Here is a 72,089-nt window from a genome sequence, read left to right as displayed (position 1 = left end):
TAACCCTGAAGTCACTAGACTTCTCCCACTATATCAGCACTCTGAAATATTCTGAGACAGAGCAAAAAGAGGCCAATCTAATAAGGGACAAAAAAAAGGCAATTTGGCAAATAAGAGTTGAAATTCAGCACAGCCCAGCCGGGCTGGCTGACCACACAAAAAACTGAAAAGACCAACAAAAGCAAGTGTGAACATTAGCAAAAAACAAACTTATCTGAGAAGACTGGAACAGAGCTGAGTCCTAGACCTGAGAGGCAGACTGAATCACCAGCAACAGGATACGGCGTCGGCTGTCTTATATCCAGTCTGATACTCCAGAGATCCAATCTCTATATTCCTCACCAGGTGGCAGATCACTACCACTCAAACCAACCTCACCACCTCCCGTCACCACCAGAGGGAGAACGGAAGGGGAACTCTCAACTGGTGGAGCAGAAAATGAGCTCATAACAGTACCCCCTGTCATGTCCGCCATGTCTGTCATGTCTGCCCTGTCTGTTTTCTCTCAAGAACTCCTGGAGCGATGTGCATGCGCATATCTTGTCTGCTATCCTGCTCGTTCCCTAGAGCAGTGTGCACACTCACCTCATGTCTGAGCTGCAGGATGCCTGCGTTTCTGCTCTGTCTTCTGTGATCTTCTCGTCATGTCTAGAATCTCTGATCAGATGTCCCTGTCTGGATCCTGCACTGTTTGGTTCTGAAATCATCTCGTCATGTCTGGAACACTGATCATGTGACCTTTCCTAGGATCCTGCACTGTCTGGTTTGGTAATATTCTCGTCATGTCTAGAACTCTGATCATGTGACCTGTCTAGGTTTCAGCACTGATTCTGCAGTCGTCTCGTCATATCTGGAACTCCGATCATGTGACTACATTCGGTTATCCTGTGGATCTGAACCTGGAAGTGCTCCCCTGGTCCTGACCTGGAAGAGGAGGTGCTATGCCCTATATCAGGCCGCCCCTTCCTATGCTCAGGGCCTGAGTATTGTGTGGTGTCCATGCATGGCTGCTTGGTCTGTGGGGTGCTCCCTCTATTCTGTGCCCTTGCACTCTGCTCTGTCATGTATCTCTGTTGTGAGTTCATTTTCCCTTTCACCACTGAGGCCCCATGAACTCCCTCTTCTGGTAAAGAAAGGTAGTGAGCCTGATTATCAAGCATCTGGGCCTAATGATGATGACTGGCTGAGTGGAGTTACTGACTGGATATAAGGCTGCTGACGCCCTTCTGCCCTGCGGGTGATTTCTCTGTGGGATCCTTGGAGACCAGTCTGAATTCCTGCTCTTCTAAAGCTAAGTTTTCTGCTCTGCCTTTTGCATTTGTGCTTTGACTTTGTTTTGCTGGATTTCTGCCATTCCCTGTTGGGGTGAGCTGAATTCCTTAGCTCTGTCTTCAGAAAATACCTGAGTGCTGATTTAGTTTTTGAAGCCTAGCTGCTTTAGGGCCTTTTTCCATATCAGCCTGTTGGCTTATGTCTTTGATAGGGTTTTGGCAGATTGCAGACAGCAACCGTCCTTTCCTGTCCTGTATAGTTAGCTTTGGCCCCATTGTTTGCTCAGCCTATCTTTCTATCTGTGTGAGTGTTTTTTCATCTTGCTTCACCGTCATTATATGTTGGGGGCTGCCTTTTACTTTGGGGTCTGCTCTGGGGCAGTTTAGATTTCCTTTTCTGTCTTTAGGTTATTTAGCTCTCCGGCTGTGATCGAGGGGTCTAGGGCACCGTAGGAACCCCCCACGGCTACTGCTAGTTGTGTTGATAGGTTCAGGGGTCTGCAATCTGATAGTTGCCAACTTTTCCGGTTTTCTGGACGTAGCTTCTATTTTTGTGTCTGCCTCCTACGGTGACTCGTTCATAACATATCTCTGCACACGCTCCGTGCTCGTATTCTGTCTCTGGTCTTGTCTAGTGTTTGTCCTTCGAGTGTTTTGTCCCTGCTCTGCTTTGTCTTGTAGTCCTTGTTTGCTTTGATTCTGTTTCGTGTTTCTGTCCTCGTTTCAGGTCTTGCTCTGCTTTGTGGCTTCAGGTACCGTGCCTCTGTACCATGTCCCTGACGTGTCTCCTCACACGTGCAGGCCTCCGCTCTGAACCTGCCCTGGCGTGTCCTTACACGTGCAGGCCTCCATCTCTGTACCCTGCCCTGACGTGTCCTTACACGTGCAGGTCTCTGTCTCTGTACCCTGCCCTGACGTGTCTCCCTACACGTGCAGGTCTTCGTCTCTGTCCCTGTCCCTGACGTGTCTCCCTACATGTGAAGGCCTTCGTCTCTGTCCCTGTCCCTGGCGTGTCTCTACACGTGCAGGCCTCCGCTCTGAACCTCTCCCTGGCGTGTCTCTACTTGTGCAGGCCTCACTCTGTACCTTGTCTAGTCCCAATGCCCTGCCTTGGCCCGGCTCTGGGCTTCGGCCTATGCTCTGCTGCTAGACTGTCCCTGTCCCTGGCATGCCCTCCGCATGTGCAGGTCTCTGCCTCGTTCTTTGTCTTGTCCCTGTTGTTTCGTGCGCTCTTGCACATTTCATACTAGGCTTGCCATGCTATCTCGCATGTGGCTCTGTCCTGTACCCTTTGCCTAGCCCTGCCTTGTGGCTCCGTGCCTCCGTGCACGTGCCTGGTCGCCTGTGCCTGCCTGGTGTGCCTCAGCCGTGCCGCCTCTAGCCGTGCTCGCCTGTGTGCCCCAGCCGTGCCCCGTCCAGTGCTATAGTGGTTTGGCTGCGTGGCCCCACAGCGGGGCCGCCTCTAGTCATGCCCGCTTGCAACTGCCATCGTCGGTACCACCTGCCGGTGCTCCCAGCCGTGGTCTCTGTGCTCCCTTGCACTCACTCTGGTTCTCGCACTGTGCCTTTTCGTGCTTCTCTTGCACAAAGCCTTTGTCTCTTTTGCTCTTCTCTGACCCTAGTTTGCCTGCCGGATTCCATAACCTGCCGACCGCTGCCAGAGGTCCGGACCTAGATGACTGCGGCCTGATGTCCGGAGCTGATGTCCGTAGCCAGATACCTGGACCCTGTCGGTCGATGCCAGCATTTGGATTCCGATGCCACCGTACCTGGTGTCTCTCCCTGGCATGCCCCTTGGCATGCGCAGGCCTCGTCCTGTGAACCCGAACCTGGCGTGTCCGTTGACACGCATCATGTCGTTAACCCTGTCTTGTTTCCCTGCATGGAACCCTGGCTGACTCTCGGATGTCCGGATCCTGATGATTGCCTACAGAGCTTCAGAACCTGATGTTCCAGTTGATCTTCACTTGCTGTCCGGAGTCTGATGTCATCGTGCCTCCGTCTACCATCTGCACGTACCATGCTTGGACCTTGGCATGCCCTTGCATGCACCTTGTTATGCTGTCCCTGTTCTGGTTATGTTTGTACCTGATGTAATCCCTGAAGCCTTCCTTAAATGAAGTTTTTTTGAACTAACGTCTTGTCTCGCCTTGACTTGTTTTCCTGAGCCGGCCGTCTAGTCCAGCTGCCGTGGTGGCTCACCCCCTTGGTCTTGCCCCTGACACTCCCTGTATAGAGGGTGGTTCTCACTAGGTTAGCTCGCCCTAGGTGGATGGGTGCCACGGCCCAGAGAGTCCACTCTTTCTAAGAAGAACGACTCAGCGTAAGCTGACACTCGTCACACCCCCCTTGAGGAGGGGTCACCGAACCCTCATCCATGCCACCAGGCCGATCAGGATGGGCCCGGTGAAAAGCACGAACCAATTTATTGCCATGAATATCAGAGGCAGAGACCCAAGAATTATCCTCCTGGCCATAACCCTTTCAATTGACCAAATACTGGAGTCTCCTTCTAACCAAACGAGAATCCAATATTTTCTCTACCTCTTATTCCATATTGCCTTTAACCAACACAAGGTCAGGAGGTGCCGCCACAGGAACTACTGGCTCAACAAACCTCTTCAACAGTTATTTGTGAAATACGTTATGGATTTTGAACGTAACTGGAAGAGCCAACCGAAAAGAAACAGGATTAAGAATCTCCAAAATCCTATAAGGTCCAATAAATCTTGGCTTAAATTTTGGAGATGCAACCTTCATAGGAATATTCTTAGACGACAACCTAACCATATCACCCACTTTAAACGGGGACCAATGGTTCTAGGCCGGTTGGAAAAACGCTGGGCCTTTTCCTGAGAGATAGACAATTTATCCACCACTTGGTCCCATATCTGCTGCAGTCTCACAACCACAGTGTCCACACCTAGGCAGGACGAAGATTCTACTTGCCCTGAAGAGAATTGAGGATGAAACCCAAAATTACAGAAAAAGGGTGACATCAAGGTGGCAGAACTCGCTCTATTGTTCAGCGCAAATTCGGCCAAGGGCAAAAATGAGACTCAATCATCTTGATCAGCAGATATAAAACATCTTAAATAAGACTCCAAGGTCTGGTTTGTTCTCTCAGTCTGCCCATTGGTCTGGTGATGAAATGCGAAGGAGAAGGATAACTGAATTCCCAGATTGGAAAAAAAGGCTTTCCAAAATCTGGAAACAAACTGGACCCTTCTATCAGACACAATGTTCTCAGGAATCCCGTGTAACCGAACCACCTGTTGTAAAAACAAGGGTACCAACTCAGCGGAAGATGGCAACTTTGGGAGTGGTGCAAGATGGACCATCTTCGAAAATCTATCAAAAATTACCCAGATAACAGTCATTCTCTGAGAGACAGGAAGATCAGAAATAAAATTAATTGATATATGGGTCCATGGCCTCTTGAGCACCGGCAGGGGCATCAGCAACCCACTAGAACGAGAACAGGGTTTAGACCGAGAACAAGTCCCACAGGACTGTACAAAATTCCTGACATCACGAGATAAGGCAGGCCACCAAAACGACCGACTCACCAAATCTCTGGTACCAAAAATACCTGGATGACCAGCCAATGTGGAGCAATGGACTTCAGACATCACTCTCTTTCTCCACTGGTCTGGAACATACAATCTTCCCAAAGGGCAACGCTCAGGTTTATCCTCCTGAAATTCCTCCAGGGCGTGTCTCAAATCGGGCGAAATGGCAGAAAGAACTACCCCCTCACATAGGATAGTAGTAGGCTCAGTCACATTAAGAGAATCAGCAAAGAAACTCCTAGAAAGGGCGTCTGCCTTAACATTTTTAGTGCCCGGAAGAAAAGAGACCACAAAATTAAAACACGTGAAAAACAAGGCCCATCTAGCCCGTCTAGGATTCAAGCGTTTAGCCGACTCCAGATAAGTCAGATTCTTGTGATCGGTGAGGACCACAAATTGATGTCTAGTTCCCTCCAACCAATGTCTCCACTCCTCAAATGCCCATTTCATGGCCAACAATTCCCAATTCCCTACGTCATAGTTGCGTTCAGATGGGGAGAACTTTCGAGAAAAGAAGGCACAGGGATTCATCTTAGAAGTCACAGGGTCTTTTTGGGACAAAACAGCTCCTGCACCAATCTCAGAAGCATCTACCTCCACTTGAAATGGAAGTGAGACATCAGGTTGCTGTAAAACTGGAGCTGAAGTAAACCTCCGCTTAAGCTCCTGAAATGCTGAGACAGCCTCAGGAGATCAATTCAGCACATCAGCTCCCTTCTTGGTCAGATCAGTCAGTGGTTTGACAATACTAGAAAAATAACCTATAAATTTATTATAGAAATTAGCGAAACCCAAAAACTTCTGAAGAGAGTTCAAAGAAGTAGGCTGAACCCAATCATAAATGGCCTGTACCTTGGCGTGTCCATTTCAATAGTCGATGGAGATAAGATAAATCCCAAAAATGAAATCCTCTGTACACCAAAGAGACATTTCGATCCCTTAACAAACAGGGAATTCTCCCTCAAAATCCGAAACACAGTCTGGACATGTTCCACATGGGAATCCCAATCATTAGAAAAGATCAAAATATCATCCAGATAGATGATCAAAAACTTATCCACAAAGTCTCAGAAAATATCATTCACAAAGGACTGGAAGACAGAAGGGGCATTGGAGAGCCCAAAAGGCATCACCAGGTACTCAAAATGTCCCTCCGGAGTATTAAACGCCGTCTTCCAATCATCCCCGTGCTTGATGCGAATAAGATTATACGCCTCCCTGAGGTCAAGCTTAGTGTATATGCACGCTCCTCTCTCAGTACCGTGTAACGGCTGTTATCACGGCCACAGTGAAGCTATCTGTGTGTCACTCTGTAAGAATAAGTCGAGGACATGTTCCGTTCTTACAGACCTGCACCTTCTAGTTTTGCTAGTTTTCAAACAGTTAAATATATTTGCTGTTTGATCACATTCAAAACTATAGAGAGACAGCGTGTGTCAGTCCGTATACTTAAAAAACACAGAGCTTGACAATTTTACGTACACCGAACAGCCGTGTACGTGCACGCTCCTCTCTCAGTACCGTGTAACGGCTGTTATCACGGCCACAGTGAAGCAATCTGTGTGTCGCTCTGTAAGGATAAGTCGAGGACTTGTTCCGTTCTTACAGACCTACACTCTAGGGAGATTCCTATTCTGCCCAATTCTATATACACCTTGTAGTTTGTCATACACTAGCCAATTTCTGCCTGTGACATAGCGCTGTGATATTCACTGGGCCTCACACAATCCAAAAGTTTCCAGTGTCCACAAGTGTGTGCTGAAATTCAAAATCTCCGTTATCCTCTAGTCACATTTTTCACACCTGCGACATTGAGCCTGTGACAGAGCGCTGTGATATTCAGTGGGCCTCACACAATCCAAAAGTGTCCAATGTCCACAAGTGTGTGCAGAAATTCAAAATCTCCGTTATCCTCTAGTGACATTTTTCACACCTGCGACATCGAGCCAGTGACTTAGCGCTGTGATATTCAGTGGGCCTCACACAATCCAAAAGTGTCCAGTGTCCACAAGTGTGTGCAGAAATTCAAAATCTCCGTTATCCTCTAGTGACATTTTTCACACCTGCGACATCGAGCCTGTGACATAGCGCTGTGATATTCAGTGGGCCTCACACAATCCAAAAGTGTCCAGTGTCCACAAGTGTGTGCAGAATTTCAAAATCTCCCCTGTCCTATAGACACCTTGTACCTTGTTTTACATTACTATATAGTTTGTTGGATTTTGTCTACATTTCTACCAAAAATGAGGAAGGCTGGTGGAAGTGGCCGTGGAATTGGGTGGGGGTTGGCAGCTGGTAATGATGGTGTTGGTGGTGGATCTGATGGTAGTGGCAAAAGGAAAATAGGACCGAGTGCAGGAGGTGTTGAGCCTGCGTCATCGTCTGGCTCCACAAGGCCTCGAAAGCTTAGTTTTCTATGAGTTGGCAAACCGCTTTTAAAGCCAGAGCTTCAGGAAAAAGTTTTGTCTTACATTGCTGACTCAGCCTCCAGCTCTATCGGGTCCTCATCTGAAGTTGTAAAAAATAAAAGCACTGAGTCATCATTGGAGGCTCATGTTCATGAACCACACCTTTCTGTTGTGAGTTCATTTTCCCCTTCATCACTGAGGCCCGAGGAACTCCCTCTTCTAGTAAGGAGAGGTAGTGAGTCTGATTATCAGACACCTGAGATTAATGATGATGACTGGCTGAGTGGAGTCACAGACTGGATATAAGGCTGCATACGCCCATTCTCCCTGCGGGTGATTTCGCTGTGGTATCCTTGGAGTCCAGTCTGAATTCCTGCTCTGCTAAAGCTAAGTTTTTCTTCCTTGCTTTTTGCATTTGTGCCTTGCTTTGTTTTTTCTGGATTTCAGCCATTCCCTGCTGGGGTGAGCTGAACTCCTTAGCTCTGTCTCCTGAAAATACCAGAGTGCTGATTTAGTTTTGAAGCTTAGTTGCTTCAGGGTCTTTTTCCATTTCAGCTTGCTGGCCTATGTTTTTGATAGGGTTTTTTGCCGATGGCAGACAGCAGCTTTCCTTTCCTTTCCTGTTTAGATTAGATTGGGCCCCAACGTTTGCTCAGCCTATCTTTCTATCTGTGTCAGTGTTTTTTCATCTTGCTTCACCGTCATTATATGTTGGGGGCTGCCTTTTACTTTGGGGTCTGCTCTGGGGCAGTTTAGATTTCCCTTTCTATCTTTAGGCTATATAGGTCTCCGGCTGTGTTCGAGGGGTCTAGGGCACCGTAGGTACCCCCCACGGCTACTGCTAGTTGTGTTGATAGGTTCAGGGGTCTGCAATCGGATAGTTGCCAGCTCCTCTGGTTTTCTGGACGTAGCTTCAATTTTTCTGTCTGCCTCTTACAGTCACTCAATCATAACACCTTTCCTTGTGTCCTTCACCCCAACCAAGATTGAAGGATGACGCAGGCCATACTACTGATTACTCCATGGAGCTGTTTTCACATACCATGCCTGGATTATCAAGTGAAATGGTGAATTACCCAGGCCAAGATTAATCTGACATGGAGTGCACTGATGCACAGCCACTGATAGATGATTCTGCTGGTACCTTCACTCAGAGCACTACATTGTCCTCGCAGTGTACAGAGCCAGATTCTGACCCTGATGAGACTCAGGTGCCCCTTCCCGCACACTATACCACCATACACGGTGACACAGAGGAAGGTGCACATGACATAGAAGAGGAGGTGATGGATGACCCAGTTGTTGACCCAGATTGGCATCCATTGGGGGAAGAGGGTGCTGCTTCCAATAGCTCAGATGAGGAGGAGGAGCATCCACAGCAGACATCGACATCGCAACAGCTGTTATCTGGCAGGCCCGGAGCACTCCAAAGACAGGTTCCAAAAATCAAAAGAGTTGCTGGACAGCTTGTCCAGAGGGTCAAAATATCACAGTGTGCTAGGCCTCAAAATGTCTGCCAAAGTAGGAAGAGTGCAGTGTGCACTTTTTTGAACAAAATCCTCATGATCAGGCCAAGGTTATCTGTAAGAAGTGCGCAAAGACCTTTAGCCGAGGGAAAAATCTGAAAAATTTGAATACCAGTTGCATGCTTAGACATTTAACCAGCATGCACTTGCAAGCGTGGACAAAACACCAAACCTCAAGTACCACATGTGCAACTGATCACAAAGAAGGTAGTCAGCAACGCTACATTGTTTCCCCCACTGTAAGCCCACCTGTTAGCACAGCAGCAAATGTTGAGGTGTCGTTGCAAGGCCACAGCAGTCAGGGAATCCCACTGTTATATCAACGAAAGACTGATTCTAGGCCATCAGAAAGAACACCAACTCCATCACCATCATCAACTCTCTCTCAGTCCGCCCTGTCCACCGCTACTTCCACCATATGCAGCTCTCAAGTCCAGCTCACCCTCCCAGACACTATGAGTAGGTCAAGAAAGTACTCAGTCTCTCATCCGCGTACACTGGGTTTGAACGCCCACATTGCCAAACTAATCTCGTTAGAGATGATGTCCTATCGGTTGGTGGAAAGCGCAGCTTTCCGCGAACTCATGGCCTATGCAGTACCACGCTATGACCTACCCAGTCGCCACTTCTTCTCTCGCAAAACCATCCCAGCCCTCCACCATCATGTGAAAGACCGCATTGTCCATGCACTCAAGCAGTCAGTGAGTGGAAAGGTGCACCTCACTACTGATGCATGGTCCAGTCGGCATGGCCAGGGCCGATACGTGGCCACTGCGCACTGGGTTAATGTGGTGGATGCAGGGTCCACAGGGGACAGCGGTGGTGGGACAGTGCTGCCTAGCCCACGGTATAGGAAACAGTTGTCTGTAGGCATTCGACCCTCCTCCTCCAGAAGCGAAAGCTCGTCCACAGAGCGCAGTCGTACGAGCACTCCATCTGCAGCTGCCACCTTTGCACACGAGGTGTCCCCCTATCGAGCAGCTAGTGGAAAGTGTCAGCAGGCTGTGTTGCAGATGAGGTGTTTGGGCGACAGACACACCGCCGAGGTGCAGGCCGAGTACTTTCAGCGACAAACTGAGTCATGGCTGGGCAGTGTACATCTTGAGGCAGGCAAGGTAGTTAGTGATAATGGCCGTAATTTTGTGGCAGCCATAGCCCTTTCAAAACTCAGCCACATACCTTGCTTGGCTCACACCTTGAACCTGGTGGTCCAGTGCTTCCTCAATAATTATCCGGAGTTAACAGCCCTGCTCCAGAAGGTGCGAAGACTGTGCGCGCACATCCGCCGGTCGCCTGTACACTCCATTCGTATGCAGAAGCTGCAGCGATTGCTCCACCTTCCCAACCACCGCCTCATTATTGACATTGCAACAAGGTGGAACTCCACCCTGCACATGGTTGAGCGGCTGTGCGAGCAGAGGCAGGCCATAATGCATTTGTGGGAGGATGCACGGCCAGGCACTTTGAGAGCAGACATGGAGTTGACAGGTGTGCAGTTGTCGATGCTAAAAGACCTCTGTAAAGTCCTTCAGTGTTTTGAGGAATGCACACGGCTGGTAAGCGCAGACGACGCCATCCTAAGCATGAGCATCCCACTTATGCGTCTGCTCATGCAAACTTTGACGCACCTTAAGGAGCAGGCGTCTGCAGCCAATGTTGACGAGGAGGAAGAGGTGGAGGGAATCCTTGATGACATTCAGCCATTGTCTGCTCAGGGGCCTCTCCTGGACGAGGTGGAGGAAGAAGAGGAGGAGCAGCATGATGATGGGAATGATTACTTAGGGGAGGAGGATGCATCTCGTGGGGCAAGTGAAAATGTTGGTGTGGCAAGGTCTGGTACAGGGTTTGTGTGTGACTGGAGGGATGTGGATTTGCCAGAAAGTGCTCCTCCACCCAGCACTCGCAGTGCATCATTGACACCGGGAACATTGGCCCACATGTCAGATTATGCCTTGCAGATCCTAAAAAGGGACCCACGCATTGCCAAAATGATGAACGATGACGACTACTGGTTGGCCAGCATCCTGGATCCACGCTATAAAGGCAAATTACAAAACATCATGCCACAGGAGAACCTTGAGCTAATATTGGCTTCTAAACAAGCAACTCTGGTTAACCGGTTGGTTGAGGCATTCCCAGCACACAGCAGCGGTGATGGTTCTCACACGAGCCGTACGGGCCGGGGGTAGCTTGGCAGAGGCGTCGTGGTGCACACAGCAGAAGTGGTGTTGGAGACAGGGGTTTCATGACAATGTTGTGGACTGATTTTTCACGGACCGCTCACACAACTGTTAATACAGCATCGATTGAAAGTGACAGGAGACAGCAGTTGTCAACTATGGTTAACAACTACTTTTCCTCCCATATCGATGTTCTCCAGCACAGGTCATTCCCCTTTGACTATTGGGCTGCTAAACTGGACACCTGGCCTGAATTGGCACAATATGCCTTACAGGAGCTCGCTTGCCCAGCTGCAAGTGTGCTATCGGAAAGAGTCTTCAGTGCACCTGGATCAATCCTGACAGAAAAAAGGACCCATCTGTCAACCCAAAATGTGGATGATCTAACCTTCATTAAAATGAACCATGCATGGGTTTCCAAGGATTTTGTCCCACCTTCCCTTGATGACACATAGGTTGCCAGAAAAATGGCTTGCTTTGGTCCTCCTCCTATTCCGCGAACTTGACCTATTTCGCCTTTTGCAGCAGCTGAATGACCCACATCTACATATGCCACTTTGTAAACCTCCCTAAGTGGGCGGCCCCCCCCATGGCCGAGGTCACCACCTAGCGCACAAAACCGTGCGAGTGCTGTTGCCCTGGACAGGTGGGTAGGCCGACTCTTGGGTGCGGGCACTGGCACAGAGTCCCTCATAGTGCAATCAAGTGTCTCTGATAGTGGTGGTGCACACCCGCCGTCAGACACACCGCCGTACTATGAGGGGCCCAGTGCCAGTACCGACGCCCATTTGCAATGTTTACCTCTCCCTGCTGCTCCGCTGTGTAGTCTGGGCTGTCAAAACCTTCACTGGGACTGCCACTACAAATTGATTGAACTGAAAGATGATGGTTAAGATGTAGCTATGCCCTGTCCTGCTGGCCGGGCTCTTGCTCCAGATGATCAATGGCTTCCATTTCTTATGGACGTCGACTCACAATTACATGCAGTGGTGGTTTATCATCAGCTTTCACAGTTTTCCTACTCACAAACGTGTGACATTCCGGCGCACATTCCAAAATGTGCCCTCTCATGCCAATCAAATAGAATCGCCTACGGCCTGTGGCTTCTGCCTTTTGCACTCCAAAGTTACGTGACAGATCATGATAGCCAGTGAGCACCATGTTTACATCGCTCCCTGTGATAAAAATTGGATTGAGATGAGTAACAGTGATGGAATCAATGGAAGTGCGATACAGCAAGACTTTATTCACAAAAAAATGTTTTCACTGTCTCAACACACAAATTAATTGAGGGTCAGCATCGCCTATGAGAAATGTGACGGAAGTTTTTCCCGTGAATAATAATTCCTAGATTTCTGCAATCAATAGCCTTTATGTCCCTAATTGTATGCATCTCATTTCCTATTGCGGAGAGGCTGGACTCTATTACTGAGACAGAAATATATATGAAGATTTAAAAATAACACCAAAAGTGTATAGTTGTGTACGCCTCAAATGCATTTCCTTTTTTCCACTTTTTAGATTGCTGTGTAATCCATACTGAGAACAGGGAGATTTTACATGTTTAAACTATGCTATATATACCTGCTATCCAGTGATAAAGTACCCTTTCTCAACTTTGTACAATCTGGTCAAATCCATACAGGGCCTGAGAACATCTGAGTCTGCCTCCTGATCTATAGACATATATTTTTAATGTGTAAACTAGGCTACATATATACGTGTTATCCGGTGAAACTGTACCCATTATCAACTTTCTGCAATGTTGTTGAATCCATACTGGGCCTGAGAACGGCTGGTGAGCTGTTAAGCAAGCTACAGCACCTGTGGTTTGGACACGTAATTTTTTCAGGAATGACGGTTAGGCCTAACTCCGGAATTGCGGTTGAACTGAACTTACTGGGAAATCATCGTTCGCGGGGAATAATCTGAATCCCAGATCCCCATCACTAACGGAGTTCAGCAGGTTATCTGCACCTGTAAGCGACAAAAGCTGGTCCTTTCAGTGTAGTGTGCATGCAGCCCCGGACATGTACTGGAATGCTTGACCTGTTATTGCTCGATCTCACGTGCCACAGCCTCGCGTATCCCTCTAGTAAGCTTGACGCGTACCGCAGGGCCATGCCGGAGTCTCGGTCGTTAACGGAATAAAGCTGAGAAATCGCTAGCACAACTACAAACGGACATACCACACCACACACAGAATCGACAAAGCTTGCAATCTGTCCATCTTTTCTGTAGCTTGTATGGTAGTGGTTTCCCGGGTGCAGTCCAATTAAGCCACAGTCTCCACTCCTGGTGGTGCCCTTTTGGACATTCCTTTAAGGTTCAGCTTTGCAATCATACTGCCCCCGGAAACCAAAAACTTTGCCTTCAGGGACGCTGCTTGGAGGTTCGTGGGAATAACGCCGCCCGATCAGCAGTCGGCATATGGGTCGCCCTCCCAGGGCTGTGGGGTACTCGGTACCGGGCCGGTGTCAGTGGGATGTGTCACAGCAGCGGTGACCCAGACGGTGGCCCTGGGCGCCCATGTAAATGGCGTGGTATAATGGTAAAGAGTTTATAGAGATAGTTTGACGCCACCTGTGGTGTTCGGCAACATAGATGTTAGGCCGACGCTGCATGCAGATCCTCTGGGACTGATGGTGTTGTGCAGCAAAGATGGTGAAGCTCCCCACAGGTGGAGCTGGAGTCCCAGGGAAGTGTAGATGTAGTGATGGGGGAAAGGCACAGGCGGTGTAGGTGCTGGTACCCAGATGTAGCGGTGCTGGAATAACTGTAGGGCACCAGAGCGTGCAGTTCCAAAGCTTTACTCACAGTCTGCAGGTTACACAGATGCCTGCCTCCGTGCTGTGTCCTCCGGGTCAGGACCTCTGCCAACCTCCGGGACCAGAATGGAAAGCTCCCTTCCAACACTCCGCCAACATGTACCTTCCTGAACGTCTCCTTTCTAGCGCTTGTGGGGGAAACACTCACAGGACCGTGGTTCACTGAAACGCCTCCTGTCTAACAGATGTTCCTCAGACTTTACTTGTATGGCAGACAGCTGTAGCCTTTTCCTTCTGCCTCGCACACGTTGATGCTGGGGCCTCCGAGCCTTAGTTGGGTACAGAGCATTTATAGCTGATACTTCCCCCGGTTTCTGCTGCAGGAACCTCAGTGTCCCTACAAACTCGGAGACCGGAATCTGGAGCATGCGCTCCAGCTAGGAGTGAGCCTTAACTCTGCTCATCCTCCAGCTCCCCTTCTCACGTCCACACACTTCCCCTTCCCTGCACAGAGTGCCCTAACTTACCTCCTCCCGACCACAGAGAGCAGCTCCTCAGCAGTCAGGTTCAGAGGTCTCCCTGCTGGCCTGGAGTGGGAAATGTGCTGTGTGTTGGTTTCACTGCTAGAGAGATCCTTCGTTGCTTCCAAGCTTGAGAACACACTCCCTAGGAGGAAGGCAATGCCACAGTGGCGACTGTACTCTTGGGGACGCCACAAGTGCACTGAGGCCCAGCCACTGCTGGATGATGCTGCTGGTACATTGACCAAGACCACTACATTCCCCTCGCACTCTACACAGACTGAATCTGACCCAGAGGAAACTCAGGTTCCTCTTCCCGCATACTATACCACCTTACACGGTGACAAAGAGGAAGGTGCAGATGAAAGTGCAGGTTCCTTGAGCAGGTGGGGGGCATACTCATGGGAGATGGCACTGGCACAGGGCACCGCATTGTGCGCAAAAGTGTCTCTGCCGGTGGGAGGGCCTAAACAGCCAAGTGCATTGAGATGGAAGATGGGGACGACAAGGAGTTCAGAGTAGTGCAGGGATTCCCTAGCAAGGAGACTTATGTAATTGTTTTCAATGTTGGGACAGCAATTTTTGGGGAGCACTATACTCTGGTGAATGATATATGGGGCCCACTATACACTGGAGCATTCCAACGGTGGACATCAGACACTGGAGCAGCATTTACAGGGCCCATTATACACTAGAGCAGTAGAAATGGGGCCCATTATATATGGAGCATTATTTGGGCCCATAAGACAGTGGAGCTTCATCCATTGGGACCAACATATACTGTAGCATTATGTGGAGCTCATCATATACGGTTTGAAACATTATATGGGAATAATGATTCCGTATGGAGAAATATATGGGCCACATTACTCTGTATAGCGCACTAAGCGCTGGCCATAATACTGTATGGAGTTATATACTGTCCGTTTTTGGAGGTATTGGAGAATTTAAAATGGATATCAGTCATGAGACGTAAGAAGAGAATTATTTTTAATTGTACTATACTGCTATTTCTCTTCCGTATCGGAGCATCATGAGTTGTGGTATGTGTTAAAGGGGCGCTCTTTGGCCCTGGGCCCACGAAAACCTGGAGCCAGCCCTCCCCCCCCACAACTGTAGCCAAATAACCCCCATTTTTCAGTGCATAACTAGTATTATGAAGTTAATTAAGGTTGACAAGCTTCAGTAACAAGAATTTATGCTTTTGGCATTCAAATGGGCACTGTTGGTGTGTTTCCTATCCTCCTCTCACTGCCGACTTTAATTCTCCATTGACTTACATTGGGTTTCGTGTTTCGGGACGACCCCGACTTTTCCCTATAGTCGACCGATTTTGCTCGACCCGACTTTTGGAAAAGTCGGGTTTCATGAAGCGAAACTCGACCCTAAAAAACCAAAAGTCGCTCAACACTAGTAACGGGTACTGATATTTAACCGTCATCTTGTTAAGGGAACGATAATCAATACACGGTCTTAATGAACCATCTTTCTTGGCCACAAAAAAACCCAGCCCCTAAAGGTGACGAGAATGGTCTAACATGACACTTCTCCAATGACTCCTTAATATAGGATCGCATAGCATTATGTTCGGGGACAGATAAGTTAAAAAGCCGACCCTTGGGAAATTTACACCCAGGCATCAACTCAATTGCACAGTCATAACTCCTATGAGGGGGCAAAGACGCAGACTTACTCTCACTAAATACATCAGAGAATTCAGCCAGATAATCAGGAGACTGAGGAGAGGTGGAGAAAACAGGAGCGTCTCCAAGAACACACTGACAACCCCAACTCACCACAGACACAGATTTCAAATCCAAAACTGGGTTATGAGTTTGCAACCAGGGGAACCCCAGAACAATAGTGTCATGCAAATTATGCAGCGCCAAAAATTTACAATTTTCCTGGTGGTCAGGGGCAACTCGCATTATCACCTGGGTCCAAAACTGAGGTTTATTCTCCGCCAACTGAGTGGCATCAATACACCTCAAAGGAATAGGCGTCTGTAGAGGCGTCATGGACAAACCACAACGTTTAGCAAAGTCCAAATCCATCAGATTCAGAGCTGCTCCTGAATCCACAAAAGCCTTAGTGGAAAATGTGGACAAGGAGCAGATCAGAGTAGTTGCCAAAAGTAATTTAGGTTGTATACTGCCCACAGCAAATGTGTGTGCAAAACGTTTCTCTCGTTTAGGGCAGACAAAAATAATATGAGAGACATCTCCACAGAAAAAACACAGCTTATTACGCCTTCTAAACTCCCGATGTGGCGCCCTAGACAAGACCCCATCACATTGCATAGTTTCAGACATTTGTTCAAAAGGTGGCAGCGCCTCCCGTGTATTTTTACGTTCACGTAAACGCCGATCAACTTGAATGGCTAATGCGATAGAGCCATCCATACCAGAGGGAACAGGAAATCCCACCATAACATCTTTTTCGGTCTCTGATAAACCTTTCCGAAAGAGGGCTGCCAATGCACTATCATTCCAAGTAGTAAGGACCGCCCACTTTTGGAATTTTTGACAATATAACTCTGCAGGATCCTGACCCTGGTTTAATGCCAACAGGGTTCTCTCAGCTTGATCAACGGAATTAGGTTCACCATACAACAACCCCAAGGCCTGAAAAAATGCATCCACATTAGTCAGAATAGGATTTTCAGGTGTCAGAGAAAACGCCCAATCCTGGGAATCGCCGCGCAGCAAGGTGATGACAATTTCAACCTGCCGCGCAGAGCTTCCCGATGAGTTAGGCTTCAAGGCAAGAAATAATTTACAATTATTCTTAAAATTCAAAAATTTAGACCGATCCCCAGAAAACACATCTGGAGTGGGGATTTTGGGTTCAACAGCATGTGATTGAGCGAGATAGGCGGAAATTCCCTGCACTTCAGCAGCGAGCTGCTCCACATGATCAGACAATTGCTTAATCTCCATTAAGGAAAAAATCATCCTACGGCCCCAGAGAAAAAGAGGAAAAAATGCATATAAAAAAAAATTCTGACACTTTTTTTTTTTCCTGCTTTTGTGTACCCTAGAATCTGCGGTATGGCTGGTGATTCTGTTATGAACGGGTTGCCGAGGAGGAAATAAAAAACAACAAAGCTAAGTCTCACAAAACCGAAGAGGTTGGTAATTATGCAGACTGCAGATCCCTGATCCTAACACGCAACTAGCAGCAGTCGTGGAGTGTTCCTACGGTGGTCCTAGATGCCTCGTCACAACTGGAGAACTAAACAAGCCTAAAGCAGGAAAAGAGGAAAACTAACTGCCCCAGAGCAAACCCCAAAGGAGAGACAGCCCCCCACATGTATTGACAGTGAAAAAAGATGAAAACACAAACAAAGTCAGGAAAATAGGATGAGCAAACGATGGGGCCAAACTAACTAGAAAGGACAGGAAAGGAAAGACACTGTCTGCAGTCTGCCAAAAAACCCTACAAAATGTCCAACACAACTGATAGCAAAATTAACCCTGAAGTCACTAGACTTCTCCCACTATATCAGCACTCTGAAATATTCTGAGACAGAGCAAAATGAGGCCAATCTAATAAGGGACAAAAAAAAGGCAATTTGGCAAATAAGAGTGGAAATTCAGTACAGCCCAGCCGGGCTGGCTGACCACACAAAAAACTGAAAAGACCAACAAAAGCAAGTGTGAACATTAGCAAAAAGCAAACTTATCTGAGAAGACTGGAACAGAGCTGAGTCCTAGACCTGAGAAGCAGACTGAATCATCAGCAACAGGATAGGGCGTCGGCTGTCTTATATTCAGTCTGATACTCCAGAGATCTAATCACTATCTTCCTCACCAGGTGGCAGATCACAACCACTCAAACCAACCTCACCACCTCCCGTCACCACCAGAGGGAGAACGGAAGGGGAACTCTCAACTGGTGGAGCAGAAAATGAGCTCATAACACTTTTCCTTCTGGCTCCCACACGTCGCTGCTGGGGTCTCCGAGCCTTAGTTGGGTACAGAGCATTTACAGCTGCTACTTCCTCCGGTTTCTGCTGCAGGAACGTCAGTGTCCCTACAAACTCAGAGACCGTAATCCGGACCATGCGCTCCAGCTAGGAGTGAGCCTTAACTCTGCTCATCCTCCAGCTCCCCTTCTCACGTCCACACACTTCCCCTTCCCTTCACAGACTGCCCTAACTTACCTCCTCCCGACCACAGAGAGCAGCTCCTCAGCAGTCAGGTTCAGAGGTCTCCCTGCTGGCCAGTCGTGGGAAATGTGTTGTGTGTTGGTTTAACTGCTAGAGAGATCCTTTGTTGCTCCCAAGCATGACATCACACTCCCTAGGAGGAAGGTAATGCCACTGGGCGACCGTACTCCTGGGGGCGCCACAAGTGCACTGATGCCCAGCCACTGCTAGATGATTCTGCTGGTAAATTGACCCAGAAAACTTCATTCCCCTCGCACTCTACACAGCCAGAATCTGACCCTGATGAAACTCAGGTTACCCTTCCCACATACTGTACCACCTTACACTGTGACAAAGAGGAAGGTGCAGATGAAAGTGCAGGTTCGGCCCACCCGCCGTCAGACACACTGCCGTACTATGAGGGGCCCTGTGCCAGTGCCGTCGCCAATGAGTGGGCCCCCCCTGCTTGCTCAGGATCACAGCACTTGCAAAGTCGAAATACTTACCTCTCCCTGCTCCACCGCCATGACATCTTCCGCGTTTACTGACAGTGATATTCTGATCAGAGAGCGCAATGACATCATGTCTGTACGCCCAGACTAGTACAGGGATTCCCTAGCGAGGAGACTTATTTAATTGTTTTCAATGTTGGGACAGCAATTTTTGGGGAGCACTATACTCTGGAGAATGATATATGGGGCCCACCATACACTGGAGCATTCCAAAGGTGGACATCAGACACTGGAGCAGCATTTACAGGGCCCATTATACACTAGAGCATTAGAAATGGGGCCCATTATATATAGAGCATTATTTGGGCACATAAGACAGTGTAGCTTCATCCATGGGGACCAACATATACTGTAGCATTATGTGGAGCTCATCATATACTGTTTCAAACATTATATGGGACCAATGATTCTGTATGGATAAATATATGGGCCTCATTACTCTGTATAGCGTACTATGCGGTGGCCATAATACTGTATGGAGTAATATACTGTCCGTTTTTGGAGCTATTGGAGAATTTAAAATGGATATCAGTCATGAAATGTAAAAAGTAAAGTATTTTTCATTGTACTATACCGCTATTTCTCTACCGTATCAGAGCGTCATGAGTTGTGCTATGTGTTAAAGGGGTGCTCTTTGGCCCTGGGCACATGAAAACCTGGAGCCAGCCCTACCCCCCCACAAATTTAACCAAATAACCCCCATTTTTCAGTGCGTAACTAGTATTATGAAGTAAATTAAGGTTGAAATGATTCAGTAATAAGAATTGATGTTTTTGGCATTCAAAGGGGCACTGTAGGTGTGTTTCCTGTCCTCCACTCCCTGCCGACTTTGCTTCCCCACTGACTTGCATTGGGTTTCGTGTTTCAGTCGGCCTTCGACTTTTCCCGATAGACGGCCGATTTCGTTTGACCCGACTTTTGCGAAAGTCGGGTTTCATGAAACCTGACTCGACCCTAAAAAAGGCAAAGTCGCTCATCTCTAGTTTCTGGTATTGAAATGGGCACTATAGGTGTGCTTACTGTCCTCCACTCCCTGCCGACTTTGCTTCCCCATTGACTTGCATTGGGTTTCGTGTTTCAGTCGGCCTTCGACTTTTCACGATAATCGGCCGATTTCGTTCGACGCGACTTTTGAGAAAGTCGGGTTTCATGAAACCCGACTCGACCCGAAAAAAGGCAAAGTCGCTCATCTCTGTAGGTTACACATTGAAATATAGCAAAAACAAAAATAAACAATCACCATGTGAATACAGGACAGCATGACTCTGTAAATACAGAGAAGGACTCGTGATATGGTAGGTAAATGTAGTCATTACTAACATGCTTTGTAAATTGGTTAGTGATGATGATGATATAAAGACATTGAGCACCAGTGAAGCAGTCACTCTGCCTCTGATACAAGATTAGACGATGGATTCCAGCACTTATAAGCGCTACCATGAAGATGACTTTGATTCCAGACAACATTTGGAGAGTTATGCATCAGATAACCCTGATAAGGTCGATCGTGAGGATTCCTTGATATTTCCCATTGAAAATCTTAGAGAAACGTTTACAGAAGGTAGGTATCCTAATTGTTCTCTTTAGATCATTTTAGCAAAATAAAAATAAGGAAAATTTGATTTTCAGTGGTTTGGGAGACCAAAGGGGGAAAGCATAAAGCCCAACTCATATAAAGCAAAGGAAGCAGAGCAGGGCTGTGTTCATTCCATATGATGAATAGTCTAAGATTTCTGGGGTTAGTAGAGTAATTGTTTCCGGTCTGTAATTTTCAGAACACTGGAAATTTTAAAAAGTTATCTTTGTTTTCATTTTGATTTCATAAGTCAATAGCACAGATGAAAATTAGCAATTTTATGTTTCAATACCACATATACAGATGCTTCTAACAAAATTAGAATATCATCTAAAAGTTAATTTATTTCAGCTCTTCAATACAAAAAGTGAAACTCATATACTATATAGAGTCATTACAGAGTGATCCATTCCAATTATTTCTGTTAATGTTGATATTCGAATTTTGTGAGAAAAGCCTGTATGTATTTTTTTATTAACTTTATTTGTAATGGGGGAAAAGGGTAATGATTTGAACTTATAGTTTAGTTTTTTTATCAGATTTTTAATACTCTTTTAATTTTCACTGTTCTTGAAGGCAGCACTTACGCTACATATGAATATGGTCTAAATGTCCAAAGTGGATGGGATTTTATGAAAGCTCCTTTCTACCTTGCATCTAATGATGCTGTTGAATTGCTCCATTTTTGTTCCTTTTTTCTCTATATGTTTCTAAAAAGAGACTGAGAAAATTGCATGAAAAAACACGCAGTTGCATTTTAAAGTGCAAAATCAAAAATTTTCTGTGCTATAAAAAAGTATTCATAATTCAGTTTCAAATTTGTACTAAAAGTGAATCAAACAATGGGGAAAAGACGTAAAAAAATTGTAACAAAAACACAATAATCAGAGAAGATTATTGCTATTATGTGGTGTGGTGCGGACACCTGCAGAAAAAGTGCAGATAAAATGCAGCAGAAAAAATATAGCATTAATGCTATATGTGAACACAGTCTTAGTGTAACACTCTTACTACATTATTTTGTCAGGATTCATGTTGTCCTTCTATGGATTCCTGTTGTCCTTTTACAGCATGACCACTAGTGGCTGCTATTGTTCACCTTGACAATTGTGCTGCAATTCCACTTCTTACCGCTGGAGGCTGCTGTTGTGTTCGGCAATTGCCGTTTACTAACATGGCAGATTGTGAACCTGTGGAATCCATCTTGCTTCCTTTTTGGGCCTACTTAAAGCCACATGGAACACTCACTCATTGATTGAGTATCGTGTCTAGCTATTTGTTAAGTTCCAGACTTCAGCTCCTGAACTGTCTTACACAGACTGTTATCAGTTAGCTCCGTATTGTTTCCTACAGCTCCTTTGCTATCTCCATGGACTTCTATTACCAGCGTCGAACTTGAGCACCTTGGGCCCACCAGAGAAAATCATTCTTGGGGCCCACTATGTAGCTACATAGAAATAAATACGAGACCACCAACTGTGCAGTAAAACGCGCTGATATCAAGGTATAATATAAAGTAATACACGTCTTAATTATGTAACACGGGTTGGGGTAGCCCCCCTCATAGAATATAAAGTAGCCCCCCTCTCAGAATATAATGTAGCCTCCCTCATAGAATATAATGCGGCCCCCTCATAGAATATAATGTAGCCCACCTCATAGGTTATAATACAGCACCCCACAAAATATAATGCAACCCCCTCATAAGGTATAATGCAGCCCCCACACAGAATATAATGCAGCCCCCCACAGAATATAATGTAGCCCCCTCATAAGGTATAATGCAGCCCCCCTCAAAGGGTATAGTCCAGCCCCCTGCACCTCCATCATTGTTCTCCCCCTCCACCCTCATCATTGTCCTCATCCCCACCTCCATCATTGCATTCTCACTCACCACCTCCATCATTGCCTCCTCCCCCACCACCATTGTCCTTTCCACCAATAACTTCATTGTCCTTTACAGCACAACCATCATTGCTTTCTCACCCACCACCCCCATCATTGCCCATTCCAACACCTCCATCATTGCTTCCCCTACCACCATCATCATTGTCCTTTCCACCACAACCATCATTGCCTTCTCCTCACCACCCCATTATTGCCCATTCTGCCACACCATCATTGCTTCCTCCCCCACCACCCCATCGTCCTTTCCACCATCAACAACATTGCCTTTTCCCCCACCGCCCCATCACTGCTCTTTCCATCATCCAAATCATTGCCACACACACAGCACCACTATCACACACAGCACCCCACACAGACTGCATCGCACAACTCTCTCACACACACGTGCACACACACGCACAGGCAGTCAGACACACAAAGCACCCATTCACCTCTCTGCATGTTCCCCGCAGCCGCAGCACATCCTGGCAGCTTCCTCTCCAAAACAACCACGCTGAATGATGACATCATCCAGCCGCGCTGTGTCAGACAGGAAGTGCCGTGCAGGCGGGCAGAGAGCAGAACTGCATCGGATCCATGCAGCTCCGCTCCGGTCCCAAGCTGCAGGGGTCGCAATCAGGGTTTAGGGGCCCACCTCCGGGGACCCAATTCAGCAGCACCGGCTTTATATGCGGGCAGTTTTAGCTTCAACCTGCGGCTAACACTGCCCGCTATTAAAGTGAAATTGTATTCACTCCTCTCCTAGCACATGGGGGCATGGGGAAGCATGAATATTCATTTCTCTTTAGCAGCGGGGACAGGCTCCTGTCTCCAGCTGCTGCTTCACTGGCACTGGGAGGGCCCCCTTGATTCAGGGGCCCCATAGCAGCTGTGTGTGCTGCTATTAGCAGCACACCACTGGCTGGGGGGCCCTGGAGCAGTGGGGGCCCTAGGAAGCTGCTGGCCAGTATGCCAGCAGGTGTCAGTGCCTGGGCCCCCCGGAGAATCCTCCGGTTCTCTGGTGGACCTGTCCAACCCTGTCTATTACCACTTGCTGCTCCTTGCTCGTACACAACCAGCCTCTGGATTCCAGCAGTTCTACACCAATATCATAACAGGATCCTCAAACATCTATGTAGTGATAACCCCTTAATGACCGCCGATATGTCTTTTAACGATGGCACACATCAGAGGAGTGAGAAATAGGGTCCCCCATCCCACCCCCGATAACTCTGATGTGCCTATTATCAGTTGCTGCTCCTTGCTCGTACACCACCAGCCACTGGATTCCAGCAGTGCTACACCAATATCATAACAGGATACTCAAGCAACTATAAAGCTCTAACCCCTTAACAACCACCGATACGCCTTTTAACAATGGCAGTTAAGGGTACTTATGCCACAGCACCACTTTTAACGACGCTGAGAAATAAGTATATCGCTCCCCTAGAATTAGAATTTCTCTGGGGTCTTGGCTAGCAGGGGTAGCTGAGACCCAAGAGAACATGATTTGTGTAGTTTTTACCAACCCCAGTGTTGCGATCGCTGTTATTAATGGTATAACGGCGACCGCAAAAAAAGGTCAAATTTTCCATTTATTTTCTCTCTCCTCTGATGTGATTTTACATCAGAGGAGAGAGAAATAGGGTCCCCTGATCCCACCCCCGGTAACTCTGGTGTTCCTGCAAGCCCCTGTGAAGTCCCCCGGGCTGCTGGCATCTTGTTCCAGGAGAAAATGGCAAGCGCATGCGTAGTGTGCTCACCGAGATCTTCTGGCTGGCACCCGACAACAATAGGAAATGTATCCTATTGGTTCATTTTGATCACTTTGATAGTCCCTATCACAGTGATCAAAATAAAAAAATAGTAAATCAAACCCCCTTTATCATCCCCATAGTTAGGTAAAAATAATAAAATATAAAAATGTATTTCCATTTTTCATTAGGGTTAGAGTTGGGCTAAAGTAAGTTGGCTAGGGTTGGGCTAAAGTTAGGGTTGAGGCTAGTGTTAGGGTTGGGCTAAAATTAGGGTTGAGCTAAAGTTAGGTTTGGGCTAGGGTTAGAGTTGTGATTATGCTTGGGATTATGGTTAGGGTTGGGATTAGGGTTAGGGATGTGTTAAGGTTAGGTTTGTGGTTAGGGTTATGGTTAGGGTTGGGATTAGGGTTAGGGATGTGTTTGGGTTAGGGTTGGAGTTAGAATTGGGGGGTTCCACTGTTTAGGTACATCAGGGGGATCTCCAAATGCGATATGGTGCCACCATTGATTCCAGCCAATTTTGCATTCAAAAGTCAAATGGTGCTACCTCTGTTCTGAGCCCTGCCATGCACCCAAACAGTGACTTTTTCCCACATATGGGGTATCGGTGTACTCAGTAGAAATTGCACAACAAATTTTGGGGTCCATTTTCTCCTGATACCTTTATGAAAATAAAAAAAATAGGTTCCAAATTAAATTTTTGATGAAAAAAGTTCAGTTTTTCCTTCCACATTGCTTTAGTTCTCGTGAAGCACCTGAAGGGTTAATAAACTTCTTGAATGTGATATTTTGCATCTTAAGGGGTGCAGTTTTAAGAATCGTGTCACTTTGGTGTATTTTCTATTATATTGACTCCCCAAACTCACTTCAAATGTGAGGTGGTCCCTAACAAAATGGTTTTGTAAATTTTGTTGGAAAAATGAGAAATCGCTGGTCAACTTTTAACACTTATAACGTCCTGGCAAAAAAAAAATTATGCTTCCAAAATTGTACTGATGTTAAATAGATATGAGGTAAAAGTTATTTATTAACTATTTTTGTGACACCACTCTCTGATTTAAGGGTGCAAAAATTAAAAGTTTGAAAATTGCAACATTTTCACAATTTTTGCCAAATTTCCACTTTTTTTTTATAAATAAATGCCAATTTTTACCACTAACATGAAGTACAATATGTCTTGAAAAAAAACAATCTCAGAAACAGTAGGATACATTGAAGCGTTCCAGAGCTATGACTTCATAAAATGACAGTGGTCAGAATTGTAAAAATTGGCTTGGCCATTAAGTACCGAATTGGCACTGTCACTAAGGGGTTAAGTAGACCCAAACAGGAAACAAGATGGATTCCAAAGGTCCAGAATCTGCCATCTTAGTAAAGCGCAATTTCAGTACACAGCAGTACCTTCCAGTGGTAAGGAGTGGAATTGCAGTGGAATTATCAAGGTGAGCAATAGCAACCACTAGTGGTCAAACTGTAGAAGGCCGACAGGAATCCTGACATACTGTATTTGTGTGTAATAGAGAAAAATTTAATCACGTCATTTTTACACCATTTGCCAATCACCATAAATAATATGTTCACTTCATTGTCAGAGTTGTTACGATTACAGGGATATCAAATATGTCTGTTATTTGCTGATAAATAATGTTTATTTTTTAAGTGCGTTATAAATGTCATATTGCAATTAATTTTCATTGTTTTTCAGGATTTTTAGAGTAAGAAAAAATCTCTGACTTTTATTTTATCCCTAGAATACAGGTATATAGAAATCCACTGATATCTAGAGATGCTAGACATGTACCAGAATAAGCTTACGTGTAGTAAAGAACAATGCAATGCAAAGAAAATGCTCCAATATGTGACAGTGCAGCCTGTGGCTCTTTTTTATCGCTGCTTCTAATGCTACAAGTTTGAAGTTTAAATCCCTGGGAAAATCAGACTTCAAGAAAGAGTTAATTAAATGAATGTACGTAAGTAGAGAGCAGAGAGATGTTAAACACTCCTCATGGGAGGAGTAGGAGCTGCTGAGCAATGAACTCAGGAGACAAGACATTGCAGGAAAGGAAACAGAGCAAGTGAAAATCATGACCAAAGTCTTCATCTCCCAGAACATCTCCCCAAATGGGGACTGCTGGATCCTCTATTGTTGGGAAATATGCAGTCATATTTATTTAGCTTATAAAGAACAGCATAAGCTATTAATAAATAAAAATGCACAGAAGAGATGTAGAAAAGGGGTTCAGCACAGGGGTGATTGGGGACACATATGAGTGGGCCCTGAACATATCTAAATATATGTGTTTACACACATGGTGGTGCAACTTAAACATAGTGGGAAAATTGGAACTTTAGTAGATGACAATGCTAAGGTATGGATGAGTGAATCAGACGAATTTTCAATTTGCCTTTTTGTGTGGATTTTCCCATGAAATTCGGTCCTTATTATGATCTGGGATCTCTCCAATTTGAAGGATTTTCGTGCAAAAACATCAACAAATATCACAAAACATAAAAGGAAGTAATATCAAGAAGCATAAAAAGAAAATGAATCCACCCACTGTGTACAGTGGAAATACTGTAGTATATTTAGGAATTGGTGACTGATATTGTGACTTTCTCACGTGTATATATTTTGCATATGTTGTGATCCAGTCTGAGGTTTGGTTTCTGCTGTCCTCTCCCTGGACTGGTCATGCGGGGGTTTATCCCCTCTGCCTCGTTTTAGATCTGTTTTTGCTATTCAGTTTGCTGCTGCCTGCAGGCAACGTCAGCAATAGTTCATGCTTCCAGGCTAGAGCAGCTGACCCGTATACCCTAGTGATCCTTCTGTCTTTGTGTCTGACCCTTTCCCTATCCCTGACTTTGTGTACGTTTGGTGGTTTCCCTAGAGTGTATGACTCGGCTTGAACTCTGAACCCTGCTTCCTGTTTTTCTGTCTCTGACACCACGTTACCAACCGGCTTATGACTCACTGGCTTGTACCCTGACTCCCCTTTCCGTCTCACATTTGGATACATCTGGCGCTTACTTCTGGCTTGTCTCTGACTACATGCATTGCTCTGACCCCTTGTACTTCGTCTTCCTGTTCGTTGCAGACCCGGCTTGTCTGACTACTCTGCCACCTCCTAGTGGCGGCCTGCACATCTGCACTGTGGTGCTACATGGTGAGTGCAACCCTTTTTCCCTTACCAGTGCCCCCTGGTGGATGCTGTGCGCAACTGCTCTGCAGTTGCATTACATTATAGTTGACCACTACGTTTAAAGGGGATTTTGCACTTTTTGTTTTCTCTTGTATGGATCTGCTCTGTACTCTGGCAGACCATGTAGCCAACCTTACTCAAACTATGCAAGAGTTATATGTGGAGCACAGGGACTTGGTTACTTCTCAGAAGCAGGTGCATAAGGTGATGACTGGGGCAGTTAAGAAAACATGGGGGACTTCCTCTGTCAGTAAGTCTGGTGAGGTGACTGACGTGTCTCTGCAGCTTCCTGAACCTTCAGTGAAACTCCCTGACAGTTTATCTGGTGAGGAGGATAACTTCCACATGTTCAGGGATGGTTGCAAACTGTTATTTTCTCTTAGACCCAGGTCTGCAGGGAATGAGAGTCAGCGGGTGGGGATAATTATATCTTTACTGAGAGAGGAGTCGAACAATAGGTGGCTCTTTTCCTTTCAGTTAAACCGGAACCCTCACAACTTGTTGAACCCATGGAAGTTGGAGCCATCACCTTCAAGGAAAGGGAGAAGAGATGGCGACGGGAAGGCAAACTTTTACTGCGGTGCTCCAGGACATTGTAAGAAGGACAGTCCCTCCCGTTCTCCTACTCCTAAGGTGTCGGGAAAACACGTAAGTCTGGGTAACTACCAAGGAGGTTGTCCAGACTCACATGTAGCTTTTTCTTCATTCTTTAATGTACTGTTAAAAGTGGAACTTGGTGTTGAGAACTGCTTCACTCCCACTTCGGCCTTTGTGGACTGTGAGTCATCCATGAACCTAATTGACTCTAAATTGGTGGCCAGCTGTAACTTTAGGACAGTTAGGTTGGGGACTCCCATTAAAATTGTGGCCATTGACTCTACACCTCTCACCAAGGGTGGGGTTAATTTAATCTCTGAAGAGTTCATCCTCAATGTGGGGGCCCTACACCAGGAGCGTATTTCATGTTTTATCTTGGATAATCTCCCTGCTGGCCTGGTGTTGGTGTTTCCTTGGTTGTAGCTTCATAACCCGGTTATTGACTGGGGATCCCGAGATATTGTGAAGTGGGAACCTAATTGTTCTCACGGTTGTCTTGTTACGATGTCTATGTCTTCCGTCAGTCTGGATGGTATTCCGGAGTACCTGAAGGACTTTGCTAATGTGTTCTCTGAAAAAGAGTCTGAGATTTTACCACCACACTGCCCATTTGATTGTACCATTGATCTTGTTCCTGATGCTAAATTGCCCAAGGCCCGTTTGTATAATTTATCCGGTCCTGAGCAAACGGCCATGACTGAATACATCTCTGAGAGTCTTCGCAAGGGGCACAATCACCCTTCTGTGTCCCCTGTGGCGGCGGGGTTCTTTTTTGTAAAAAAAAAGATGGTGATTTGCGCCCATGCCTCGATTTCCGAGAGTTGAATAAGATCACTGTGAGAAAAACGTACCCCCTCCCACTTATCCCTGATTTATGCAACCAACTGTCGGGGGCTAAGTGCTTTTCTAAATTGGATATCCGAGGGGCATACAATTTCATCCATATACGGGAGGGAATGAGTGGAAAAGTGCGTTTCTCACCTCTGAGGGACTGTTTGAAAATTTGGTTATGCCTTTCGATTTGACTAATGCGCCGTAAGTTTTTCAAAATTTCATCAACCATATCTTTTCTGACTTTATTGGGTGCTTCATGGTAGTATATATTGATGATATTCTGGTGTACTCTGTGGAGAAGCAGGCCCACATACGTCATCTTCATGCGTTTCTCCAGAGACTCCAGGAGAACTGTCTCTTTGCTAAACCATAGAAATGTTTGTTTTTGGTCCAGGAGTTATCCTTTCATATATGGACCCCAGAAAGGTTCAGGCCATTGTGGACTGGGTCCAACCCAGATAGCTTAAAGGTCTTCAGCGTTTCTTGGGGCTCACTAATTATTATTGGAATTTTATAAGGGAGTTTTCTCAAATTGTTAAGCCCCTCACTGGTTTGACCCAAAAGGAGTCTGATATCAAGAATTGGCCTGCTCCAGACGCAGCGGCATTTTCCGTGTTAAAGAAATGTTTCATGTCTGCCCCTATATTAATTCAACCGGATCCATCTGAACCATTTATTGTGGAGGTAGACGCCTCGGAGGTGGGGGTGGGAGCGGTATTGTCCCAGGGACCAGCCACTTTAACCAATTTAAAACTTTGAGCCTTCTTCTCAAAGAAATTCTATTCTGTGGAAAAGAATTATGATGTAGGTAACAGAGAGATACTAGCCATTAAACTGGGGTTTGAAGAATGGAGGCATTTTGGAGGGGGTGGTCCATCGAATCACTGTGATTACAGATCATAAGAATCTAGATTACATCGAGTCTGCCAAGAGGTTGACACCGAGACAGGCGAGATGGTCACTTTTTTCTCACAGTTTCAATTCTCTATTACTTTTCGGCCCTGTTCTAAAAATGTCAAGGCCGATGCCTTGTCTCGTAGTATGGACCCGATATCACCTCCTGAACCTCCTTCCTCCATTCTTCAGCATGGTGTGGTTGTGGCTGGGGTATCCCCGTTGTTGTAACGGGAGATTTGTGAGGCCCTGTCTCTTGCCACTCTGTCATTGCCTGTTAATAAGCTCTTTGTGCTCATTCAATTTTGTCTCAGGATACTTCGTGAGTTTCATGATTCAGCCCTGAGTGGGCATCCAGGAAACACGGCTACTCGTAAAGCTGTTTCTAGGCTGTTTTGGTGGTCCTCGTTGGCATCGGAAGTGATTAAATTTGTGTCGTCCTGTGATGTATGTGCTCGTGCCAAGAGCTCCCATAACCGACCGGCTGGGAAGTTGGTACAATTGCCAATTTCAGATAGACCATGGACTCACCTGTCCATTGATATTGTCACCGATCTTCCTCCTTCTAGAGGTAAAACAGTCATTTGGGTGGTGATGGACAGATTTAGTAAGTAGGCGCATTTTGTACCTTTGACAGGTTTGCCTAATGCTGAGACATTAGCTTAATTGTTTGTTGAACATGTGGTACGATTGCATGGTGTGCCTGTGAGTGTGGTTTCGGACAGGGGAGTGCAATTTGTATCCAAGTGTTGAGGGGCTTTTTGTAAGATGTTGGGTATCTGTTTGACTTTTTCTTCAGCATACCATCCTGAGACTAATGTGGAGCGCCCGCCAGGGCAAGTGGGGTACTCGGTACTGGGTCACTTCTTAAAGGGGCAGTATTACAGCAGCAGTGACCCAGTCCGTGGCCCTGGGTGTCCAATAAAATGGGTGTATTTACTAGGGAATGGAAAATAAAGATTTTTTGTGAAGAGTATTCGTGACGCCACCTGTGGTGTGGTATCTGGTCAAAGGCGACCAACGCTGCAGTGAAGATCCTCTGGGACAAATGGTGGGATGCAGAAGAGGTGGAATAGCTCTCCACATGCAGAGCTGAGTCCCAGGGCAGATGAAAGATGTTGAAGAATATAGATGGTGATGTAGTGTGGAGTGTTATGATGAGTCACCGAAGGAGGAAAAAACAAAATACCAGCTAAGTCCCGAAAAACCAGAGAGGATGGCAGCTATCAGATTGCAGACCCCTGAACCTATCCACAACAACTAGCAGTAGCCGTGGGGGGTTCCTACGGTGCCCTAGACCCCCTCGATCACAGCCAGAGAACTATATAGCCTAAAGACAGAAAGGGGAAAAACTAAACTGCCCCAGAGCAGACCCCAAAGCAATAGGCAGCCCCCAACATATAATGACGGTGAAGCAAGATGAAAACACTAACACAGATAGAAAGATAGGTTGAGCAAATGATGGGGCCCAAGCTAACTACATAGGACAGGATAGGAAAGCTGCTGTCTGCCATCCGCAAAAACCCTATGAAAATGAGCCAACCGACTGATAGGAAAAACAGGCCCTGAAGTCGCTAGGCTTCAAAAGACTATATCAGCACTCAGGTATATTCTGAAGACAGAGCAAAATATCAACAGATCAGAGACAAAAATGGAGTTCAGCTCACCCCCGGCCGGGGATGGCAGAACTCCCAAAAAACAAGGCAAAACAAAAACAAAACTGAAGAGTACAAAGCAGAGCAGAAAAACTTAGCTTTGAGATGCAGGAATCAGACTGGTCTCCAAGAATCCAGCAGGAAAATCACCAGCCAGGAAGAAGGGCGTTGGCAGCCTTATATCCAGTCCTCAATTCCAGCCACCCAGTCATCATCTAGCTGCCCATGTGTTTGGTAATCAGCCTCACTACCTTCCTTCACCAGAGGAGGGAGTTCATCAGACCTCAATGGTGAAGGGAAAAATGAACTCACAACAGTACCTCCCCCTTCAGGAGGGGTCACCGAACCCTCATCCATGCCACCAGGGCGATCCGGGTGAGCCCGATGAAAGGCACGCACCAATCTTTCGGCATGAATATCAGAGGCATAGACCCAGGAATTATCCTCCTGACCATAACCCTTCCACTTAACCAAATACTGGAGTCTCCGTCTAGCCAGACGGGAATCCAGTATCTTCTCTACCTCATATTCCATGTTACCTTCAACCAATATAGGATCAGGAGGTGCCACCACAGGAACTACTGGTTCAACAAACCTCTTCAACAAGGACTTATGAAACACATTATGAATTTTAAATGTGACAGGAAGAGCCAACCGAAAAGAGACCGGATTAATAATCTCCAAAATCTTGTAAGGTCCAATAAATCTAGGCTTAAACTTAGGAGAAGCCACCTTCATAGCGATATTTTTTGATGACAACCAAACCATATCACCCACCTTAAACTGGGGACCAACGGTCCTACGCCGGTTGGAAAACCGCTGGGCCTTTTCCTGGGAGAGAGACAACTTATCCACTACTTGGTCCCAGATCTGGTGCATTCTCTCCACCACAGTGTCAACACCTGGGCAGGCAGAAGGCTCCACCTGCCCTGAAGAAAATCGAGGGTGAAAACCAAAGTTACAAAAAAAAGGTGACATCAAAGTGGCAGAACTAGCTCTATTATTTAAAGCAAATTCGGCCAAAGGCAAAAATGAAACCCAATCATCCTGATCGGCAGAAATAAAACATCTCAAATACGACTCCAAAGTCTGGTTTGTTCTCTCCGTCTGCCCATTGGTCTGAGTGTGAAACGCAGAGGATAAGGACAACTGAATTCTCAGCTTGGAACAGAAAGTCCTCCAAAATCTAGACACAAACTGCACTCCTCTGTCAGATACAATGTTCTCTGGAATCCCGTGCAAGCGAACCACCTGTTGCAAAAACAAGGGCACCAACTCAGAGGAAGATGGCAACTTAGGGAGTGGTACAAGATGGACCATCTTAGAGAATCTATCACAAATCACCCAAATAACAGTCATTCTCTGAGAGACAGGCATATCAGAGATAAAATCCATTGAAATATGGGTCCATGGCCTCCTGGGCACCGGCAAAGGCATCAACAAGCCACTAGAGCGAGAACAAGGTTTAGACCGGGAGCAAGTCCCACAGGACTGCACAAAATTCTTGACATCATGAGACAAGGCGGGCCACCAAAAAGACCGACTCACCAGATCTCTATTACCAAAAATACCTGGATGACCAGCCAATGCAGAGCAATGAACTTCAGACATCACTCTCTTCCTCCACTGGTCAGGAACATACAACTTTCCACTGGGACAACGCTCAGGTTTGTCCTCCTGAAACTCTTCCAGGGCACGTCTCAAATCGGGCGAGATGGCAGAAAGAACTACCCCCTCGCCTAAGATGGTAGCAGGCTTAGTCACAACAGGAGAATCAGCAAGGAAACTCCTAGAGAGGGCGTCTGCCTTGACATTCTTAGTGCCAGGAAGAAAAGAGACCACAAAATCAAAACGTGTGAAAAACAAGGCCCACCTAGCCTGTCTAGGATTCAAGCGCTTGGCCGACTCTAGGTAAATCAAATTCTTGTGGTCAGTAAGGACCACGACTTGGTGTTTGGCTCCCTCCAACCAATGTCTCCACTCCTCAAATGCCCACTTCATGGCCAACAGTTCCCGATTTCCCACATCATAGTTACGTTCGGATGGGGAGAACTTTCGGGAAAAGAAAGCACAAGGATTCATTTTAGATGTCACAGGATCTTTTTGGGACAACACTGCTCCTGCACCAATCTCAGAAGCGTCCACCTCCACCTGAAACGGGATTGAGACATCAGGTTGCCGCAAAACCGGAGCAGAAGTGAATCTTCGCTTCAGCTCCTGAAAGGAAGAAACAGCCTCCGGAGACCAATTCAGCACATCAGCACCCTTCCTAGTCAAATCTGTCAATGGCATGGCAATACCAGAAAAATTAGCTATAAATTTCCGATAAAAATTAGCAAAACCCAAAAACTTCTGGAGGGCCTTCAAAGAAGTGGGCTGAACCCAATCATAAATGGCCTGTACCTTGGCCGGGTCCATTTCAATAGTTGATGGAGACAAAATAAATCCCAAAAATGAAATCCTATGTACCCCAAAAAGGCATTTCGATCCCTTGACATACAGGGAATTCTCATTCAAAATCCGGAACACAGTCTGAACATGTTCCACATGAGAGTCCCAATTCTTGGAGAAGATCAAAATATCATCCAGATAGATAATCAAAAATTTATCCACAAAGTCTCGGAATATATCGTTCATGAAGCACTGGAAGACAGAAGGGGCATTAGTGAGCCCAAAAGGCATCACCAGGTACTCAAAATGTCCCTCCGGAGTATTAAACGCCGTCTTCCATTCATCCCCATGCTTAATGCGAATAAGATTATACGCCCCCCTGAGGTCAAGCTTGGTAAACCAGCAAGCACCTTTAACTCTGGAGAATAGATCAGATATCAGGGGTAACGGATACTGATATTTAACCGTAATTTTGACGAGGGCACGATAGTCAATACAAGGCCTCAATGAACCATCCTTTTTGGCCACGAAAAAAAAAACCGGCACCTAAGGGTGAAGAGTAGAGTTGAGCGAAACGGGTCGAAAAATTTCAAAAGTCGTCGACTTTTGGCAAAGTCAGGTTTCATGAAACGAAACCCGACCCTAGGATGAGGTCGGCCACGAGGTCGGCGACTTAAGCGCCAAAGTCGCGTTTCAAAAGTTTGTTTTGCGCTCTTTTTCAGCCAATCAGGATCCACGGACACTGTGGACAACGTGATAACATAGGCAGGGGTCACCACCATCTTTCAGAAGGGCATGCCAGTTATTGGCTTGCTTTGGTGGGCGTCACAGTGGGTATAAAAGGGTGTGCACGCCGACCGCCATGTTCCTCATGCTGATCTCAGAATAGGGAGAGCTGCTACTGCTGCTGATTCTGTAGGGAGAGCATTAGGCAGGGAAGAAGACACCAAAAACTGCTTCTGCTGCGAGTGGTTTTGCCTGTACAACACACCAGTCACTGTGTGTGCAGTGCAAGGGGAGGCTATATTTTGCTGGATCAGCGGTGTTGGTTGTTACCGTGTTTCCCCGAAAGTAGGACCCCCCCGAAAGTAAGACAGGGTGGGGGTTACGGGGGGGTCCTTCAATGTAAGGCCTCCCCCGAATGTAAGGCAGGGTTGGGGGCCACTGTGAAATGTAAGGCCCTTACCTTTGGGCCGCCGCTGTCCCCCATTGGGTCCCCAGGCTCCAGAGGTGTCCTCAGCTGGGCGGGTCCAGCGCTCATGGGGTTAACTCGCCGTGTTAACCCCGCAATCCGCCCAGCTCAACAGCTCATTGGCCGCCCCTGTTCCCCACGTCACCGCCGGCCCCCGGCTCGAGCACTGATTGGTCCAGCAGCTCGGGCTGTAATTGGCCGCCCCAGCCCCACGTCACCGCTGTTTCCCTGCTGATTGGCACAGCGTTCCCTGCAGCACAGGCCTTCCGCACCCACAGCCGCACCGCAGAGGAAAACGTCCAGCATTTAAAAACCAAGTAGGGAAACATGTACTGTATAGGGTATGGGGCTGTGTGCAGTGGGATACGGCACTGTTATGGGGTGTGGGGCTGTGTGCAGTGGGATACGGCACTGTTATGGGGTGTGGGGCTGTGTGCAGTGGGATACGGCACTGTTATGGGGTGTGGGGCTGTGTGCAGTGGGATACGGCACTGTTATGGGGTATAACAGCATGTTAATAAATGTTAATTTATTGGTTAAAAAGAAATTGTCATTTTTTTTCGGCTAATGTAAGACCTCCCCCGAAAGAAAGACAGGGTGGGACTTTTTGGGGTAAAATTAATGTAAGACAGGGTCTTACTTTCGGGGAAACACGGTAGGCTGCCTTCTAAGGCTTCCTGACGGCTGCATTGCTGTTTACCCACTGCTCTGCAAACTGCTTTTTTAAAAGCAATCCCAATTTTTTTTTTGTCCTGGTGAGGTACTGAGCGTGCATTTTTTCACACCATACAGCGGTGCACACTCCTCACACAAAACCGTGTAACGGCTGTTATCACAGCTACAGTGAAGCTATCTGTGTGTCACTCTGTAAGAATAAGTCGAGGACATGTTCCTTTCTTACAGACCTGCACCTTCTAGTTTTGTCTAGCTTTCAAACAGTTAAATATATTTGCTGTTTGATCACATTCAAAACTATAGAGAGACAGCGTGTGTCAGTCCGTATACTTAAAAAACACGGAGCTTGACAATTTTACGTACACCGGACAGCCGTGTACGTGCATGCTCCTCTCAGTACCGTGTAACGGCTGTTATCACGGCCACAGTGAAGCTATCCGTGTGTCACTCTGTAAGAATAAGTCGAGGACATGTTCCGTTCTTACAGACCTGCACCTTCTAGTTTTGTCTAGCTTTCAAACAGTTAAATATATTTGCTGTTTGATCACATTCAAAACTATAGAGAGACAGCGTGTGTCAGTCCGTATACTTAAAAAACACGGAGCTTGACAATTTTACATACACCGGACAGCCGTGTACGTGCACGCTACTCTCAGTACCGTGTAACGGCTGTTATCATGGCCACAGTGAAGCTATCTGTGTGTCACTCTGTAAGGATAAGTGAAGGACTTGCTCCGTTCTTACAGACATACACTCTAGGCAGATTCCTATTCTTCCCAATTCTATATACACCTTGTAGTTTGTCATACACTAGCCAATTTCTGCCTGTGACATAGCGCTGTGATATTCAGTGGGCCTCACACAATCCAAAAGTGTCCAGTGTCCACAAGTGTGTGCATAAATTCAAAATCTCCGTTATCCTCTAGTGACATTTTTCACACCTGTGACATCGAGCCTGTGACATAGCGCTGTGATATTCAGTGGGTCTCACACAATCCAAAAGTGTCCAGTGTCCACAAGTGTGTGCAGAAATTCAAAATCTCCGTTATCCTCTAGTGACATTTTTCACACCTGTGACATCGAGCCTGTGACATAGCGCTGTGATATTCAGTGGGCCTCACACAATCCAAAAGTGTCCAGTGTCCACAAGTGTGTTCAGAAATTCAAAATCTCCATTATCCTCTAGTGACATTTTCACAACTGCGACATCGAGCCTGTGACATAGCGCTGTGATATTCAGTGGGCCTCACACAATCCAAAAGTGTCCAGTGTCTACAAGTGTGTGCAGAAATTCAAAATCTCCGTTATCCTCTAGTGACATTTTTCACACCTGCGACATCGAGCATGTGACATAGCGCTGTGATATTCAGTGGGCCTCACACAATCCAAAAGTGTCCAGTGTCCACAAGTGTGTGCAGAATTTCAAAATCTCCCCTGTCCTATAGACACCTTGTACCTTGTTTTACATTACTATATAGTTTGTTGGATTTTGTCTACATTTCTACCAAAAATGAGGAAGGCTGGTGGAAGAGGCCGTGGAATTGGGCGGGGGTAGGCAGCTGGTAATGATGGTGTTGGTGGTGGACCTGATGGTAGTGGCAAAAGCAAAATAGGACCGAATGCAGGAGGTGTTGAGCCTGTGTCATCGTCTGGCTCCACAAGGCCTCGAAGGCTTAGTTATCTAGGAGTTGGCAAACCGCTTTTAAAGCCAGAGCTTCAGGAAAAAGTTTTGCCTTACATTGCTGACTCAGCCTCCAGCTCTATCGCCTCCTCTTCTGAAGTTGTAAAAAATAAAAGCACTGAGTCGTCATTGGAGGCTCATGTTCATGAACCACACCTTTCCTTGTGTCCTTCACCCCAACCAAGATTGAAGGATGACGCAGGCCATACTACTGATTACTCCATGGAGCTGTTTTCACATACCATGCCTGGATTATCAAGAGAAATTGTGAATTACCCAGGCCAAGATGAATCTGACATGGAGTGCACTGATGCACAGCCACTGATAGATGATTCTGCTGGTACATTCACTCAGAGCACTACATTGTCCTCGCAGTGTACAGAGCCAGATTCTGACCCTGATGAGACTCAGGTGCCCCTTCCCGCACACTATACCACCATACACGGTGACACAGAGGAAGGTGCACATGACATTGAAGAGGAGGTGATGGATGACCCAGTTGTTGACCCAGATTGCCATCCATTGGGGGAAGAGGGTGCTGCTTCCAATAGCTCAGATGAGGAGCATCCACAGCAGACATCGACATCGCAACAGCTGTTATCTGGCAGGCACGGAGCACTCCAAAGACAGGTTCCAAAAATCAAAAGAGTTGCTGGACAGCTTGTCCAGAGGGTCAAAATATCACAGCGTGCTAGGCCGCAAATTGTCTGTCAAAGTAGGAAGAGTGCAGTGTGGCACTTTTTTGAACAAAATCCTCATGATCAGGCCAAGGTTATCTGTAAGAAGTGTGCAAAGACCTTTAGCCGAGGGAAAAATCTGAAAAATTTGAATACCAGTTGCATGCTTAGACATTTAACCACCATGCACTTGCAAGCGTGGACACAACACCAAACCTCAAGTACCACATGTGCAACTGATCACAAAGAAGGTAGTCAGCAATGCTACATTGTTTCCCCCACTGTAAGCCCACCGGTTAGCACAGCAGCAAATGTTGAGGTGTCGTTGCAAGGCCACAGCAGTCAGGGAATCCCACTGTTATATCAACGAAAGACTGAATCTAGGCCATCAGAAAGAACACCAACTCCATCACCATCATCAACCCTCTCTCAGTCCGCCCTGTCCACCGCTACTTCCACCATATGCAGCTCTCAAGTCCAGCTCACCCTCCCAGACACTATGAGTAGGTCAAGAAAGTACTCAGTCTCTCATCCGCGTACACTGGGTTTGAACGCCCACATTGCCAAACTAATCTCGTTAGAGATGATGCCCTATCGGTTGGTGGAAAGCGCAGCTTTCCGCGAACTCATGGCCTATGCAGTACCACGCTATGACCTACCCAGTCGCCACTTCTTCTCTCGCAAAGCCATCCCAGCCCTCCACCATCATGTGAAAGACCGCATTGTCCATGCACTCAAGCAGTCAGTGAGTGGAAAGGTGCACTCACTACTGATGCATGGTCCAGTCGGCATGGCCAGGGCCGTTACGTGGCCACTGCGCACTGGGTTAATGTGGTGGATGCAGGGTCCACAGGGGACAGCGGTGGTGGGACAGTGCTGCCTAGCCCACGGTATAGGAAACAGTTGGCTGTAGGCGTTCGACCCTCCTCCTCCTCCAGAAGTGAAAGCTCGTCCATAGAGCGCAATCGTACGAGCACTCCATCTGCTGCACACGAGGTGTCCCCCTATCGAGCAGCTAGTGGAAAGCGTTAGCAGGCTGTGTTGCAGATGATGTGTTTGGGCGACAGACACACCGCCGAGGTGCTGGCCGAGTACTTTCAGCGACAAACTGAGTCATGGCTGGGCAGTGTACATCTTGAGGCAGGCAAGGTAGTTAGTGATAACAGCCGTAATTTTGTGGCAGCCATAGCCCTTTCAAAACTCAGCCACATACCTTGCTTGGCTCACACCTTGAACCTGGTGGTGCAGTGCTTCCTCAATAATTATCCAGAGTTAACAGCCCTGCTCCAGAATGTGCGAAGACTGTCCGCGCACATCCGCCGGTCGCCTGTACACTCCGTTCGTATGCAGAAGCTGCAGCGATTGCTCCACCTTCCCAACCACCGCCTCATTATCGACATTGCAACAAGGTGGAACTCCACCCTGCACATGGTTGAGCGGCTGTGCGAGCAGAGGCAGGCCATAATGCATTTGTGGGAGGATACACAGCCAGGCACTTTGAGAGCAGACATGGAGTTGACAGGTGTGCAGTGGTCGAAGCTGAAAGACCTCTGTAAAGTCCTTCAGTGTTTTGAGGAATGCACACGGCTGGTAAGCGCAGACGACGCCATCCTAAGCATGAGCATCCCTCTTATGCGTCTGCTCATGCAAACTTTGACGCACCTTAAGGAGCAGGCGTCTGCAGCCAATGTTGACGAGGAGGGAATCCTTGATGACATTCAGCCATTGTCTGCTCAGGGACCTCTCCTGGACGAGGTGGAGGAAGAAGAGGAGGAGGAGGATGATGATGGGGATTATTACTTAGGGGAGGAGGATGCATCTCGTGGGGCAAGTGAAAATGTTGGCGTGGCAAGGTCTGGTACAGGGTTTGTGCGTGACTGGAGGGATGTGGATTTGCCAGAAAGTGCTCCTCCAACCAGCACTCGCAGTGCATCATTGACACCGGGAACATTGGCCCACATGTCAGATTATGCCTTGCAGATCCTAAAAAGGGACCCCCGCATTGCTAAAATGATGAACGATGACGACTACTGGTTGGCCAGCATCCTGGATCCACGCTATAAAGACAAATTACAAAACATCATGCCACAGGAGAACCTTGACCTAATATTGGCTAATAAATAAGCAACTCTGGTAAATCGGTTGGTTGAGGCATTCCCAGCACACAGCAGCGGTGATGGTTCTCACACGAGCCGTACGGGCCGGGGGCAGCTTGGCAGAGGTGTTCGTGGTGCACACAGCAGAAGTGGCGTTGGAGACAGGGGTTTCATGACAATGTTGTGGACTGATTTTTCAAGTACTGCTCACACAACTGGTAATACTGCATCGATGGAAAGTGACAGGAGACAGCAGTTGTCAACTATGGTTACAAACTACTTTTCCTCCCATATCGATGTTCTCCCACACAGGTCATTCCCCTTTGACTATTGGGCCGCTAAACTGGACACCTGGCCTGAATTGGCACAATATGCCTTACAGGAGCTCGCTTGCCCAGCTGCAAGTGTGCTATCGGAAAGAGTCTTCAGTGCAGCTGGATCAATCCTGACAGAAAAAAGGACCCGTCTGTCAACCCAAAATGTGGATGATCTAACCTTCATTAAAATGAACCATGCATGGGTTTCCAAGGATTTTGTCCCACCTTCCCTTGATGACACATAGGTTGCCAGAAAAATGGCTTGCTTTGGTTATCCTCCTATTCCGCGAACTTGATCTATTTCGCCTTTTGCATTAGCTGAATGTCCCACATCAACATATGCCACTTTGTAAACCTCCCTAACTGGGCTGCCCCCCCAATGGCCGGGGTCACCACCTAGTGCCTGAAACCGTGCGAGTGCCGTTGCCCTGGACAGGTGGGTGGGCCGACTCTTGGGCGCGGGCACTGGCACAGGGTCCCTCATAGTGCAATCAAGTGTCTCTGACGGTGGTGGTGCACACCCGCCGTCAGACACACCGCCGTACTGTGAGGGGCCCAGTGCCAGTACCGACGCCCACGAGTGTGCCCCCCTTGCTTGGGCAGGGCCCCAGCATTTGCAATGTTTACTTCTCCCTGCTCCTCCGCTGTGTAGTCTGGGCTGTCAAATCCTTCACTGGGACTGCCACTAAAAATTGATTGAACTAAAAGATGATGGTTAAGATGTAGCTATGCCCTGTCCTGCTGTCCGGGCTCTAGCTCCAGATGATCAATGGCTTCCATTTCTTATGGACGTCGACTCACAATGACATGCAGTGGTGGTTTATCATCAGCTTTCACATTTTTCCTACTCACAAACGTGTGACATTCTGGCGCACATTTTAAAATGTGCCCTCTCATGCCAATCAAATAGAATCGCCTACGGCCTGTGGCTTCTGTCTTTTGCACTCTAAAGTTACGTGTCAGATCATGATAGCCAGTGAGCACCATGTTTACATCGCTCCCTGTGATAAAAATTTGATTGAGATGAGTAACAGTGATGGAATCAACGGAAGTGCGATACAGCAAGACTTTATTCACAAAAAAATGTTTTCACTGTCTCAACACACAAATTAATTGAGGTTCAGCATCGCCTATGAGAATTGTGACGGAGGTTTTTCCCGTGAATAATAATTCCTAGATTTCTGCAATCAATAGCCTTTATGTCACTAATTGTATGCATCTCATTTCCTATTGCGGAGAGGCTGGACTGTATTACTGAGACAGAAATATCTATGAAGATTTAAAAATAACACCAAAAGTATATAGTTGTGTACGCCTCCAATGCATTTCCTTTTTCCCACTTTTTAGATTGCTGTGTAATCCATACTGAGAACACGGAGATTTTACATGTTTAAACTATGCTATATATACCTGCTATCCAGTGATAAAGTGCCCTTTGTCAACTTTGTACAATCTGGTTAAATCCATACTGGGCCTGAGAACATCTGAGTCTGCCTCCTGATCTATAGACATATATTTTTAATGTGTAAACTAGGCTACATATATACGTGTTATCCGGTGAAACTGTACCCTTTATCAACTTTCTACAATGTTGTTGAATCCATACTGGGCCTGAGAACGGCTGCCGAGCTGTTAAGCAAGCTAGAGCACCTGTGGTTTGGACACGTAATTTTTTCAGGAATGACGGTTAGGCCTAACTCCGGAATTGCGGTTGACCTGAACTTACTGGGAAATCATCGTTCGCGGGGAATAATCTGAAGCCCAGATCCCCATCACTAACGGAGTTCAGCAGGTTATCTGCACCTGTAAGTGACAAAAGCTGATCCTTTCAGTGTAGCGTGCATGCAGCCCCGGACATGTACGGGAATGCTAGACCTGTTATTGCTCGATCTAATGTGCCACAGCCTCGCGTATCCCTCTAGTAAGCTTGACGCGTACCGCGGGGCCATGCCGGAGTCTCGGTCGTTAACGGAATAAAGCTGAGAAATTGCTAGCACAACTACAAACAGACATACAACACCACACACAGAATCGACAAAGCTTGCAATCTGTCCATCTTCTCTGTAGCTTGTATGGTAGTGGTTTCCCGGGTGCAATCCAATTAAGCCACAGGCTCCACTCCTGGTGGTGCCCTTTTGGACATTCCTTTAAGGTTCAGCTTTGCAATCACACTGCCCCGGAAACCAACAACTTTGCCTTCATGGACGCTGTTTGGGGGTTCGTGGGAATAACGCCGCTCGATCAGCAGTCGGCATATGGGTCGCCCTCCCAGGGCTGTGGGGTAATCGGTACCGGGCCGGTGTCAGTGGGATGTGTTACAGCAGCGGTGACCCGGACGGTGGCTCTGGGCCCACGAAAACTAGGAGCCAGCCCTCCCCCCCACAACTGTAACCAAATAACCCCCATTTTTCAGTGCGTAACTAGTAATATGAAGTAAATTAAGGTTGACAAGCTTAAGTAATAAGAATTGATGCTTTTGGCATTCAAATGGGCACTGTAGGAGTGTTTCCTGTCCTCCTCTCACTGCCAACTTGTATTCCCCATTGACTTACATTGGGTTTCGTGTTTCGGGACGACCCCGACTTTTCCCTATAGTCGGCCAATCTTGCTCGACCCGACTTTTGGAAAAGTCGGGTTTCATGAAACGAAACTCGACCCTAAAAAACCAAAAGTCGCTCAACTCTAGTGAAGAGGATGGTCTAATATGACCCTTCTCCAATGCCTCCTTAATATAGGATCGCATAGCCTCATGCTCGGGTACAGATAAATTGAAAAGCCGACCCTTGGGGAATTTACACCCCGGGTTCAGCTCAATTGCACAGTCATAACTCCTATGAGGAGGCAAAGACGCAGACTCATTCTCACTAAATACATCATAAAAGTCAGCCAAATAGTCAGGAACATCATGCGACTGGGGAGAGGTGGAGAAAACAGGAGCATCACTAAGGGCACACCGACAACCCCAACTCACCACAGACAAAGATTTCCAATCCTGAACTGGATTATGAATTTGCAACCAGGGAAACCCCAGAACAATGGTATCATGCAAATTATGCAACACCAAAAATCTGCAATTTTCTTGATGGTCTGGGGCGACCCGCATTACCACCTGGGTCCAAAACTGAGGTTTATTCTTCACCAAAGGAGTAGCATCAATACCCCTCAAAGGGATAGGCGTCCGCAGAGGTGTCATAGGAAATCCACAATGTTTAGCAAAATCCAAATCCATCAGGTTAAGAGCTGCTCCTGAATCCACAAAAGCCTTGGCAGAAAATGTGGACAGGGAGCAGATCAGAGTAATTGCCAGAAGAAACTTGGGTTGAACACCACCCACAGAAAACATGTGTGCACAACGTTTCTCTCGTTTAGGGCAGACAGAAATAATATGCGAGGCATCTCCACAAAAAAAACACAGCTTATTACGCCTTCTGAACTCCTGACATTGCGCCCTAGACAAAACTCTATCACATTGCATAGGTTAAGACATTTGTTCAACAGGTGGCAACATCTCTCGTGTAGTTTTGCGTTCACGTAAACACCGATCCACCTGAATGGCTAATGACATAGAATCGTCAAGACCAGAGGGAACAAGAAATCCCACCATAGTATCTTTTACAGTTTCTGACAAACCCTTCCGAAAGAGGGCTGCCAAGGCACCATCATTCCAGGTAGTAAGGACCGCCCACTTTCGGAATTTTTGACAGTACAACTCTGCCGAATCCCGACCCTGGCTTAATGCCAACAGGGTCTTTTCAGCCTGATCAATAGCATTAGGTTCATCATACAACAACCCCAAGGCTTGAAAAAATGCGTTCACATTATTCAGAATAGGATCATCAGGTTTCAAAGAAAACGCCCAATCCTGGGGATCGCCGCGCAGCAAAGAGATGACAATTTTAACCTGCTGCGTGGAGTTCCCCGACGAGTTAGGCTTCAAGGCAAAAAATAATTTACAATTATGCTTGAAATTCAAGAATTTAGACCGATCCCCCAAAAATACCTCAGGAGTAGGAATCTTTGGTTGAGCAGCATGTGAATGAGCAAGATAGGCGGAAATTCCCCGCACTTCAGCAGCAAGCTGCTCCACACGATCAGACAATTGCTTCATCTCCATTGAGAAAAAAATTCCTCCTACGGCCTCAGAGATATAGAGGAAAAAATATGCACACAAAAAAAAAAAAAATTCTAACACACTTTTTTTTCTTTCCTTTTTTTTTTTTTCCTTACAATTCTCTCCTGCTATTGAGTACCCTAGGATCTGCGGTACGGCTGGTGATTCTGTTATGATGAGTCACCGAAGGAGGAAAAAACAAAATACCAGCTCGTCCCGAAAAACCAGAGAGGTTGGCAGTTATCGGATTGCAGACCCCTGAACCTATCCACAACAACTAGCAGTAGCCGTGGGGGGTTCCTACGGTGCCCTAGACCCCTCGATCACAGCCGGAGAACTATATAGCCTAAAGACAGAAAGGGGAAAAACTAAACTGCCCCAGAGCAGACCCCAAAGCAATAGGCAGCCCCCAACATATAATGACGGTGAAGCAAGATGAAAACACTAACACAGATAGAAAGATAGGTTGAGCAAATGATGGGGCCCAAGCTAACTACATAGGACAGGATAGGAAAGCTGCTGTCTGCCATCCGCAAAAACCCTATGAAAATGAGCCAACCGACTGATAGGAAAAACAGGCCCTGAAGTCGCTAGGCTTCAAAAGACTATATCAGCACTCAGGTATATTCTGAAGACAGAGCAAAATATCAACAGATCAGAGACAAAAATGGAGTTCAGCTCACCCCCGGCCGGGGATGGCAGAACTCCCAAAAAACAAGGCAAAACAAAAACAAAACTGAAGAGTACAAAGCAGAGCAGAAAAACTTAGCTTTGAGATGCAGGAATCAGACTGGTCTCCAAGAATCCAGCAGGAAAATCACCAGCCAGGAAGAAGGGCGTCGGCAGCCTTATATCCAGTCCTCAATTCCAGCCACCCAGTCATCATCTAGCTGCCCATGTGTTTGGTAATCAGCCTCACTACCTTCCTTCACCAGAGGAGGGAGGTCATCAGACCTCAATGGTGAAGGGAAAAATGAACTCACAACAGTGGAGCAAAAGATGTAGCAGTGCTGAGAAGGTGATGCAGGGAGAATTCAAAGGACACCACAGAGTGCAGTTTCTTTTACCCTTTATTGTGCTTTTTAGGTACAGTCCAGGACTCAGATTACTGATGGTACCGGAGTTAGTCAGCCTGGAAGCAACTTGGGAATCTCTCTATGCAGATGGGTTGTGAGGCCTCCTTTCTAGTGCTATTCTTAAGTACTTGCGGTTCGTAACTCCACACAAGTTCCTCTATCTGTCTGTTACTTAGAACTCCACTCTCATGACAGGCAGCTGTAGCCCTCTCTCTCTTGCTCACACAGGTTGCTGCTGTGTCATCAAGTCTCAGTTGGGAACACAGCATTTACAGCCTCTCATTCCTCTGCTTTCTGCTGTGGGACCTTTAGTATCCACACAGCCTCGAACTCCGGCATCCGGTCAATGCTCTTCAGTTTAGAGGTGAGCTCTGCTCCAGCTCCAGTCCCCAGCTCGTCTCCACATGTCCACACTCTTCCCTCTCTCTGCACCAACTAACTTCTTTCCTCCCGACCACAGAGAGACGCTCCCCAGCAGTTAGGTTCAGAGCTCCCTCTGCTGGCCTGGAGTAGGAACTGTGCTGTGTGCTGGAACTAACTGATAGAGAGACCGTTTCATTGCTTCCAAGCATGACATCACACTCCCTAGGAGGGAGGTAATGCCACTGTGGCAACCGTACTCCTGAGGGCACCACAAATGGTCAGATAGAGAGGACCAATCAGTATCTGGAACAAATCTTGTGATGTCTGACCACAGCTTGGCAGGACGATTGGTGTTCCTCTTTGCCTGTGGCTGAATTTGCTTTTAATAATCGCATTAATCAGTCCACAGGCACCTCCCCTTTCTTCTGTAATTATGAGTTTCACCCTTATTTTGGGTAACTTTCCCGGCTGGATTCAAGATGTCATGGGACTGATCTGGGTGTTCAACGTTGGGGCAGGTGTGGCAGGATGTTCAGAGGAACATTGAGGAGGCTCAGGAGAGGTATAAATTCTTTGCCAACAAGAGAAATCTGTGGGGCCGGTATTCAGGGTTGGGGATAAGATATGGTTGTCCACCAGGATTATTAAGCTTAAAGTTCCTTCTCCGAAGTTGGGGCCCAAGTTCATTGGCCCTTATGAGATTGTGGAGGTAGTCAATCCAGTGGCCTTCCGTTTGCACCTTCCCCATCTCTACGGATCCCCAACGTGTTCCATAAAGCTCTTTTGAAGCCATTGAGGCCATCCTCTGGGGAGTCTCCATGCTCTCCGTCACCTATTTCTGTGGATGGCCAGAATGAGTATGAGGTAGAACGGATTATGGACTCTTGCATGGTCTGTCAATCACTCCAATATCTGGTCCATTGGAAGGGTTATAGTCCTGAGGATCGGTCATGGGTGCCGGCACGTTCAGTCCATGTGGATTGGTTGGTCTGGGCCGCTCATGCTCGTTATCCAGGGAAACCTAGGGGTCATGTGGCCCCCCCATTAAGAGGGGGGCTACTGTCATGATCCAGTCTGAGGTTTGGTTTCTGCTCTCCTCTCCCTGGACTGGTCATGTGGGGGTTAATTACCTCTGCCTCATTTTGGATCTATTTTTGCTATTTCAGTTCGCTGTGGCCTGCAGGCGACGTCAGCGATAGTTCATGCTTCCAGGCTAGAGCAGCTGACCCATATACCCTAGTGATCCTTCTGCCTCTGACTTTCTGTATTTGTGTCTGACCCTTTCCCTATCCCTCACTTTGTGTGCATTTCATGGTTTCACTACAGTGTATGACTCCGCTTGAATTCTGAACCCTGCTTCCTGTTTTTCTGTTTCTGATACCATGTTACCGACCAGCTTATGACTCACTGGCTTGTACCCTGACTCCCCTTTCCGTCTCACATCTTGGATACTGCATTCCTGTCAGGCACTGACTTCTGGCTTGTCTCTGACTACGTGCATTGCTGTGACCTCTGGTACTTCGTCTTCCTGTTTGTTGCTGACCTGGACTGTCTGACTACTCTGCCGCCTCCTAGTGGTGGCCTGCATGCCTGCACTGTGGTGCTACACGGTGAGTGCAACCCTTTTTCCCTTACCAGTGCCCCCTGGTGGGCACTGCACACAACTGCTCTGCAGTTGCATTACAGTATATTTCAATATTTGGATTTTCTTCTGCAGGTCATATTAAAGGAGACATCTTAATTGACCTCAGTCTTGGTTCTATAGTTTATCATTTATATGCGGCCTGCGACTTTTTCAAGCACATCATAGTTCTGAAGTCTAGAGACAGATGCATCATTGAGCTGAAAAGATGGGCGGACTCACGTACAGGAGCTTTTGATTGGAGCCATATCACAAAACTTCATGGTGACACAGAAGAAAGCAGGTAAGATATTTGTCTAAAAATTAGAAGAATTCCACTGTCATTGTTTCTACAGTACAAAAGATATCACTGCAGTCTTGGTGTAATATCGTGTGTCTTCTGTTTACCTTATTTTGCAATCATAGCCTATTCAAAATGAAATTTAAAATGTCAGTAGTAAAGTCTACATTTGTCCACTCAGATCAAAATTCGCAATCTTGTAGCCTTATAATAATTGGCACTGTTTGGAAAGCACAGTAAGGTTCTAGTCATATCACATTTGGATTGGAGGTATAAAATGGGAGAATACAAACCACAGCTCTTATGTACAACTAGATGTGTGCCCGATGCTATTGCATCGGGAGGGCAGTAACATCACGATGGGGGCAGCTTTGTGGCGCTGGGGGTGGCAGCCCACCCACTTCCGTGCAGTCACAACCGGCAGGAAAGACGGTGTTTTGCAGCCTGTGCTGGAGATGGTGTGCGGCGCCACCAGAGGGTGACCGCACCCAATCTCCAGCACAGGCCTCAAGCTGCAGTCTTTCCTGCCGGCTGTGACTGCACGGAGGTAGATGGGCAGGCAGCGGCAGGATCCGGCGTGTGTAGTCAGGCGGTCCTGGCGGGGGTCCGGCGGCGGCATCCCTCTCATTACTCCCCACTCGTTACACCCCTCTCACAGCCGGCAGGAAAGATGGTGTTTTGCAGCCTGTGCTGGAGATGGTGTGCAGCGCCACCAGAGGGTGGCCATACCCAATCTCCAGCACAGGCATCAAGCCGCAGTCTTTCCTGCCAGCTGTGACTGCACGGAGGTGGGTGGGCAGGGAGCGGCGGGATCCAGCGCGTGTAGTCAGGCGGTGGGTCCTGGCGGGGGTCTAGCGGCGGCATCCCTCTCATTTCTCCCCCCTCATTACACCCCTCTCACAGCCAGCAAAAAAGACGGTGTTTTGCGGTCTGTGCTGGAGATGGTGTGCGGCGCCACCAGAGTGTGTCCACACCCAATCTCCAGCACAGGCCTCAAGCCGTGGTCTTTTCTGCCAGCTATAATTGCACGGAGGTGGGTGGGCAGGCTGCGGCGGGATCCGGCAGGTGTAGTCAGATGGTGGGTCCTGACAGGGGTCCGGCAGCAGCATCCCTCTCATTACTCCCCCCTCATTACACCCTCTCATTACACCCCCTCATTACACCCTCTCATTGTACCCCCTTCATTACACCCCTCTCGTTATACCCCCTCGTTACACCCCTTTCACAGCCTCGTGATCGCAGCGGCGGTCTGCATCCAAGCGGCAGCTGTGATCTGAGCGGCGGCTGTGATCCAATCAGCGGTCGGGATCCCAGCGGCGCTCGGGATCGCAGCAGTGTTCAGGATCGCAGCGGCAGCCTGGATCCGAGCAGCAGCTGGGATCCCACGGCTGTTGGGATCACAGTGGTGGCCTGGATCTGAGCGGCAGCTGGGATCACAGCGGCATTCGGGATCGCAGCTGTGTCCTGGATCCGAGCGGCATCACTTGGGTGCTCCAAAATGGCGGTTGGCATACTTCCGGTGCGGCGTGGTGGATTGTGGGATTCGGGAACATCCAGACCGAAGTGGATGACGGACAATTTAAGGCAATTAAATATATATATATATATAGATGGGTGACATAATTGTTGAACACAGCACCAATTTTCTAAGTAAATCTATTTCTAAAGGTGCTATTGACACAAAATTCTCACTAGATGTCGGTAACAACTCATTCTATGCACACAGGCAAATAAATCACCCTTAGATGTCATAAATTATGTTTAATAATGAGAGCTGACACAGGGAAAAATCATTCAACGTAAATTTAATTAAGGCTTTGCAGAAAAGTCTTGGTGATAACAGCTTCAAGATGCCTCCTGTATGTAGAAACTAGTCGCAGGCATTTCTCAGGTGGGATTTTGGCCCATTCTTTCAAAGACTCTTCACATTCTGTAGCTTCCAAGGGTTCCTTCTTTGTACTCTCAGCTTTAGTTCCATCCGGACAGTTTCTATTTTCTCTGAAACCAGTTGAGAGTTTCCTTGACAGTGTGTTTGGGATCATTGTCTTGCTGAAATGTCCACCCTGATTTCATTTTCATCATCCAGGTAGATGGCAGCAGATTTTTTTTTAAGAATGTCTCAATACATTTGTCCATTTATCCTTCCTTCAATCATATGAAGTTTGCCAGCACCGTATGTTGAAAAACAGCTCCACACCATGATGTTTAAACCTTCAAACTTCTCTGTTGGTAAGGTGTTTTGGGGGGTAATATGTAGTGCATCTTTTAGCCACTAAATATGGTGTGTATCATGGCTTACAAAGAGTTCAATTTTGGTCTCATCTGACCAAACTATATTCTCCCAGTATTTCACAGGCTTGTTTAAATGTCGCTGAGTAAATTTTAAACATGCTCGGAAATGTTTTTTGTTCCGCAATGGAGTATTGCATGTTGAGCGTGCATACAGGCCATGGAGGTTAACTGCATTACTAGTAGTTTTCTTTGAAACAATTGTACATGCTGTTCCAGGTCTTTCTGTCGCTTTCCACACGTGGTTTTTGGCTCTCATACAATTCCTCTGATAATTATTTTCACTCCTCTGAAATCTTGTGGAGAGCACCTGGTCATGGCTGGTTTATGGTGAAATGTTGTTCTTTCCACTTTTGGAATATGTCCTCAGCAGTGCTAACTGGGACCTTCAGTAGTTTAGAAATTCTTCTGTAACAAATGTCATCATTTTTTCACAACAACAAGGTTGCAAAGGTCTTGAGACAGCTAACTGGTTTTATCCATCATGAGATGTTTCTAGTGTGGCACCTTGGTAAGGAGACACATTTTTAAAGGCCATCAGCTGAACCAGCTGACATTATTTTTTACTAAGTGGCAGGATTGCTTTCTAATTACTATCTATTTCAGCTGGTGTCATGACTTTCCATGGCTTTTTGCATCTCTCATTCTTCCTGGGTTCAATACTTTTTCCCTGTCTCATTTGTCATTATTACGCATAGCTTTATTTATGGACATTTAAGGTTTGATTTCATTGCCTGTGTGGATTAAATTGGTTGTTACCGACATCTGGTGAGAATTTCATGTCAATAACACCATTAAAAACATATGTATCATGAAGTGACTGCCTGGCCCTGTGTGACACGACCCAGTAAGCGGTCGGTCAATAACAGCAGACAAACAAGGGAACACCGGGGACACAAGTACAACGGTGGGCCCTGCGATAGGGAACAGGGAAATGGACACCTCCTGCACACTCCTGAGGCTATGCCTTGGTCTAGCCTGACGTCCCTATACGGTTTCTTTCAAACCGTCGCTGAGCAGGATACCTTAGGCCTGTTTCACACTTGCTTTTTTTTGCAGCGCGTTTTTCCCGCAAAAAAAGCATTGAAAAACGCATACAAAAGCATACAACTGCTGCGTTTTTTTCAAGCATTTTTATGAGCATGCATGAAAAAAACGCAGCGTTTTTATGCGTTTGTATGCGTTTTTAGTGCGTTTTTACCGCGTTTGCGGTTTTTTCCAACATTAGGTGGCCCCTCACACTAACCCAAACCATGACTTTACTAACCCTAACCCTGACCCTAACCCTAACCCTAACCCTGACCCTAACCCTAACCCTTAACCAAACCATACTTAACCCTAACACTGACCCTAACCCTTAACCAAACCATACTTAACCCTAACCCAAACCCTAACTAACCTTAACCCTAACCCTAACCCTGACCCTAACCCTAACCCTTAACCAAACCATACTTAACCCTAACCCTGACCCTAACCCTTAACCAAACCATACTTAACCCTAACTCAAACCCTAACTAACCTTAACCCTAACCCTAACCCTGACCCTAACCCTAACCCTAACCCTAACCCTAACCCTAACCCTGACCCTAACCCTTAACCAAACCATACTTAACCCTAACCCTGACCCTAACCCTAACCCTGACCCTAACCCTTAACCAAACCATACTTAACCCTAACCCTGACCCTAACCCTGACCCTAACCCTAACCCTAACCCTAACCCTGACCCTAACCCTTAACCAAACCATACTTAACCCTAACCCTGACCCTAACCCTGACCCTAACCCTAACCCTAACCCTGACCCTAACCCTTAACCAAACCATACTTAACCCTAACCCTAACCCTAACCCTTAACCAAACCATACTTAACCCTAACCCTAACCCTGACCCTAACCCTATCCCTAACCCTAACCCTGACCCTAACCCTTAACCAAACCATACTTAACCCTAACCCAAACCCTAACTAACCTTAACCCTATCCCTAACCCTGACCCTAACCCTAACCCTAACCCTAACCCTGACCCTAACCCTTAACCAAACCATACTTAACCCTAACCCTGACCCTAACCCTAACCCTGACCCTAACCCTTAACCAAACCATACTTAACCCTAACCCTGACCCTAACCCTGACCCTAACCCTAACCCTAACCCTAACCCTGACCCTAACCCTTAACCAAACCATACTTAACCCTAACCCTGACCCTAACCCTGACCCTAACCCTAACCCTAACCCTGACCCTAACCCTTAACCAAACCATACTTAACCCTAACCCTAACCCTGACCCTAACCCTTAACCAAACCATACTTAACCCTAACCCTAACCCTGACCCTAACCCTAACCCTAACCCTGACCCTAACCCTAACCCTAACCCTGACCCTAACCCTTAACCAAACCATACTTAACCCTAACCCTGACCCTAACCCTAACCCTAACCCTAACCCTAACCCTAACCCTTAACCAAACCATACTTAATCCTAACCCTGACCCTAACCCTGACCCTAACCCTAACCCTAACCCTGACCCTAACCCTTAACCAAACCATACTTAACCCTAACCCTGACCCTAACCCTGACCCTAACCCTAACCCTGACCCTAACCCTTAACCAAACCATACTTAACCCTAACCCTGACCCTAACCCTAACCCTGACCCTAACCCTAACCCTAAACCCCCTTAACTAATCCTAACTCTAACCCAAACCCCTAAATTCCATGGTTAACAAAAAAAAACGCATGTGCAAAAAAACGCATACATAAGCATGCCAATGCGCACATATGCGCACCCATAGACTTATATTGGGTGTCTTGCTGTAAAAAAACGCATTGCGCGCGCATGCGTTTTTTTGAGGCAAATCGGACGCACACAAAATGCAACAAGTTGCATTTTGTGCGCCCGAGCGCATACCGCAAAAAAACGCATGCGCGGTAAAACGCGTACAAACGCATGTGTATGCGCACATAAGCGCATCCCAGGCAAAGTATAGGAAAAAAAAACGCATGCGCTATTTAGCGCTAAATTACCGTGAAAAAAACGCAAATGTGAAACCAGCCTTAGCCCTCACTTGCCCTGCACCCATCCCTCAATAGGGAATTGGTAAGTGCAGACACTGGTCCCACCACTGCACTAATATAACACCAAGGAAAGATAACAGACAAGGTAATACAAACAACACTTAGCTTTTCTCTGCTGAAATGCACCGCACAGCAGAGTAAGACACCAGATCAGCATTCAGCTGAAGCACCACTGCACTCAGCCAGCTCCTGTCTTCACCACGGTTGGTATCCAAAAGGAAGTGTATCACCAACACCAGCTGATGCCTCAGGTGAACTTTTAAAGGAAGGTGGGAGTGGTCACCACCTGCCTCAGCAAATTCACCAGCCATGTAGTTACACCAGAGGCCACCGGGGGAAAAAACTGATATTAACCCCCGATGGCCTGAAAGGAAAAAAGTTTTAATGTGAGAATGCAGATCTGACACAGATCAAAAAATGGATTGAATTGGTGACATGTTCAATATTTATTTCACCCACTGTATATCTCCAACATATTTTGCTGTTTAGCCATTGCAATGAACCTGCACCCCCACCTTCCCGACTGATGTCACTAATACGTTGGAGGTATCTCATGGTTTCCCCACTTGCACTAATGTGATGTTCCACACCCCTCTGGGGACACCTAAAGTCAGCTTGGCACAGTTTTATACAGATACCCCCTGTCCACACGGGACCAGAGGAATGAGAAAATGTGGCCCCCGCAGCTCCTGATGTAGCACAACACCCACTCACAACCCTGACAGGCTGAGAGGCCCCTTTCACTTGCACCAGTGAAATAGAGCCTTATGAGTCCAGTAGGACTGTCACCAGTTCCTTGTTAGATATAAGCTCAGTCTGTTAACAGGATTGTATCGGTAGAGAAACAAGCCCCGATATAATGTGAAGTTAAAACCGAGAATACGGACGTGTGGAGTCATGGATCGAGATAACAGAGCAGCCCAAGATTAAATTACATATTTAATTCTATAAGGACACACAAGACAAAACACTATATACACGATGGTTATACTGTACATATACAATAGTCAGATATGTAAACACAGGAGGTAGTACAAAAAGTATAAGCAGAAAAAACATGTCAGTTACCGGTTTCATGTTCGACCATGTGCTGAACCGCATGGGAAGTGGGGTGGCTGCCGTTTCCAGTTCCTTCCAGCACGTTACTCGGTGTCGTTCCCTTTAGAAGTGAACATTAAGCATGACACAGAGAGAGATAGAGAACATTGTCTTACACAAACGTTTACATGGTCACACTCTTTTCCACCTCCTGGGATGGTGCTAATTCCCTCATTGGGTTTTGTGGCTAAAACGCCATAATCTATGAAGGATCATAACTTCCCAAAGGAAGGTCATGGGAGAGGTGGTTCTGGCGCCATCAGATCCAGCTGGACCCCCATTACACTTGGAGACCAAACACAGCTCTGCTCTCTGACTTCTACTAGCCATTCTATGTATCCCCACCCTCGGGTGCTAGAATCGATCGACACTCTGGAAGGTGGTCGGCCTGTTCCCGAGATCTCGGAAATGTAACCGGAGAACAGCTAGAATGTTCGATCACTCCATATTCTCCTTAAATCTCCTTATGAAATGCTATCTGGCTGGATGAACCAGTTACACAGGATGATCCTCTGTGGATAATAGCTAGGCTAGTGGGGGAGTGAGTTTTCACTGTGGAGCTTGTGAAGCTGGACCACCGGCTGAGTCAGGTGTCATGTTACAGCTACACATGCTGAAGGAGGATTGTAATCTACAATTAAACCCCCATATCATATTCTTCATAGCTATATAGTGGCAAATAATCGACATTGACCAAAGAGCAAAAAAACCACATCACAGTAAAAAGTCTTTTTTGCAGTTGCCATTTGAATAGGAAAGCGCTATTTGCTGCACATTTCTATTTAAAAAGAACGATAAAACACTATATATGGACTCAGTTAGATGAATGAATTCAAAACATTTATGTCCAAACACTGTGTGATAATATAATAATCTTAGTGGAGTCCAGTATTTCCCCAACTAGAAGTCAGTGATTCAACACTAACCATTGAGCTGTAATGTCATCCTGTTGAATATTGCCTGGGGACAATCATTTTCATCATTTTTCCAATTTCTTCCAGTAATCTGTTACAGGACAAAGAAGAAAAAGTGAGATCAGCCCTTCAACATGTTGTGAAATGTAACCTCGAAAAAGAAAATATGTTGGATCCCATCGTCTTACCACTAGCAGATTGTATCATCAGCACTTTCCTCCTAGATGTTATCAGCAAAGATCAGAATGATTACATGAGATATCTCAGGAAGTTCGCAAGATTGTTGAAACCTGGAGGACACATTATATTAATTGGCTGTTTACAAATTACATATTACACAGTCGGGAAACACAAATTTCATGCTGTAACGTATGATGAGGAATTTGCCAGGAAAGCTCTAGTTGGAGAAGGTTTTATCATTGACCGCTGTAAGATTAAAAAGAGAACGGATGTGAATGACCACATTGATTATAAAGCCATTATATTCATTGCGGCTCACAAAGAGGAGTAGGTCTGAGATGACAAGTTTAGTCTCCATGTCAGTTTTATATGTAAAGCTTAAATCCTACTAATATCCTAAATCTGAGTGTAGTAAATCATACAAGTCTATAAAAATATAATTATTTATTATAAAAAATGTTGACACATAAAGTATCTCAAGGAAAAATCAAATATAAGGTGAAAAAACTGATGAACATCTATTCACTTGCATGTCATCCATAAAAGTGATGGATCTTTAATATAAGTCAATAAAGTCATTGTAAGGCGACTGACGAAAGGCAAACATTCTTTCACTAACTCTAAGTTTTACAAAAATTGATTTATTTTGATTTATTATAAGCAATGATCACTTTGAGTGCAATGTACCACATGTTAAATACAAGCAACAAAAATCAGAACAGATCAAATAGATTTTTGACAGATATCTTGTCATGGGTGTACTGCGACACAGAGGAGCCAGAAGACCACAGCGTCTGATTTCTCCTACTCTTGCACTGGTTAGTAGCTCTTCACCTTCATATTTAATGCTGTAAATTTCTTTTAGCAGTGCAGGGTTAATTTGCTCAGTTGAGAGCTCCTGGAAGCTTTCCTGCATTAAGGCTCTCAGCTGTGCACTGTTAGCCACTCCCATTTCCTATATACTCTGGATCCTGGCTAGCACTTATTGTCAGAGGATAGCTCATGCTGCATGACTGGAGGTTGCAGAATGGTTGTTATTGGAGAAGGCTAGTGATGAGCGAATGTGCTTGCCACTACTCGTTACTCGTCCAAGTATTACTGTACTCGGTGTACTCGGTGAGCACCGAGTATTTCCGGGATTACTCAGCGGGAACTCGGTTCTCCACCCTGCATTTTTGGGGGTCTTTAGAGACCCAAGCACCATGCAGGGATTGTCTGCCAGGCCCTGTAACACCGCAGCCATCTTTGTTATGGTCTTGCAGTGATTGGCTGGCCGCACAGCATCATCAGGGGTATAAGAGACCGGACGCCACCCTGCTCGTCACAGTCACCTCCGGTTTCAGACAGAGTAGGGAGAGCTGCTGCCAAGATAGGGTCAGATTTGGGGATTTCTTTATCAGTGTGGGGTCTACCATCCTAAACTACTCAAATCCAGCTAAACCTACAGTCCTTCTAAGGACTAATTCCGGAGTATATAGGTTTCAGTGTAAGGTAGGCAGGGGAGTGTACGTCGCTCTATATATATGAGTGCAAGGCTTGCAGGCACTGTATGTGTGTGTATATAGATATCATTGCATATATCAAGAGGTCCATTTTATTACTGTCTGCTGCTGCTACCTATAGCAAATATTGACCGTATATACGTAGCCCTAGGTATATGCCAAGCAATCTAGAGCCCTTTTTTTCTCCATTTGCTTTTTGACACTGCACAGTACAGCCAGATCATTTTCCTAGCACACCATGAAATTCCAGCAATTTTAAAAGGGGTCCCAAAAATCACTTTTGAGTGTGCAGAAAAATCTTTCATTTTTTTCAAAAATACATACAAGCCACATATTTTACAGTGTGCTATATCTGTGACACGCCTCTTACATCCGTGGGCTAAAAATTTGGGCACTTTAGGCCGGTATTCCATCTTTTGGCTGTCTGTCACTCTAGTTATATACAGCACTATTTTGCATTGACAAAAAAAAACACTGGCCACATATTTGGCAGTGTGGTATCTCCTTGCTCCAAGTTTGGGCATTTTAGGCTGGTATTCCATTTTTTTTTGCTGTCTGTCACTCTAGTTATACACAGCACTATTTTGCCTTTTTAAAACAAAACAGGCCACATATTTGGCAGTGTGGTTTCTCTGTGCCAGGCCTAATATATGTGCGTGCTCCAAGTTTGGGCATTTTAGGCCGGTATTCGAGTTTTTTCCTTCCTGTCACTCAGGCACAGACTAATTTTTATTCAAGAACCTTTTTGTATTTACATTTAACCTACAGAGTTGTTCATTGATTCTTTCATGTTACTGCTCATATTTTTTTGTGCAGCTCCAGGTGTACCCCATTTTATCAACCCTTATGGTATACTTTGGTTTCTTATAGTCACATGGGCGACGTGCAATATTGCTTCTTTTTTGCAAAACTTGGTGGCAACAAACAATGGCATATTATTGTTATCTACTAAGGCATGTTGTCTTTGGCATAGACTAATTTGCATGTATAACCTTTTTTGTATTCACATTTAACCTACAGGGTTGCTTATTGACTGTCACTGATTATTTTCTTGCCGCAGCTTATCCCCCTCTTTTTGGAGGCCTTCTTGCCCTGTCCTTTTAATTTGTTCATCTTTTAAAATATATTTAATAAAGAATTATGATTTTAAATAAATTTTTTGCTATCTTCACTTTTTTCCACATGACATATACTATTGTGGAATTTGTTGAGTTAAGTAGCGTGTGTGGCCTCCACGTGCCTGTATGACCTCCCTAAGACACCTGGGCATGCGCCTGATGAGTCGGCGGATGTTGTCCTGAGGGATCTCCTCCCAGACCTGGACTAAAGCATCCGCCAACTCCTGGACAGTCTGTGGTGCAACGTGACGTTGGTGGATGGAGCGAGACATGATTTCCCAGATGTGTTAAATCGGATTCAGGTCTGGGGAATAGCTTCAATGCCTTCATCTTGCAGGAACTGCTGACACACTCCAGCCACATGAGTTCTAGCATTGTCCTGCATTAGAAGGAACCCAGGGCCAACCCCACCAGCACATGGTCTCACCAGGGGTGAAACTAGCCTCTCTGCTGCCTGAGGCAAACAGTAAAATGACGCCCCCCCCCTGCACACAAAGTAAATATTTATACTGTATCTATATTGTAAAGCTGAATACAATAGTGGACATTTTGATTTAGATAAATAGAAAAAAATAAAGTGTCCAAACACAAGGATGTCAGCGTCATCACACGCACATACAAGAACAACACAGAAGTATCCAGAACAAGGGTCATTAATGGCAATGGTAGGCCTGGGCTATTCAATATTCACTATAGGATAATCACTTTCATCATTATTTTGCATTTCTTTGAGTGACCAATTGGAAGACAAAGAAGGAAAAGTGCGATCAGCCCTTCAACATGTTATGAAATGTGACCTCGAGAAAGAAGACATGATGGATCTGATCATCTTACCACCAGCCAATTGTGTCATCAGCGTTGGCCTCCTAGAACTTATTAGTAAAGTTTAGGATGATTACATCAGATATCTCAGGAAACCAATACCAGAAACCAATGCAAGTCAATGAGACAGAAATATCGGAATTAAAATAAACCCTTACTTTCCTTGTAGGTTAATTCTACATGAAGGAAAACAACTAAGAATAATGTAGAATGTATTGGGGGAGGTGGAGGAGACCTTAAAGGCATAGAGGTTTAGCCCAATCAAATGGAATAGCAGGAATATTTTTTTTTTAAGACGTTCGGAGTTACAAAGATATTGACTATGTTAACCTTTTTTATATTTTGTCAGATATGCATGTTTCACTACTTCCATGCTCTTCACCTTCTTTTTTACTTCTCCCACACTTTCTCCTTCATGATCCTCAGCAGCAGCACCTTTTTCATCAACTTCTTCTTCTCCTTATTCAACTTCTTCTTCATCACCCTCTTCCTGTTATTCTTTTTTTTTACATTCTTCATATTCTTCTTATTCAGCTATTATTCTTCTTCATATTCTACTTCTTCATCTTCTTCCTATTCTTCTTCTTCATCATGTTCTTATTTGTGACAGGCATTCCTGTAGTTGTTATCTATAAAAGTTTGAAGATTACACCTTCCGTTCTGCCTGTCACAAAAGATTTGCAACAGGATTTGTCTGCATTCAGTTTGGCCTGCAGCAGCAGGCATTTTCCAGGGGCACCACGAGGAGGAACAGACTCGCCCCCATACACTGCTTAGTCTTCTTCTGCTTATAATTTAGATAATATCTTTTGCTCTGATTTTTAGTCTAATGCTTAATGTTCTTCTGCTTTTTGTTCTTCTGCTTCTTGGTCTTCTGTCTCTTGTTGTTCTGTATCTTAATGGTTGTCTTCATGTTCTTTGTCCTCTTGGTCAACTTCTTCAGGGTCATCTTTTTGGTCTTCTTTGGGGTGATTTTCAGGGTCGTCGTCTTCAGGGTCGTCTTTGGGGTCGTCTTCTTCTTTGGGGTAGTCTTCAGGGTCATCGTCTTCAGGGTCATCGTCTTCAGGTTCGTCATTTTCTTCAGGGTGGTCTTCAGGGTCGTCGTCAGGGAGATCCAGAGTGATTACCAAAAACCATTTCAAAAAGCTTGAACTTGGAAATATAGCAGAAGGTACAAGAAGGCTGAGGAACTGCCAAGAACCAGCTGACGGTACTGGAACCCAGATGGGTAGCAGAAGGAACAAGAGCCAATGGCACTACCGAGGACCAGCTGATGGTACTGGAACCCGGTAACTAAGCAGGAGGTACCTGTGCTAGAAAGCACTACCAAGGACCAGCAGACGTTGCTGGAACTCGGATACCGAAAAGGAGGCACCTAAGCCAAAGGCACTGCCGAGACCCAGCTGACGGTACAGGAACCTGGATGGGTAGCAGAAGGTACCCATGAAAAACAAAGTTGCAAGGCCGCGAGCCGGCCACAGTTACCAAAACCCACAGTCCTACAGGGGGTGCTTGTCCTATAAGCACTACGGAACCAGCCTTTATTGCCAGATCCCGCAGCCCACCTAGGAAGCACCTAAACTGCGAAAAGGAGGCACTAAAGCCAAAGGCACTGCTAAGAACCAGCTGATGGTACTGGAACCCGGATGGGTAGCAGAAGGAACAAGAGCCAATGGAACTAACGAGGACCAGCTGACGGTGTTGGAACCTGGAGGGGTAGCAGAAGGAACAAGAGCCAATGGCACTACCGAGGACCAGCTGATGGTACTGGAACCCGGTTACTAAGCAGGAGGTACCTGTGCCAGAAAGCAATACCAAGGACCAGCAGACGTTGCTGGAACTCAGATACCGAGAAGGATGCACCTGCTAGGTGTTGGATTTCTGTCGCTGCACAGCAAGAATCCCGAGCCTTACTTCCGGCGGTCTCCCATTCCTCTCCGGCCGCAGAGGAGCTTGCTCAGCAAACTCGTCGGTCCCGGTGCTCTGCCCAGACCAGCTCCGTGGGTTTGCTTGCTACTGCCACCTCTGGCACAGCTATGGCAATACATACTGCTCAGCAGCGAGATTCTCCAGGGACTAAGTCCTCATGTCGGGCCAATGAGCATGCCCATGGTGTGATCTCCCATTGGAGATCGAAGGTCATGTGCTCAGGTCCTGCTCGTCTTTGCATTGGTCCATCCGAGAAGCCAGGAAGGTCCCAGACGCTCGCGGCTATAAAAGGTTTGAATGGCCGCTTGGCCATGCGCTAGGAAAGCCAGTATTTTCTGACTATAAGGAGTGAGTGATGGATGCACGTATGAATGTCTCTGGTGACTAACTCATTATGAAACCTGTTATGAATGAGTCACCGAGGAGGACAACAAAAGCTAAGTCCCAGAAAACCAGAGAGGTTGGTAACTACGCATATTGCAGATCCCTGAACTTAACCACACAACTAGCAGTAGCAGTGGAGCGTTCCTACGATGATCTAGACGCCTCGTCACCGCCGGAGGACTACATAAGCTTGAAGAAAGAAAAGGGAAAACTAACTGCCCCAGAGCAGACCCCAAAGGAATAGACAGCCCCCACACATAAAACAAAAAGCAAAAAACAAAAAGCAAAAAACACAAATATCCTGAACTAAAAGTAAAAAATATACTGCAAATAATGCATAAAGGTAATAATAATAATAAGGGTATTTAGTAAACATAATTTTGATCAAAATAATGTACAAGCCATCCCGCCACGTCACGGCAACCCTTGTGGGACAGTCCCTACTCTAGTATTTAAAACCTTTTCACTTGCCAAGTGACGTGAATGTGAATAAGGGTCGAGCGGCTGAACCACTTAGAACAGCTTAGGCCAGACTGGATGGCTTTTTTTATTTTTTTTTTTTTTAGCCCCCACACATGTATTGACGGTGAAACAAGATGAAAACACAAACACAGGCAGGAAAATAGGCTGAGCAAACGATGGGGCCCAAGCTAACTATAAAGAACAGGAAAGGAAAGATACTGTCTGCAATCTGCCAAAAACCCTACAAAAATAATGTCCAACACTTCTGATAACAAAATTAACCCTGAAGTCACTAGACTTCTCCCACTATATCAGCACTCTGAAATATTCTGAGACAGAGCAAAAAGAGGCCAATCTAATAAGGGACTAAAAAGCAAATTGTCAAATACAGATAAATACGAGTGGAAATTCAGCACAGCCCCAGAAGGGGCTGGCTGAACACACAAAAAACTGAATAGACCAACAAAATCAAGTGTGAACATTAGCAAAAACACTTAGCTTTGAGAAGGCTGGAACAGAGCTGAAAACTAAGACCTGAGAAGCCAGAAGCAATCACCAGCACTAGACCAGGGCGTCGGCTGTCTTAAATCCAGTCTAAGATTCCTGAGGTCCAATCGTCATCTTCAATATCAGGTGGTAGACCTCTACTGATTAAATCAGCCTCACTACCTCCTGTTACCACCAGAGGGAGTCTGGAAGGAGAACTCACAGCTAGTGGACCAGAGAATGAACTCACAACAGTCCCCCCCCTTGAGAAGGGGTCACCGAACCCTCATCCACGCCACCAGGCTGATCAGGATGGGCCCGGTGAAAAGCCCGAACCAATCTATAGGCATGAATATCAGAGGCAGAGACAAAAGAATTATCCTCCTGACCATAACCCTTCCATTTGAGCAAATACTGGAGTCTCTGTCTAACCAAACGAGAATCCAATATTTTCTCTACCTCATATTCCATATTGCCTTTAACCAATACAGGGTCAGGAGGTGCTGCCATAGGAACCACTGGCTCAACAAACCTCTTCAACAGTGATTTATGAAATATGTTATGGATCTTGAACGTAACTGGAAGAGCTAATCGAAAAGAAACAGGATTAAGAATCTCCAAAATTTTATAAGGTCCAATAAATCTTGGCTTAAATTTTGGAGATGCAACCTTCATAGGAATATTCTTAGATGACAACCAAACCATATCACCCACTTTAAAACTGGGACCAATGGTCCTATGTCTGTTGAAAAATCGCTGGGCCTTTTCCTGAGAGAATGACAACTTATCCACTACTTGGTCCCATATCTGCTGCTTTCTTTCAACCACAGTATCCACACCTGGGCAGGACGAAGATTCCACTTGCCCTGAAGAGTATCGAGGATGAAACCCAAAATTTCAGAAAAAGGGTGACATCAAAGTGGCAGAACTAGCTCTATTGTTCAGCGCGAATTCGGCCAAGGGCAAAAATGAAACCCAATCATCCTGATCAGCAGATATAAAATATCTTAAATAAGACTCCAAGGTCTGGTTTGTTCTCTCAGTCTGCCCATTAGTCTGGGGACGAAAAGCGGAGGAGAAGGATAACTGAATTCCCAGATTGGAACAAAAGGCTTTCCAAAATCTGGAAACAAACTGGACTCCTCTGTCCGACACAATGTTCTCAGGAATCCCATGTAACCGAACCACCTGTTGTAAAAACAAGGGCACCAACTCAGCGGAAGATGGCAACTTTGGGAGTAGTACAAGATGGACCATCTTCGAAAATCTATCACAAATCACCCAGATAACAGTCATTCTCTGAGAGACAGGAAGATCAGAAATAAAATCCATTGAGATATGGGTCCATGGCCTCTTGGGCAACGGCAGGGGCATCAGCAACCCACTAGAACGAGAACAGGGTTTAGACCGAGAACAAGTCCCACAGGACTGCACAAAATTCCTGACATCACGAGATAAGGCAGGCCACCAAAAAGACCGACTCACCAAATCTCTGGTACCAAAAATACCTGGATGACCAGCCAATGCAGAGCAATGAACTTCAGACATCACTCTCTTTCTCCACTGGTTAGGAACATACAATTTTCCCGTAGGGCAACGCTCAGGTTTATCCTCCTGAAATTCCTCCAGGGTGCGTCTCAAATCGGGCGAAATGGCAGAAAGAACTACCCCCTCACCTAGGATGGTAGTAGGCTCTGTCACATTAAGAGAATCAGCAAAGAAACTCCTAGAAAGAGAATCTGCCTTAACATTCTTAATGCCCGGAAGAAAATAGACCACAAAATTAAAATGTGTGAAAAACAAGGCACATTTAGCCTGTCTAGGATTCAAGCGTTTAGCCGACTCCAGATAAATCTAATTCTTGTGATCGGTGAGGACCACAACTTGATGTCTAGCTCCCTCCAACCAATGTCTCCACTCCTCAAATGCCCACTTCATGGCTAACAATTCCCGATTCCCCACGTCATAGTTGCGTTCAGATGGGGAGAACTTTCGAGAAAAGAAGGCACAGGGAATCATCTTAGAAGTCACAGGGTCTTTTTGGGACAAAACAGCTTCTGCACCAATCTCAGAAGCATCTACCTCCACCTGAAATGGAAGTGAGACATCAGGTTGCTGTAAAACTGGAGCTGAAGTAAATCTCCGCTTAAGCTCCTGAAATGCTGAGACAGCCTCAGGAGACCAATTCAGCACATCGGCACCCTTCTTGGTCAGATCAGTCAGTGGTTTGACAATACTAGAAAAATTACCTATAAATTTACGATAGAAATTAGCAAAACCCAAAAACTTCTGGAGAGCCTTCAAAGAAGTAGGCTGTACCCAATCATAAATGGCCTGTACCTTGGCCGGGTCCATTTCAATAGTCGACGGAGACAAGATAAATCCCAAAAATGAAATCCTCTGTACACCAAAGAGGCATTTCAATCCCTTAACAAACAGGGAATTCTCCCTCAAAATCCAGAACACAGTCCGAACATGTTCCACATGTGAATCCCAATCACTGGAAAAGATCAGAATATCATCCAAATAGATGATCAAAAACTTCTCCACAAAGTCCCGGAAAATATCATTCATGAAGGATTGGAAGACAGAAGGGGCATTAGTGAGTCTAAAAGGCATAACCATGTACTCAAAATGTCCCTCCGGAGTATTAAACGCCGTCTTCCATTCATCCCCGTGCTTGATGCGAATAAGATTATACGCCCCTCTGAGGTCAAGCTTAGTAAACCAGCAGGCACTCTTAACTCTGGAGAATAAATCAGACATCAGAGGTAACGGGTACTGATATTTAACCGTCATCTTGTTAAGGGAACGATAATCAATACACGGTCTTAATGAACCATCTTTCTTGGCCACAAAAAAACCCAGCACCTAAAGGTGACGAGGATGGTCTAATATGACCCTTCTCCAATGACTCCTTAATATAGGATCGCATAGCATCATGTTCGTGTACTGATAAGTTGAAAAGCCGACCATTGGGAAATTTACAACCAGGCATCAACTCAATTGCACAGTCATAACTCCTATGAGGAGGCAAAGACGCAGACTTACTCTCACTAAATACATCAGAAAATTCGGCCAGATAATCAGGAATATCATGAGACTGAGGAGAGGTGGAGAAAACAGGAGCGTCCCTAAGAACACACTGGCAGCCCAAACTCACCACAGACTCAGATTTCCAATCCAAAACTGGATTATGAGCTTGCAACCAGGGAAAACCCAGATCAATAGTATCATGCAAATTATGCAGCACCAGAAATTTACAATTTTCTTGGTGGTCTGGGGCAACTCGCATTATTACCTGGGTCAAAAACTGAGGTTTATTCTCTGCCAAAGGAGTAGCATCAATACCCCTCAAAGGAATAGGCATCCGCAGAGGCGTCATGGAAAAACCACAACGTTTAGCAAAGTCCAAATCCATCAGATTCAACCCTGCTCCAGAATCCACAAAAGCCTTAGTGGAAAACGTGGATAAGGAGCAGATCAGAGTAATTGTCAAAAGAAATTTAGATTGCACACCACCTACAGCAAATGTGTGTGCAAAACTTTTCTCTCGTTTAGGGCAGACAGAAATAGAATGAGAGGTGTCTCCACAGAAAAAACACAGCTTATTACGCCTTCTAAACTCCTAACGCTGCGCCCTAGACAAAACCCCATCACATTGCATAGGTTCAGACATTTGTTCAAAGGGTGGCAGCGCCTCCAGTGTAGTTTTACGCTCACATAAATGCCGATCAATTTGAATGGCTAATGACATAGAATTATCCAGACCAGAGAGAACAGGAAATCCCACCAAAACATCTTTTACGGTCTCTGATAAACCCTTCTGAAAGAGAGCTGCCAATGCACTATCATTCCATGTAGTAAGGACCGCCCACTTTTGGAATTTTTGACCGTATAACTCTGCAGAATCCTGACCCTGGCTTAATGCCGACAGGGTTCTCTCAGCTTGATCAATAGCATTAGGTTTATCATACAACAACCCCAAGGCTTGAAAAAATGCATCCACATTAGTCAAAATAGGATATTCAGGTGTCAGAGAAAAAGCCCAATCCTGGGGATCGCTGCGCAGCAAGGAGATGACAAATTTAGCCTGCTGCACAGAGCTTCCCGATGAGTTAGGCTTCAAGGCAAGAAATAATTTACAATTATTCTTAAAATTCAAAAATTTAGACCGATCCCCAGAAAACACATCAGGAGTGGGGATCTTAGGTTCAGCAGCATGTGACTGAATGAGGTAAGTGGAAATTCCCTGCACTTCAGCAGCAAGTTGCTCCACATGATCAGACAATTGCCTAATCTCCATTAGGAAAAAAAAAATCCTCCTACGGCCCCAAAAAGAAAAGATGAAAATATATATATATAAAAAAAAATTCTGACACTTTTTTTTTTCTGTTTTTCATTTAAACAATTTTTCCCTGCTTTTGAGTACCCTAGAATCTGCGGTATGGTTGGTGATTCTGTTATGAATGGGTCACCGAGGAGGACAACAAAAGCTAAGTCCCAGAATACCAGAGAGGTTGGTAACTATGCAGATTGCAGATCCCTGATCTTAACCACACAACTAGCAGTAGCAGTGGAGCGTTCCTACGATGATCTAGATGCCTCGTCACCGCCGGAGGACTACATAAGCCTGAAGCAAGAAAAGGGAAAACTAACTGCCCCAGAGCAGACCCAAAAGAAATAGACAGCCCCCACACATATATTGACGGTGAAACGAGATGAAACACAAACACAGGCAGGAAAATAGGCTAAGCAAACGATGGGGCCAGGGGCGTATCTGGGGGGGGCAGCTGGGGCAGTTGCCCTGGGTGCAGCCGGCAGGGGGCGCAGTCCGGGCCGCCTATTGCAGCGATCCGCAGTATCCTCCCTGGCGGCTGCGTTCTGGCGGCTGCGTTCTGCCGCCCCCCCGGCCTGAGAGTCGGCGGTTCTCTGTGTCAGCTGTCACAGCTGACAGCTGGTGCAGAGACGGTGCGCGTGCCAGCTCCCAGGGAACAATTGTACTGGCGTCTGTATAGACGCCAGTACAATTGCAGCTCTGACCGCCGGGCCAGAGCGACGTCAGCAGCGTGACTTGTCATTTGATCACGCTGCTGACGTCACTCCCCGGCGCCCAGAGCGAACGCTCAGCGTTGGTGGTAAGTGTGCTCCAATATGGAGCTGAAGAAACTACCAAAGATGGGAGATGGGGGTTAATGAGTGGGGATGGGGTTAATGTGTGTGGGGGGTTAAAGAGTGGGGATGGGGTTAATGTGTAGTGGGGTTAATGAGTGGGATGGGGGTTAATGTGTGGGGGGTTAAAGAGTGGGGATGGGGGTTAATGAGTGGGGATGGGGTTAATGTGTAGTGGGGTTAATGAGTGGGGATGGGGGTTACTGTGTGGGGGGTTAATGAGTGGGGATGGGGGTTAATGTGTGGCAGGTTAATGAGTGGGGATGGGGGTTATTGAGTGGGAGGATAATAAGTGGGGATGGGGGTTAATGTGTGGCGGGTTAATGAGTGGGGATGGGGGTTATTGAGTGGGGATGGGGGTTAATGAGTGGAGATGGGGGGTTAATGAGTGGGGATGGGGGTTATTGAGTGGGGATGGAATTAATGTGTGGAGGGTTAATGAGTGGGGATGGAATTAATGTGTGGAGGGTTAATGAGTGGGGATGGAATTAATGTGTGGGGGGTTAATGAGTGGGGATGGAATTAATGAGTGGGGATGGGGGTTATTGTTTGGGAGGTTAATGAGTGGGGATGGGGTTAATGCGTGGGGGATTTGGAGTGGGGGGTACATAATGTGTGGGGGGGATTTGGAGTGGAGATGGGGGGTTATTTAATGTGTCTGAGGGATTTGGCGTGTGTTGATGGGGGTTGCTTAATGTGTGCGAGGGATTTGGAGTGTGGATGGGGGAGTATTTAATGTGCCTGAGGGATTTGGAGTGAGGATGGGGGTTATTTAATGTGTGTGAGGGATTTGGAGTGTGGATGGGGGTTACTTAATGTGTGTGAGGGATTTTGAGTGTGGATGGGGGGTATTTAATGTATCTGAGGGATTTGGAGTGAGGATGGGGGGTTATTTAATGTGTGTGAGGGATTTGGAGTGGGGATGGGGGGATTTAATGTGTATGGGGAGATTTGAGGACACAGAGTATGTATGAGGAAACAGTATGGGGGTTGGGTGCAGACAGTATGGGTAGCGAAAGGGTTAATGTATGTGGACACAGTATGGGGAGTCAGGGGTATGTGTGAGCAGACAGTATAGAGAGTGAGGGGGTAAATATATGATGAGACAGTATGATGAACAGAGGGATAATAGAGGAGGGAGGGGAATAGTGTGAGGCAACAGTATACTGCAGATATTTTTATTCAGGAGCATTATAATGACACTTCTATCTTTAAGGGGATCGTGTGGAGATTTGCTGCAGAAGACCGGAGAAGATGGAAGTCTGCAGAGACGGCTGTGGATGAGAAAATTCATCATGGGGTCTGGACAAGAAGAAGAAAAGGAGACCGACTCCAGAGACGACATCATCTATAAGGTACTTGGATGTAAATGTTATTTGTGCTACTGACTTATTCACATGTTTTTATTTGTTAGGAGCATTAAAGGGGTTCTCCAGGTTTGTACGGAGTCTGCAGTCATCCTATGTGACTGCAGACTTCTGAATTCTCACAGTGCTCACTGAACGCTGTCAGGATTCTCTCGGGCTGGTAATTTACATACATGCGGTCACATGCTGGCTAGACATGTGTGGCCTCACTCAATGAAAATGAACGGAGCGAGGCCGGGCACGTCTAGTTGGAATGTGGCCAGAAGTATATAAATCACATACCTGTGCTGACATGACTGTACATCGGCAAGGGAGAATCATAAAAGTGTGCAGTGCATTAGTTGTGAGAATTCAGAAGCAGCAATGTCAGGATTCAGCTCTGCAGGCTCCAGTAGTCATCACATGGACACTTCACTCATATGCGATTTTCATACTTGACAACGAGCTTCTCTTCCTGCTTTCAGTTTTTTACTGAACATTGAGAGCATTAGGGAGAGCAGCTCATGGGTACATGGCTAAGTGTGCAAGTCGCATATGTATTTGGAGTGGGGGGGGCGCCGAACCAAATTCTTGCCCCGGGTGCCAGGAAGCCTAGATACGCCTCTGGATGGGGCCCAAACTAACTATAAAGAACAGGAAAGGAAAGACACTGTCTGCAATCTGCCAAAAACCCTACAAAAATAATGTCCAACACTTCTGATAACAAAATTAACCCTGAAGTCACTAGACTTCTCCCACTATATCAGCACTCAAGGCAGGAGGTGTTGAGCCTGCATCATGGTCTGGCTCCAGAACGCCTGGAAGGCTACCTTTTCTGGGAGTAGGTTAACCGCTTTTAAAGGCGGAGCATGAAGAACTGGTTTTGGCTTACATTGCCGAAACAGACTCCAGCAAATATGCCCTCCTCTTCTGAAGTTTCAAAAAATGCAAGCACTGAGTCGTCAAGTGCTGGCTCCTAGTCAGGAAGAACCCCTTTCCTTGTGTCCTTCACCCCCACCAAAAGTGAATGATGCAGCAGGCCACACTTCACATTAGTCCATGTAGCTCTTTCTATCATATCATGCCTGGGTTATCAAGTCAAATCGTGAATTCCCAAGTCCAAGACGAATCTGACATGGAGTGTGGGTGGCCAGCCAGGGCAGTGGGGTTAATCGGTACCGGGCCGGTGTCTCACAGGGATGTGTCACGGTGGTGGTGACCCGTTCCGTGGCCCTTGGCGTCCATGCAAAGGGGTGAATTACTTTTATAGGTGAATGATACGTGACGCCACCTGTGGTTTCTGATTAGATTGACCATCGCTGCAGTGTCGCTTCTCTGGGACAGATGTTGTGGTGCAGCTAAGATGTAGAAGCCCTGCATAGGTAGGGCCGTAGTCGCAGGGCAGATGAAAGAGTTGGTAGATGGTGTGCAGTGCAGGATGTAGCAGAGTCGTGCACCAAGCGCAGGAGAAAGATGACAGACACAGTCGTGCAGTTCCTTTACCTGTACTTGGTAAGTGCCATACAGGACCCCGAGTACAGATGGAGAAGGAGTTGGTCAGCCTGGAAGCCAATTTGGAATTCTCTCTCTGCAGATAGGTAGTGTGGCCTCCGTTCTAGCACTTATCTGAGGTACTCGCAGTGCTGAGCTCAATGAAGTTCCCCCTGTTGACTCTCTTTTGGAACTTTCTCGTATGGCAGGCAGCCGTAGCCTTTTCATTCTGGCTCCCACACATCGATGCTGGGGCCTACGAGCCTTAGTTGGGTACAGAGCATTTACAGCTGCTACTTCCTCCGGTTTCTGCTGCAGGAACGTCAGTGTCCCTACAAACTCGGAGACCGGAATCCGGACCATGCGCTCCAGCTAGGAGTGAGCCTTAACTATGCTCATCCTACAGCTCCCCTTCTCACGTCCACACACTTCCCCTTCCCTGTACAGAGTGCCCTAACTTACCTCCTCCCGACCACAGAGAGCAGCTCCTCAGCAGTCAGGTTCAGAGGACTCCCTGCTGGCCTGAAGTGGGAAATGTGTTGTGTGTTGGTTTAACTGCTAGAGAGGAAGGTAATGCCACTGTGGCGACCGTACTCCTGGGGACACCACAAGTGCACTGATGCCCAGCCACTGCTAGATGATTCTGCTGATACATTGTCCCAGACCACTACATTCCCCTCACACTCTACACAGCCTGAATCTGACCCAGAGGAAACTCAGGTTCCCCTTCCCGCATACTATACCACCTTACACGGTGACAAAGAGGAAGGTGCAGATGAAAGTGCAGGTTCCTTGAGCAGGTGGCGGGCATACTAATGGGCGATGGCACTTGCACAGGGTCGCTCATAGTGCGCAAAAGTGTCTCTGCCGGTGGGAGGGGGGACAGCCCACCCGCCGGAGGGCCCACCCGCCGTCAGACACACTGCCACACACCACCGTACTATGAGGGGCCCTGTGCCAGTGCCGTCGCCAACGAGTGGGCCCCCCCTGCTTGCTCCGGATCAAAGCACTTGCAAAGTTGAAATACTTACCTCTCCCTGCTACTCCGCCATGACTTCTTCCGCGTGTCCTGACAGTGATATTCTGATCAGAGAGCACAATGACATCACGTCTGTCCGTCCTCTGCCTAAACAGCCAAGCGCAGTGAGATGGATGATGGGGATGACGAGGAGTCCAGACTAGTACCGGGATTCCCTAGCGAGGAGACTTATTTAATTGTTTTCAATGTTGGGACAGCTATTTTTGGGGAGCACTATACTCTGGAGAATGATATATGAGGCCCACCATACACTGGAGCATTCCAAAGGTGGACATCAGACACTAGAGCAGCATTTACAGGGCCCATTATGCACTGGAGCATTAGAAATGGGGCCCATTATATATTGAGCATTATTTGGGCCCATAACACAGTGGAGCTTCATCCATGGGGACCAACATATACTGTAGCATTATGTGGAGCTCATCATATACTGTTTCAAACATTATATGGGACCAATGATTCTGTATGGAGAAATATATGGCCCTCATTACTCTGTATAGTGCACTATGCGGTGCCCATAATACTGTATGGAGTAATATACTGTCCGTTTTTGGAGCTATTGGAGAATTTAAAATGGATATCAGTCTTGAGATGTAAAAAGTGAAGTATTTTTCATTGTACTATACCGCTATTTCTCTGCCGTATCGGAGCATCATGAGTTGTGGTATGTGTTAAAGGGGCGCTTCTTGGCCCAGGGCACATGAAAACCTGGAGCCAGCCCTACCCCCCCACAACTTTAGCCAAATAACCCCCAGTTTTCAGTGCATAACTATTATTATGAAGTAAATTAAGGTTGACAAGCTTCAGTAATAAAAATTGATGTTTTTGCCATTCAAATGGGTACTGTAGGTGTGTTTAATGTCCTCCACTCCCTACCGACTTTGCTTTCCCATTGACTTGCATTGGGTTTCGTGCTTCAGTCGGCCTTCGACTTTTCACGACAATCGGCCGATTTCGTTCGACCCGACTTTTGAGA

General features: G+C 46.4%; 1 protein-coding gene across 1 annotated transcript; it reads left to right on the top strand.

Moving 5' to 3' along the window:
• Positions 1-20,258: 20,258 nt before the first annotated feature.
• LOC141097712 (indolethylamine N-methyltransferase-like) lies at positions 20,259-58,019 on the top strand. The gene is made up of 3 exons (XM_073585088.1): positions 20,259-20,469; positions 47,605-47,812; positions 55,270-58,019. Exons 1-3 carry the CDS (start codon positions 20,319-20,321, stop codon positions 55,691-55,693), a joined length of 783 nt encoding a protein of 260 aa, XP_073441189.1. The 5' UTR covers positions 20,259-20,318; the 3' UTR covers positions 55,694-58,019.
• Positions 58,020-72,089: the final 14,070 nt, after the last annotated feature.

This window comes from Dendrobates tinctorius, unplaced genomic scaffold (genome assembly GCF_039654945.1).
Source record: "Dendrobates tinctorius isolate UK_male_01 unplaced genomic scaffold, ASM3965494v1 ptg000086l, whole genome shotgun sequence".
In the NCBI taxonomy this organism is placed as follows: Eukaryota; Metazoa; Chordata; class Amphibia; order Anura; family Dendrobatidae; genus Dendrobates; species Dendrobates tinctorius.
Note: the sequence above shows the minus strand (reverse complement) of the source record. Positions and strands in the feature narration are given on the sequence as shown.

What these genes read in the sequence shown, in the direction of transcription:
- LOC141097712 (XM_073585088.1), top strand. Translation starts at nt 20,319, where the DNA reads ATGGATTCCAGCACTTATAAGCGCTACCATGAAGATGACTTTGATTCC. An exon ending in TAGAGAAACGTTTACAGAAG is followed by an intron (nt 20,470 to 47,604) that starts GTAGGTATCCTA and finishes TTTCTTCTGCAG; the next exon opens with GTCATATTAAAGGAGACATC. An exon ending in GGTGACACAGAAGAAAGCAG is followed by an intron (nt 47,813 to 55,269) that starts GTAAGATATTTG and finishes AATTTCTTCCAG; the next exon opens with TAATCTGTTACAGGACAAAG.